Source organism: Apodemus sylvaticus, chromosome X (genome assembly GCF_947179515.1).
Source record: "Apodemus sylvaticus chromosome X, mApoSyl1.1, whole genome shotgun sequence".
Lineage (NCBI taxonomy): Eukaryota > Metazoa > Chordata > Mammalia > Rodentia > Muridae > Apodemus > Apodemus sylvaticus.
In genome coordinates, this window is record NC_067495.1 from 86260763 (window position 1) to 86332851 (window position 72089).

Sequence of the window (72089 nt, forward strand, 5' to 3'; positions counted from 1 at the left end):
AGGTAGTGTTTGTCTTTGACCCTGAGGTGTGTTTCCTGTAAGCAGCAAAATGTAGGGTCCTGTTTATGTATCCAGTCAGTTAGTCTATGTCTTTTTTATTGGGGCATTAAGTCCATTGATGTTAAGAGATATTAAGGAATAGTGACTGTTACTTCCTGTCATTTTTGACGTTATTTTTTAAATTTGATTGGTTAACTTCTTTTGGGTTTGATGAAAGGTTACTATCTTGCTTTTTCCAGGGTGAAGTTTCCCCTCCTTGTATTGGTGTTTTCCTCCTATTATCCTTTGTAGGGCTGGGTTTGTGGATAGATATTGGGTAAACTTGGTTTTGTCATGGAATATCTTAGTTTCTCCATCTATGGTGATTGAGAGTTTTGCTGGATATAGTAGTTTTGGCTGGCATTTCTGTTCTCTTAGAATCTGCATGAGTTCTGCCCAGGATCTTCTAGCTTTCATAGTCTCAGGTGAAAAGTCTGCTGTGATTCTGATAGGTCTTCCTTTCTATGTTACTTGGCCTTTTTCTCTTACTGCCTTTAATATTCTTTCTTTGCTTAGTACATTTGGTGTTTTGATTATTATGTGACAGGAGGTATTTCTGTTCTGGTCCAGTCTGTTTGGAGTTCTGTAGGCTTCTTGTATATTCATGGGCATCTCTCTCTTTAGGTTAGGGAAGTTTTCTTCCATAATTTTATTGAAGATATTTGCTGGCCCTTTTGTTGTAAATCTTCACTCTCATTTATGCCTATAATCCTTAGGTTTGGTCTTCTCATTGTGTCCTGGATTTCCTGGATATTTTGGGTTACAAGCTTTTTGCATTTTTTCATTTTCTTTAACTGTTGAGTCCATGGTTTCTATGGAATCTTCAGCATCTGAGATTCTTTCTTCTATCTCTTGTATTCTGTTGTTGATATTTGCATCTCTGTGCCCTGATTTCTTCCCCAGGCTTTCTATCTCCAATGATGTCTCCCTTTGTGTTTTCTTAGTTGTATCTATTTCTGATTTTGGATCCTGGATGGTTTTGCTTAGCTCCTTCACTTGCTTGTTTGTGCTTTCCTGTAATTCTTTAAGAGATTTTTGTGTTTCCTCTTTCATGACCTCAGCCTGTTGACCAAAGTTCTCCTATATTTCTTTAAGTGTTTTTTGTGTTTCCTCCTTATTGGCTTTTGTATTCTCCTGGATTTCTTTCAATGATTTTTGTGTTTCCCTTGCAAGGGCTTCTAACTTTTGATCCATTTTCTCCTGAATTTCTTATGTATGTCCTTCATGTGTTCCTGTACCAGCATCATGACCAGTGATTTTAAATCCAAATCTTGTTTTACTGGTGTGATGGGGTATTCAGGACATGCTGTTAAAGGAGAATTGGTTTCAGATGTTGCCATATTGCCTTGATTTCTGTTAGTGATGTTCCTGTGTTGGCCTTTTGCCATCTAGTTCTCACTGGTGTTAGTTGGTCTTGTCAATGCTGGACTCACCAGTGCAAGCTGCCCCTTCCCAGGTGGCCTCTGGTGCACAGCTTACCTCCTGCACTGCCTGGAAACAGGGTGCTGTTGCCCAGGCTGTTCAGATCCCAAAGCCAACACCTGAACGCTCCCACTGGGGCCTGCTGGATTCACCGGAGCACACCGACTTCTCCCCGCTGGCCGCCCGGAAGCCCCTCTTGCCTCCTGCAGGACCTGGAAATGTGGTGTTGCTGCCCAGGCTGATCTGGATCTGGAAGCGGAGAGATCTGAGTGCTCCCGCCAGAGGCCTCAGGACTGGAACCCAAGCTCTGTGCCACCGGAGCTCCCAGACTGCCTCTGGGTGCACACTGGGTCTCCTGCACTTCCTGGAGACCAGTCTATTTCTTTTTGTTGGAGAATTGAGTATATTGATGGTAAGAGTTGTTAAGGAATAGTGACTGCTGCTTTCTTTCATTTTGTTGCTAGGGGTAGAATTATGTTTGTGTGGTTATCTTCTTTTGGGTTTGTTAAAAGAAGATTCCATTTTATTTTTTCCTGGTGTGTAGTTTCCTTCCTTGTGTTGGAGTTTACCATCTATTATCCTTTGCAGGGCTGGATATGTGGGAAGATAGCGTGTAAATTTGGTTTCCTCATGGAATATCTTGGTTTCTTCATCCATGTTAATTGAGAGTTTTGTTGGGTAATGTAGCCTAGGCTGGCATTTTGTTTTCTTAGGGTCTATATGATATCTTCCCAACATCTTCTGGCTTCTAGAGTCTCTGCTGAGAAGTCTGGTATGATTCTGATATATTATTCGACCTTTTTTCCCTTACTGCTTTTAATATTCTTTCTGTGTTTTGTGCATTTGGTGTTTTTATTATTATGTGACAAAGGGAATTATTTTCTGGTCCAATCTAGTTGGAGTTCAGTGGTCTTCTTGTATGTTCATGAGCATCTCTTTCTTTAGGTTAGGGAAGTTTTCTTCTGTAATTTCCTTGAAAATATTTACTGGACCTTTAATTTGGGAATCTTTTCTTTCTTCTATATCTATTACTCTTGAATTTTGTCTTCTCATTGTGTCCTGGATTTCCTGGATGTATTGGGTTAGGAGCTTTTTGTTTTTTGCATTTCTTTGACTCTTGTTTCAATGTTTTCTATGGTATCCTCTGCACCTGAGTCTCTCTTTATCTCTTGTATTCTGTTGGTTATCCTTGCATCTTTGACTCCTGATCTCTTTGCTAAGGTTTCTACCCTTGGATAAAGTCTAATCTTGAAAATGATAACACAAGAACTCTCTGTTTTACTATTGAAAATGAAAATAAACAAGAGTACCACCATTAAATGACAGCTGGAAGTTTCTAGCTATGCTAAAGTCTTAGTGTACTAGTCAACAAGTGTACTTTTGGTATTTACTCAATGAGTTTAAAGTTATGCTCACACAAAAACTTGCACACAAATATTTATAGATGCTTTATTCATAACTACTCAAACTTGCAAGCAACCCAAATATCCCTCAATGGTCTAAACAAACTATAGCATTCCCACACAATGGAGTTCTTTTCAGTAATAAAAAGATATATTCTCTCAAGTTATGCAAAGAAAATGTAAATGCACATTGCTAAGTGAAATTACTCAGCTGGAAAGAGCTGAATATTGTATTTATTCCAAGGTTAAAGCATACTTGGAAATACAAACTATGGAGATAGTAAAAGGGTCAGTGTTTGCCAGAGGTCCCAGATTGGGCAGTAAAAAATAATATGCAGCATTGACATGATTGGAGCAATGTGTGATATTCTAACAAGGGGTATACAATATTATGCATTTTTCTAATTGATGATAAAAATAAGCCATAATCCATAAATTATAGTAATACTGTATTAATACTGAGTCATCAATTGTAAAAAAAAAATGTAACATCTAATGTAGTATGGTGGTAATAGGAGAAAATGCCTATGTAGCAATGCTGGGATGGAAGGGCTGTGTCTTATTTTGACTTCTGTCTTAGTTAGGTTTTCTATTGCTGTCATAGAACACCATAATGAAAAGCAACTTAGGTGGGAAAGGATTTATTTTATCTTACAGATTGTAGTCCCATCATTACAGATTGAAGTCCCATCATCCAGGATAATTAGGACAAGAACTCAAAGCAAGGACATAGAAGAAGGAACCTATACAGAAGACATGGAGGAATGGTACTTACTGGTTTGTTCTCCAAAGCTTGTTCATTCAGATTTTTTATAACATCCAGGATCACCTACACATTCACCAGTCACAGTGAGCTGAACACTCTCACATGAATCAGCAATTAATAAAATACCCCACAAACTTACCTCCAAGACAATCTGATGGAGGCATCTTCTCAATTGAAATTACACCTCCTAAGATGATTCTATCTTGTGTTCAGTTTAAAATCAAACACATACTGTATGCAGATCCTGAACTTTCTGATTTGTTTTTTTAAAGTCTATGATGACATTTTTAATAAATATTAAAGGAAAAAATTTAAAAAGCAGAAATAGCTTTAAGGACATGGACTTACAAGAGTGATAGAAGAGAAAACATTGACAGAATTTGGGAACTACTATATATATATATATATATATATATATATATATATATATATATATATATATATATATATATATATATGAAATGCGAAATGACTCAGTATTTCCTGGGGAAAGTGAGTATATACTGGTATGAGAGACAATAATAATACAGTCAATTTGACTCAGAAGATTTTTCAAAGGCTCATGAAGCAAATAAGTACTATCAGGGGAGCCATGTGGGGGCTAGAAGACGATAAAACAAAATATTTTGAAGAAAATACCCATATTTCAGAAGCAACCAACCTTCTCCATTTCTAGAAACCTCTCTCATTCTGTACAAAAAGCTATGCCCCCTCTTCCCTGCTTGTGATTCATTTTCAGGGAATCTTATACAAGTAATACTAGGGATGATTGAGAGACTTAACAAGACTGAGAGGAACTGCCTTTTAATCTCACAAAAATTTGTCATCATTTAGAATACATTAAAATATCACACTTAAATATCAGTTAGATGAACAGGCTGGACGAGGCTCAGGAATGCATGCAAGTGACCTGGGGAGGATTCAGATGCAGCTTTGCTTTCATGGCTCTTCCCTGCCTCATGCCTCAACAGCAATCACTATGCCTAGTAGTCAGAAATAAAAAGTGGCAAATGTGTTTGTAAGAGCTGTGAATGAGTGCTGAAAATACTAAGGGAAGATCATGGTAGTCTGTACAGAAACATGCTCAGTAGAAAAGGAAACACAGTAGATGAAAAGGGAATATCATTGCCAAAATAAACATATTCAACAAGCAGAGAAATATAGGATGTAGTAGTAGATAGGAGCAGACAAACAAGGAAGAGAACACAGATACACACACACACACACACACAGACACACACACACACACAGAGAGAGAGAGAGAGAGAGAGAGAGAGAGAGAGAGAGAGAGAGAGAGAGAGAGAGAGAGAGAAATGTCAAGGGAAGGAAATTAAACTTCAAATGGCTTTGTTATAAAGGGAAGTGCTACTCTCTCTTCCTCTTCCTCTTCCTCTCCCTCCCCCTCCCCCTCTCTCTTTGTATGTCTGTCTGTTTCTCTTTCTCTCTTATTTCCACTCTCTTGTTCTCTCACACATATTTATCATATCATCTTCTCCACCATATTATGACATAAGAAATAAGACTTTAAAAGATATTTTACAAAGACCTCAAAAGATATTAGCACCTTAATAGTGAATTCTGCAGCCCCAAGAATGATGACAAATTTGCCCCCCCTTTCTACTTATTCTTCTTCATGCAATATACCCTGAGCATTACATCAAGTCATCCCCCTACACCTACCCTGAGACATATTCTTTCTCCCTTTCACTTTAGAAAAGAGCATACCTTCAAGTATATCAACTGAAAACAGCATATCAAGTTACAATAAGTGTAAGCACATATTCTCATATCAAGGTTAGATAAGGCAAGTCAGTGGGAGGAAGGGGGTACCAAGTGCCAGCAAAATATTCAGAGACACCCACCACGCACTCTGATGGGAGTCCCACAACAAAACCAAGCCATATAACAATATTATACATGCAGAAGACTGTTGCAATATATTTCCTATCAATTCACATTGAGGCAATGAGAGGCCAGTAATTGGAGGGGAGAGAGGAGGAGGAGCTAAGAGAAGTGGGTGAAGGAGAGAGGGGGAGGGAGAGGGAGGGAGAGAAGGAGTGAGGGGGGAGAGAAGCATGGTAGACAGCAAGAGCAGAGATGGGGCAGAGGAGGAGATGTGGATTTCCAGATGGCTTCTGATGTATTTCTGGTATTTTGGAGAGGTTAGAAATATTGGGATAATACTTATTCATAAATATATTTGGTTAACTATTCTAAAGTTTAAGAGGCATGCTTTACCGGATACTTTAAAGGAGTGGGGCAGAGGCCTGGCGGAACGGTACTATTATTAACCTTTACCCACTACAGAAGACCTTGCTCTTAAGGATCTCTGATTGTAGGTTCAGTTTCTGTGAGCCCTATGAATCCTTCTTATTTGATTCTGTGTGTCATATTCTAGTATCCTTGGTTCTGGTGAAATGACTTGCATCACAACCAAAAATTTGTTTTCTTTGTTTTGCTTATTACATACTATTTCATTACAAAAATATAAAACAGGCATAGCAAGTACAGAAGAGAGAATATACCTCTATGGAAAAGAAGCAAAAGAAATACAAGAGATATATTGATATTGATATGGAAAGAGGAAAGAAGAGTTAAAAATAGAGGACATTATGTTATTCTTTCTTGTACTTCACAAAAAGAATATTATAGACTGTATAATTTAGGTTTGATTTTCGTTTTAATTTTTTGAGATGGTGTCTTCCTATGTAGCCTAGGCTATCCTGGAATTGACAATCCATCTATATCTGCCTGTCATGTAGTGTTATATTACAGATGTGCATGGGTTCAGTCTGGTTAATTTCTAATAAACACAAATTCATCAGGTTATGGTGCTAGAAGAAGAAAAAGCATTAAGCTATTCACAATCTCTCATGGCCTAATTGTCTTCCATTTGACCTTACCTCCCCATAATAGTATATTAAAGATTACATCACACATACATACATACACACACACACACACACACACACATACACACATGTTTGTAAAAGAACATATTCAAACCATGAGCCATGGAAGGAATAGAAAAGGAGGATGATTATAAAGCAAAAACACATGCACTACTGAAATATTGCATGTGCACACACAGGTCCACACACATGTATGAGTACATGGGAAGGGAGAAAAGAGAGATAGGTACAAGAACGTAGAATGAAAATGTCATTCAAATAGTAAACACATAATACTATTCATCAGAAATATATAGCATCCATTTTATAATTTTATAATTAACAAGCTGAAGGGCCCAAGTAAGGATGGCTAAATCCTACTTGGGATAGAAAAGAAAGCAATCGGCTCTGTGAGGCCCTACAAGCAGCTGGAGAGAAGCCAGGGACCTCTATGGTTGAATTGGGGAAATGCTGGAAGAAGCAGAGGAGGAGGGTAACCCCATAGGAAAGACCAGCAGTCCCAAATAACCTGGACCCCTGAGAACTCTCAGACACTGAGATACTAACTAGGAAGCATACACTAGGTGATATGAGGTCCTTGACACATATAAAACAGAGGACTGCCTGGTCCGGCCACAGTGAGAGATGCACCTAACCCTCCAGAGACTTGAGACCCTGGAGAGTGGGGATGTCTGGTGCGGTAAGAGTGAGGGGTGTGGGGAAATCCTCTTGGAGAAGGGGAAGGAGGTATGGGATGATGAACAGTCAGAGGCTGGAAAGGGAAGGGGAAGATAAATGAACTGTAAAAATTAGATTAAAGAATAATAATTTAAAATAATAAATAATAAGAGGTAAGTAAATAAAACTACATGCAGCACCCACTCCCAACATACTTTCCTTCCCACACTCATGCCACATGTAATTCAAGCCATTTCTGCATCTTTTGCTACACACAGGTAGGTAGACATCCTTGTGTATAATAGAGTTCTCTGGCTGTGTCCAAGAGTTGTATGGTTGGGTTATACATACTTGTTCTATTTTTAATTTGTTGAGGAACTTCCACACTAATTTCTTTCTTTTTGTTTGGCTTTGCAAGGTTTTGGGGGGCTCAAATTTTTCATATATTACAATGGATGACCTGGAATTTGTTGTATAGGAAAGACTTGTTTTGCTTTTACAGTAATCCTCCTGCCTCTGCCTCCCAAGTGGTAACCTGACAGGGATTCAACATCATGCCTTGCTTCATGCACATACACTAATATTTATCACTTAAAACTCACTACATAACAGACAAAAATATTAAAAGTATTTATGACCTAACTTTCTCATGAATACAAAACCTTTTAAAAGCTATATCCCAGAATCTTAGTACATTAAATATGAGAAATTGCAAACTAGTGTTAAAATACAAAGTTGAGAGTATATTTCTCCATTGAAGACTCTACAATTTAAAATTATTCTCTTTCCTCCACAATGGCCTGCCAGGCAGTTGGAAAATCAAAGACACTGGATGAAGTAAGTCACTCTAAGGGATAAAAGAGCTGAGGAGCAAAGTAGTAGGCTTTTGGTCCAGAACCATGGCCAATGGGCTTTTGCCCTTGCTGGGCAACTTGCCCTGCTGAATCCCATAGAGAATATGAGATTTGAAGCCTCTAAAATGTGATTTACAAGAGCATATACTAGGATGACACAGGCATTTCTTCATAGTTAGAAAAGTCAAGGTTCTTATTTGGATTTTGATCTGTAGTTCTCAGAGTTCTTCCTACAGAGACATTACAAATAATGAACGTTGATTTTTCCCAAAGTTGTGGCACTACTTTTCTGATAGTTAGTGCCAACACAAACATGTGTATGTTCATAGGAAAATTTTTAATGTATTTTAAATTAAAATAAAATGACAATACTTTCATCCTTCACTTTCCCTCTTCCAGCCCCTCCCATGATTACTCACTCACAAACTGATCACTTTCTTTTCTTTCATTATTATATGCACAAATATATAAAAACAACCTGCTGGAGCCATTCTTGCTGGTGGTGAAAAATCATAGACCTCAGAAAATAATCTACTACTATACCACTTCCACTTTGATAGGTCAGCATAAGTCCTTTCTACATTCTAAATGTTATTCTTATACTATAGCTACCACCCCTTATCAAAGAAGCTTCTGTTTACAGCAAATGAAAGCCACTGTAGAAAACCATAACTGGGCACATCCAGAGAACAATGGACCCAATCCCGATGGAGAAACCTATATCATAGCTCCTGTATTTTTTTTTTCAGGAAATACTGATGAATAAGTCGAAGTGCCTGAATATCATACTAACTATTGTAAATTCAATAGCTTTATAAGAACATCAAAAGTATTCTAAAACATAAAATGATTGTATTTGAAATTTCCATGTTATTGTATTTGTAGATAGCTATCAATTATTTTAAGCACCTACACTTATATTTTCAGAATGGATATTGATTCACAGAGAATTTATAAGTTAGTAAGTATTAGTCATCTGAAAAATATGTCATGGACAGACAATTATTCTTCTTTGTGAGACCCTGACTACTTGTCTTCCTTTCTCCTGACTTTACACTATGGCACCCTGCCCACTCAACTTTGGCAAAGTAATTAGGTCTATGTGCCACAAGACCTGTCTAAACAGTATTATTTAAACTCTTACTGAAAAAGTTTTCCCAATGCTGCTTAGAGACTTACCTTCATTTTCATTGAAAAGAGGAATATTGAAAGACTAGCTCCTAAATATTCTGCAAAGCCAAATGAGTTGACTAAGTTCTCTGTCTCTGCCTCTGTCTCTTTCTATTGTTTCTATCTCTGTCTCTGTCTCAATCTCTCTGTCTCTCTCAGTGTGTGTGTTTGTGTGTGTGTGTGTGTGTGTGTGTGTATGCTCATGGACAGAAGATTCAAAACCCCTTTATCCATAATACCTTTTAATCCAGAGCTATATTCCAGCTGCTCTGAAAACTGAAGCAGAAAGATCCTAAATTAGTATCCTGCTTGAATAACATCAAACTTTGCCCGAGCAGCATCTTGGGCCTGAACACAAACACACACACAAAAGTGCATATTTTTCCTGTGTATAATTGTTATTTGTTTTTATGTCTTTTATTTATAAATATGACAGACAAGAAGAGAAAACATCTTGTAGAACTGGGTCCTTAACCAGCATTATGTGAGCATGAATTTACCTTTAGAGTTTTCATTAATATAAAACCACAAGTTTCATCACTATCAGGATGGATTACCAAGTAAAGGTGCTTGTTGCCAAGCCGGAAGACCTTAGTTTGGCCCTCAGAACCACAATAGTAGGAGAGAAAACCAACTCTTGCAAGATTCACTCTGAATGCTACACACAAGCCATGGTGCATACATGTCTCCTCACAAATAAATAAATATATAAAATTTAAATTTAAAAATGTAAGTTCTCATTTATTCTTACTTGCAGTAGAGTCATCACAGGTGGACTCCTCATGTTACACTGAATGCAGAGCTCATATATGGTACATATTATGAACAAAATTATAACCAAGATATGCAGAACAGAGACTCTATCCTCAATTAGTTGGGGATTAATATAAACCTTCTAAAAAGAATCTAATGCATACACTATCAAAAAACCCTGCTTCATAACATGTGATTTCATCTAGTAATCTCAATTGGGAAGGCCCCCTTAAGCTAAAATGTGTAATTCTAGTAATTAAGTAAAGCTTTATTGCTGAAATACTTTATCTGGTACTGAAAGATAAGATTGTGTCTACATGCCTCAAAAGTGTCTGAAAAATGATGTATCCAATTGCTCAACTAGATATTTTGAGTTCATGATGATAGTTTGATATGTTTAAAAACTGAAATATCTGCTTTCCTTGGAATAACTATACAATCCTGGCAATAATTCTATTCAGTGACTAAAAAAAAATGACTATAAGACATATGAAATATCTTCCCCTCTAGAGACTCACTATTGTCCTACAAATATTACTACTTCTAGAATTTGAATTGTTGACTACCAAATATATTCATGTATCACAAATATGGTCATCCATCACTATCATTTTCATTCATACTCTACATGAAATATTAAAATTTGAAAAACTTGGTGTTTTTGCATGCTTGTTCTTTTTACTCAGAAGATTAATATAGAACTTCTGAAGCTCTGTATAGTCACTGATTGTTCCATTTCAATGATCTATGCATAGCATATATGAATAAGATTACTATAGTCATATCATGAGCCATTCATAAATGACAATTCATATACTTGGAAGGTTCTTAAAAATCTCATCAGTTTTATTTCATGGAACAATTAAGGAAGCATATTGACAAGTAGAATAGACTGGATGACATTTCTACTAAAAATTCTACTAGGAAAAAAACCAACAAACAACTAAATGCTTCCTCTAATTTTCCAAATGCGACTATATTTCTATTCAAAGTGTTTTAAATTTCAGCAGTCCTAAAATTCTCTGTTATTTTTACTAAGATATATTTTAAATTAAAATGAAGAACTTGTGAGAAAAGAAATTGTTCCAAACAAACCCAATATTAACATTTTATAATTACATTAAAAATGTAGTGAACAAAGGAGAAACAATATTCAAATCTTTTGAGTAATTTTATCTCTTTATTTAAGTATAGAAATAATAGAATGCTTACTCTTTTGGATCAGGATTAAGGCATCGAAATCTTCATATCAGTAATTCCACTTTCTTTTTTATTATTATTATTATTATTTTATATATTCTTTGTTTACATTCCAAATGATTTCCCCTTTCCCGGTTCCTCCCTCCTTATAAGTCCCTCTACCCTCTGCCCATTCCCCAATCAACCCAGCTCCCACTTCTCTCTCCTGGTACTCCCCTATAATGTTACCTCAAGCTTTTCTAGGACCAGGGCCCTCTCCTTCCTTCCTTCTTGGGAATGATTTGATATGTCAGTTGTGTCTTGGGTTTTCAGAGCTTCTGGGTTAATTAATATCCACTTATCAGTAACTGCATTCCATGTGTATTCTTTTGTGAATGGATTACCTCAATTATGATAATATTTTCTAGTTCCAACCATTTGCCTAAGGATTTTATGAATTTATTGTTTTTAATTGCTGAGTAGTATTCCATTGTGTAAATATATCACATTTTCTGTATCCATTCCTCCATTGAGGGACATCCCAGCACTTGGGAGTCAGAGGCAAGCAGATTTCTGAGTTCCAGGGCAGCCTGGTCTACAGAGTGAGTTCCAGGACAGCCAGGGCTACACAGAGAAACCCTGTTTCAAAAAAACCAAAAAAAAAAAAAATAGAAAAAGTAATTCCACCTTCATATGATTTAACATACATAGGAAAGAGAGAGTAGGGATGAAGTTGTTCTGCCATATTAACAAACAGAAACAAAATAAAGTAACTAGTTACAAATATGCAAAACTATGCTGTGATGGTTTCTATATGATTGGGCGAAAGAATGGCATAACCAGGAGTTGTAATCTTCTTGGAGTAGATGTGTCACTGTGGTTGTGGGCTCTAAGATCCTCATCCTAGCAGCTTGGAAGCAAATATTCTGCTAGCAGCCTTCAGATGAAGATGGAAATCTCTCATCTGATCCTGAACCATGCATGCCTAGATTCTGCCATGTCCCTGCCTTGATGATACTAGATAATGGACTGAACCTCTGATCCTGTAAGTCAGTCCCAATTAAATGCTATGCTTTATAAGGCTTGTCTTGTTCATGGTGTCTGCTTACAGCAGTAAAACCCTAACTAAGACATATTCTTTCATTCACCTAGACAGCCACTTAGTATTCATGGAAAGATTATGATGTTCCAGACACTGAAAGTTTAAATGGGATATCCTTGTCTGCAAGAGATTCAGACTACTTTAGAAATTGTGGCAATCACAGATATACAATATGGTGTAATAAATGTTGGAAACTGTATAGTTTGGAAGAAGAGGCAGAGAATTTCTCCCTTTTCTTTTACTGTTATATAACTTTAAATTTAAAAAAAATCTATTAAATCTCACAGATGAGACACTTATGAGGAGAAAATGTATTCTTTGTATGAACACAGGATCCTTGAATGGGAGAACTGGAAAGGGCACTAGAGAGCTTTATTCTAATTTTCTCATTTGATAGATTAAGAGACTAAAAATCTACAATTATGTAATAACTGTATTTAGTATGAAATGATATATTTTTCAATAGCTTTAGTTTTCAAAATGCCAAGTCAAAGTAAAAATAAGTATACATCATAAATACTTATATAAATAATTTCAAGCAATTAGGTATATGAACTTACATTCTATTGATATGTGATTTACTATTTTAGCAAAAGAAGGACATCTGTATTAACTCATTTTTAAAATTTTTCCATGAAATGACATAGCTTTAATGTTGTGTGATCAACTATTATTCATCAGGTAAAATAAAAATTAGTAATTCTTTCACAAGTACATGTATTATATATGCTTATATATGCATGTTTCCATGTTTGTAGGTACTTATGTGAGCATGTGTGGAACTCAGAGGTTGGTGTTGAATGTCTTCTTCAATTTATGTTCACTTTACTCATTGAAGCATGGTCTTTCAGTTGAACTCAGAACTCCCCAATCCAGCTGTCTCAATAGTCAATTTCCCCCAGAGGCAGTTATCTCTGCTTCACAAGCACTATGAATACGAGCACACTTCCAATTTTTCAACTGAATTTGAAGGGGGTTGAGGGAGAAGCCAAGGATATAAACTCTGTTCCTCACTTTGTATGGAAAAAGCTTTTCCTACTCAGTCCTCTTCTTAGCCAACAGCACATTATTTTTGACATCACTGCTGGCACCTGTAAATGAACAGACATTGTACTACCAGTAACGAAATGTTTCTATGTTCAGTGAAGGGAACAGACAATGGAGACACTTCAGTGCATAAAAATATACAATTCCCAGCTCATGGCCATTTTTAGCCTGCCCTTAAGGGTTTCAATATAGATGAGCTTTATTTCATAAACACAGTTCCTTATGCATTATTATCTAGTATTATGGTTCCTTCCAACAATGCCTTGAATCTTAATGGGGAACTCTTGAGGAAAAAGCTATGTCACATTCCTTTTAGAAATTTCCCAAACTAATGTAGTGTGTCAGTCTCACTGACTTTTTGTACTGAATTACATTCATAATACCTTTCTTCTAGTTCACTATGCTATTTCTGGTACAATGGTTCTGTCTACATGAGTAAAATTTTATTACACTCTTATCCTTCACCGTTGGCTCTACCTTGGCAGTCAGGTTTAATCGTGCCAGATGTTGTTTTTGCAAAGCTCAATCCTTCTGCACAGATAATAGCCCAGCTGACCAATTCTTCCACTCAAACAATCACCCTCCCTCAGAAAAGTGCTTTCTATGTTCCGGGGATGATTTCTGACAAGCACACAAAGTAACTTGCCCTCAGTCAATTTGTGGATAGTTAATTTACTAAAAATATTTGATGCTCACACTCCAAATAATGACTTTATCTTTGTTAGTGAAGAGTTTCTTCATTAACAGATTTGTATTGTTATATCTACCTTTAATTATATAATTGCTATCATCCTATTTCATATAAAAATATAATCATGTAAGGCATTGAAATAGATTTTCTTTTTGACAATTGTAAAATCAATTTTTTCTGTATCAGCTGCATCTATGCTGATGTTTGTTTTGCTTTTTGCAAGCAGAGGAAAGAAACCCAGTGCTTACACATTCAATGACTCATCTTCACTCATTGGAGTATACACACTCCAGAAGAAAACCTACTTCCACATACCCTTCTGCTCTTTCTTCTATGTCTCTGCATCTGCATATAAATGTATTCCTTTCTCAACAATGAATAGCAAAACATGTCCTTTGTTCAAAGAATAAATCTCTAGTAACTTTTATCATCAAGAAAAAAATTGTCACAAACCTTTGTAAAGGTAAAAATATCTTCTAAAAGGCTAGTTCTCAGAAAAAGCCTATTCATAATTCATTTAAAAAGAAAACTTGAAATAAGCTCATAATCTCTCCCCCGCCTTCCCCTGAGCTCTTCTTACTTATTATCTATACTTTTCTCATAGCATTTACAATTTCTCCTTATCACTCCAATTAGTTATGTAAATGTGTTGGCTTTCCGACCAACCTGAAAGATCCATATCCAATTCATCTTAATATCTACAATGCCAGTTCTTTTCATTTTTGTTCTTTACAGAACATTTTCTCCCTCCTTTGAAGTCCTCTGAAGGTTGCAGACAGGTCAAGGTAATGAGGAAAAGGCTATTTGATTTGGGCAGGCTTTCACTAGTGCCTAACATTTTCCACATACATTCATTGTAATTTTTTTTTTCTTCTCAACTGCATTAGGTAGAAGGGAAGCTTTATAAGTTCCTTGGGGGAAAGTTCTGCATGTTGCTCATCTTTGCACTTCTCAAAGCTTTGAAGTAAAATCCTGTACATAATAGGCACAGATGTGTAAATGATTGAAAATAAATCAGATTAGAAGGATAAATACGGTCCACCATAAGATATGACAGCTGACAGCCAAGAAAGGCATTACAATAAAAAGGCATTTTTATTCATTAAACATTTATTAAATGCCTATTACATTTTAAAAGTGTGCAATGTGTTGAAAATAATATGGCATATAATTTCCTTCAGGGAATAAGGCCAATAATTATAATCCAAAGCTATAAAAGATTGTGTCTTGTTGTTATCTCCATTCCCTGATTGTAACTCAGTATTTGTCATATTGGAAAATGATTTTCAAAATTAAAAAGAAAACTCCTTTAAGCCAACAAATCCCTAAGAAATTAGAATTGTTAATAAGTGGACCACATCATTCTAGAAAAACTAGGCATTACTCTACCATAACCACTTTTAAAAGCACTTACAATATAAATTTAGATGTCTTTCCTCATGTTTTCTTTGATGCATATCTCAAACGATATTAGATATGGTTGCAAATATATGAAAGGTATCATGTTTCTGATGTTTTAAATATGGCATTGTGCCGTGGAATCTCCTATTTGATGACAGCATACACAGTTGGCACACACACACACACACACACACACACACACACACAATTCTATCACCTAGTGATGGCCTAACTACATTTAACACTATAACTCAGTGCATTGCTCACATCTTTATAGTGATGCTGGTATGAGAAATCTACTTCACTGCCAATCACATAAAACCATAGCATATGCAAACCACATATGACACCTAATACTTCATAATGATACTAAACTTTTACTGACTTATAAACACTTTTTCCTCTTTCCACCTCAGTACCTATAGATTTAGCAAGAGTATTAGATGATTATTGGAATATTCACATACAGCCTTTTGAAGTAATTCTACTCAGCATTTAAGATTTAGCAATTTACTTCACTATTATCGTCTTTCCTTTGGAAATTACTAGGACACTAGCTGAATACCAAGTATACTTAATTTCCTTTCCTGTGGATAATTAAATGGTACAGTATCTGTAAAAGGGATAAATTTGCCACTGCTTAGTGTTAATGAGCTGGCAGTAGTATTTAAGCATTGTCTAAGTGAAAATGCACACTAAGAAAATGGGCCTGATTTAGGTGTCCTTTATATGGTGTAGGATTATATAATAGTCCAGCTGGTCTTTTGTATTATACTTGATAGCTGACTAAAAAGTAAAAGCAGACGCCATTGTGCATTGCAGGGTATGCACTATATTCCACAACAGATTTACTAGAAATAGATTCTGAGTGCATTCTAGGAATAAACTTCTCTCTCTGCTTAAAGCAAAAACAAACAAAACCAAAATACCCACAGGTTTTATTGAAAATGTGTAATATCAGAAAGGAAGAAAATAACATTTACAAAAAAACATTCATTATTCCAAAACTCAGAAAGTACGAATGCCAACATCTTGCTATTTCTTCCAGTGTGTCATACACATTTTTGTACATTATATGGTACATACTTGGACTTCATGCCCCTAGGATGTGCATATTTACACATATACATGTTTATGGTGTTAAATGTTAACAGATCTTAACTCAACTAGGAGACAAATTCCAAGCACCGTTGCAAGGGCTGACTTAGCCACTGGCCAACCCTCTAAGAGAACATATTGATTAGGTTAACTGAGATGGAAAGACCCACTAAAAAGTGAGCAGTACATTTCTTGGACTTGGTCTTATACAGAAAGAAAAAGCTAAAAGAGCACATACATTCACAGTTTCCTACTTCTTAACTGTGGACAAAATGGGAGCAGCTGCCTCAAACTTTTGCTGCTGTGGCTGTCCAGCCATCACCTGCTATAACTGAACTGTGACCCAAAATGAACACTTTCTCCTTTCAGTTTTCAGTTGCAGTAACAGCAAAAGAAACTGTGTGTTTGTTTGTGTGTGTGTGTGTGTGTGCATGCATGTGTGTGTGTGTTTGTGTGTGTGTGTGTGTGTGTGTGTGTGTGTGTGTAAATACTGTGGAAATTACCTTACCAGCAGATATAGCTGTCATCTTAATTATTTATACTGAACTGAATGTATTAAAAGACAAAAAAAGTTCAATCAATGGCAAGCTTATTTAAATCATGCTTAAAACCATTTAACCTGTTTTCAGTTTTCATTAATATAACTGTAATAAACATGACTATTTTGTAACATGTTCTTCATCTTATGGCATATACATTTGGAACTCACAATAAATACCTTTCAAGAAAGGTTTTGTAATATCAGGAGCAATGCATGTGTCCTGCCACTAATACTGTAATGTATGATGGGTTGGTGAGTGGACTGGCAGACTAACAGGAACATGTATATGCATACATATAAAAACAGTTCAGTGGATTATAATAAATAAGTCATTCTCATCCTTTTATTACTTTAATTTCTATTTCATAGTGCCTGAAAAATTATTTTATATGACTAGTAATTATGTACTCTGATACTTTTATTTCTTCTTAAATCTTGTCAAATTATATTAATTGATTAAAGCATGTTCCTCATAATGAACTACAAATAATACTTGATTTTTAAAGTTTTTTAATGTTCTAGGCATGGTGGCACCTGCTTCTAATCCTAGCAGTCTGCAGAATGAGGGAGGAATATCATAAGTTTGAGGTTATCCTGACTACATATTGAGACATTCTCTCTAAAAGCAAAACATTAATAAGAGCATTTTCTGCCAATAACAGTTGCAATTATATTATAAAAATTATTTAAATATGCAGGGAATTAAAATGAACAGTAAAACATGGGTATTATTATTGATCTTTTAAAACAAGTAAACAATATTCTCATAATTTCTTGACAACTCTTCTCCACTTGAAAATTAAACATTACAGTCTATTCCCCCTTGTCTTCTACCAAGAGACATCAATGATCATGAATTTTGTGTATATCCTTCATATAATGTTGATAAGTATAATAAATACCTAATTATGAAATATTTTATGATATTGTTTAAACTGGTTTTTAAGTTAACCCATCATTCTTCAACTTTTGTTTTTTTCACATTAGGATTTTCAGCTCTATCCATATTGATGTATAAAAATTCAGTCCTTTAACTTATATCATTTTATTCATATTCATTACATAGTACTCCAATTAGTCAAAACTGTTTATTAATTAACTGTGGTATTTTAATATTTTTCTGTTTGGGGCTATTATAAAATTTGACATAACACCCAACTTTGTTCATGTATATATGTCATAGTCAGTGTTTCTATTCCTTTGACAAAATATGGCAAAAGCAACTCGTGGAGGAAAGTGTCTACTTCATATTCCAAACCTTAGCTGACACTCCATTGTCCAGGTAAGTCAGGGCAGCAACTGAAGCAGGACAGAAACTCAAGCAAAGGCTGTGAATGAATGCTACTTAGTTGCTTGCTATGCTTCATGGATTGCTCTGCATTCTTTGGTACAGAATCCAGAACCAAAAGTTCAATGCTACCACTGCCCACAGTGGGCCTACCCCTCTCGAATCAACTACTAATCAAGAAAATATCCCGTAGTCTTGCCAACAGACCAGTCTGATTGGACACAATTCCTCAGTTTAAGTTCCCTCTTCCCAGATTATAGTAGCTTGTGCCAAATTGATAAGAACTAGCCAGCATAGTATGAGTGGTAGAAATTACATCTTGGGCCTGATACCTTATAATGGAGCAAGACTGAGGAAAATGTTATTTTTATTTTCCTTTCAATTCAACATCTTTCATGGTACTCAAGATAGTCAAAATTTTTACTCCATCTATCTATCTATCTATCTATCTATCTATCTATCTATCTATCTATCTGAAGCTATATAAGTTGCTAAGCCATGGAAAATATAATTAAATGATCATAACTCTTATGTACAAATAAGTCAGTGTCCAGTGTCAAAAATGCTGTATAATGTCATGTTGAAGTAAATATACTATTTCCCATTAGCTTTGAAATAATATAGTCTTTTTATCATATCTTCCATAAATATTATGTTACTGTCACATTTACAACATTATTTGTATGATTCCTTCTTCTTGGGGAGGTTTCTTATAAGGAATTTTAAAGAATTCACTTTCTATTTTATTGACTGGCTTTGCCATTTTCTGTTCATTAATTCTTGCTTCTGTTTTATTATCGCTTCCTCCAAGCTCCTTTTATGTATGTCCATAAGATTAAACTTTATAATCATATCATCCCAGTCTTCAAAAGTGCAGTCTCATCAGGTTTTCCTAATTTCTTGCTTTAGCTGTTCTTTGTTTTCCTAAGACATTCCCATGACATATGATTTGTATATCTCTAATCTTGCTCAAATAAAAAAAATCTAGTTTCAAATAAAAAGTATTCTAACCCTTTCTTTCAAAGACAGTTCAATAAAGGTTATACAGCTGATGTACAGCCACTTTGTTCTCTAACAAGTGCTAAGTAGGATGTTGGAAGATACCCAGTTTTCATTACATAGTTGGTATGTAAATACAATGCACTGGTCATATACTTAAATGCCTGGATAAGCACATGGAATGTATTAGGTACCCAGTAATATTTGTTTTCCCCTTTCTCTGGTTGTATTCCCTAAATGAAGTGTAATTTGTAGAGATTTCAACTTTTATTGCAAAAGCTTCTTTATGCAATAAAAGAAAACTAAAAAAGATATTCACAAGTGGTCCAAATGCAGAGCATAAGGGACTGTGAAATATTCAGCAATAAGTGATACATCTATATCACATCCCTTCATCCCAAGATCATAATTGCAGAGGGGTATGAAAGACTGAAAAATGAGAGGTTTCAGTGGACTACTGCAAAGCAGTCATTTCTTGTTATGATCAAGGAGTTACACATAAGAACTCACAGTATCTGTAGCTTCATCTTCAAAGTCTACACAATATCAATCTAGCAAAAACTCCAGCATGAATATACCTCCTGTAGCACTGAAGCTTTTGCCAGTTGAAAGAGGAGGAAGAGTCAATTTTCTTCAGAGATATACTCAAGATGGGCTGCCTCTGGCTCCACATCCATGTACATATTGGCAGCACTAAATTAAATCAGTGAGTTAAAAAAAACATACTGCATGAAATCGGAAGGGAAAAGTATAGCAGGCATATGGGAGGAGCTAGAGGGAAGAAAATTGGGAGGTATGTTTGATAAAATGTATGATATACATATATGAATATCTCAGACAACAAATTAAAACATACTTAAATATCTGTGACATGAACAACATAAAAGCTCATTTCTGCAACTATATAACCTAATGTGCTAGTAAAATCATCATCTATTCGGGCATACTTGTGTCTCAACACTGAAAAGTTTTATGATGGGATTTTCATAAACAGTGACTAGAATTGAGGTATTTTATATTTTTACTAGATTTGGTATAGCCTAAGATATCTAGCTGACCAGTTGCCTGTAAGGTAAATTTTAGCTGCTCTAGTGAATAAGACATCCAATGCTTACTTAACCTGAGAGAGATTAGACTCTACAAGGTTTACTGAAAGTGTGTCCAAGATGGTTGTATTTTGTAAATTGCTCACGTATTTTCAGTCTATTCAGGCAAGAACTGCCATCAAGAACTTACTGTGCAATTTAGAAACAGGAAATTGGCATGCATTTCCAAAATATACTGATTGGTTGTCATAAAACACATTTGTGCCAGTCCACCCCGCGATGGCTTTAAGCAAAAGCAAAGGTTTTGCTTGCTCCTCTATAATGCAAAAATGCAAGATATTCAGTAGAAAATATTGAAATGTTTATATGTAAAATCTACATATTCCGATATAATTTTGAATTAAGCATGAATGCTGCCTTTACATAGAAATTAATATTATTTTAAGAATCTACTGAGTTTAAAATATATTACACACTAAATTATTCATGAATTTATATCTTTTCAAAGCTTAAATGCAAGTAGCTTTACCCTCATCACACTAAAATCTATCTAGAACTTGATCTTCTTGCCAAATCACAATAACAACAATAGCAATAAAAATAAATAACACAAAAAAATTGATTAGGGATGTTTGTAATAGGAGGATTACACCCTAATCTGATTAGCTACATTTACACAAATAAAATCCGTCTTCTAGGATAGTATTAAAAAGGAATTATGGCTGATTTACTTGAAATATCAATGAGGAACCATTAGAAGCATAAGACATTCAATGTTTAACAACATATCTGGCTTCAAATTTCTAGGTTTGGCCCTTAATTATGTAGTGTTCACATTTCTTTGAACTACAGTTGCACATAGTTAAAAAATGGTATGCTCTAATTATGATTTTTTTAAATTTTTGTAAGTATATTTAAGTTCTACTATGTAAACTTATGAATGAATATTACAATATTTACTATAGGTACAATGTTTTGTCATGGAAGCCCCAAACTTAAGCATTTTGCATGACTAAAATGTAATGCTAATTTAATAGCATTTCCCATTAACAATAGGCACTGAAACACCACTGCTCTTCTCGGCACTTCAGTTATACTACTTTAAGAAACTCAGAAAAATGTAATCTTACAATACTTTCCCCTCTTTGACTTAATCCATGTAGCATAGAAGTCATCAGGTTTACCGATGTGATAACATATGCTATGGCTTCTTCTATTAATTTTAAGACTATTACATTCCATCTATATTCCACATTTTTCTGAGATATCTACTTTTTCTTAAATGTGGAGGCTTTTATCACACCTTGGAAGTTGCTAATGATGCTACAAGGCATGTGCATATGCAATAATATCATCATAAAAATACTCATTCAGGACTCTGAATCATACATTAATGGCTGTATTTTTAATATTAGGAGGAACCTCCCTACTTGTTTCCGTGGGTACAGAAACTTCTCATATTAGCACAAGGGCTCCACAGCCTTGTGAACAAGTAGTAACTTGTGTTTGAATAAGAAATGTCCTCCATAGTATGAAGAATTTGAACACTAGGTCTCAAGTTAGAGGCATTGTTTTGGGGGCTTTCAGCGCTGCAGCATTGAGAGAAGAAGTATGTTACATGGGGCAGACTTCAAGACCATAAAACCATGTCCTACTACCAGTTCCTCTCTCTCTGCTTCTTGGTCTCAGCTCAAGATATGAAGTTACAGATTTTATGCCCCAGGTGCCATGTATGCAGCTGATTGTCATGTTGTCCCCAGGATTATAGACCTCTAGTCTTCAAATGCCATCCAAAATAAACTCTTTCCTCTATAAGTTATCTTAGTCATTATGTTTTACTACTGTAACAGAAAAGTAGTTTATATACTATATTTTTAGTTTACTAATAATAAATGTAATTTATGTAATATTTTTAGTTTACTATTAACTAAATAACTACAGGTGTAAATTGACAGTTCATTGTGGTTTGAATTGGCCTTTCCTTGGTTTGCATTAAAGATGCCAAGTATCTATATGGCCTCATCTGTGATAAGAACTAATAGTCTGCTCAGCACTGCCTGTTGGACAAGATGCAGATATCCATTTTAAAAAGAGTAGAATAAGACACTCTAAACTTGTATCTTATAGAAAAATTAACTCCAAATGGAGTAACAGCTTAAAAATAAAACCCAGTACTATAAAAACACCTAGGCAAAAACATTGGGGTAAAGCTTCATGACATTACTGTCAGAAATGTTTCACAATAACACTGAAAATACATAAAATATGAACAAATATGAACAAACCAGGCAAGTAGGTTAACATCAAGCTATGAAGCTTCTACACAGCAAAGCAAACAAGGGGTGGGTGAAAAAATGTACAGAATAGGGAAACATTTAACTCAATAGCAAAAATAAACAACCTGATTCAATATTGGCAAAAAAACAGATAATTTTCCAAGGAATTGAGTGCATTACTGATTTAGTATTAGATTTATTTGTGCACCTTTTCTTACAGGGGATCAACAGATGTTCATGTTTTCCTCACAAGGATGTTATAAAGATGGCTGGATTAGGGAATGGTTTTAAACATTTCAACTTAGAGCTAAATACGAACATGCCTGCTCAGTATTGAATATACACTAAAAGGAGACTCAAAAATATATGTGACAGATATCTGAATGTCACTCAAGTCACTGGCTCCTAAGTTTACATGTTGCAGTTTATTAGAGAAACAGGTGTAATGTAGCACATTGCTTTTGTAGTACCTCTCATGCAGGGTAGCCTCGGTTTGAATGTCTGCCTCCATACTTAAGGACGCTATACACGCTTATCTTTCTAAGCTTCTAAAAATGATCACAAAAATATGTTTATTTATATTGCTGTTATGAACATTAAATGTATTGATCATAATAAAACAAAATACTGAATGGCAAACTATATATACTAACAGGTGACCACCTAAATATGGTCTCATTGCTATGACAAAAACAATCAGACAAAAGCAGTTTAAAGAAAGAAGGGTTTATTTTGAGTTAGAGTTTGAGAATATAGTCTATTGCAACAGGGAAAGCATGACAGTAGGAATTTAAGGCAATTTGTCCCACTATATTTGTAATCAAATCAGGAAACCAAGAGAAATAAATACTTGTGTTCAGCTCACTTTTGTTTACATTCAGACCCCAGATCATGAAATGGTACCATCCACCTTCATGGTATCTTCCCAATTCCATTAACCTAATCTAAAAAGAAAAATAAGCCCTTATAGACATACCCAGAGATTTACTTCCATCATGTTGGCAGTCAAGATTAACTATAACAACTACAATGGTGTATTCGTCAGAAATTTGTTGATAAGCAGCAACAATAATATTTACATTTCTAAAGTGAAATGAAAAAATTCCATAGCATAGACATGTGCAAGTCTCACTATCTGAAAAGTCAGTAATTTAGTAGTCACAAGAGAAACAAGACCTTGGTTCCAGTCCTAGTCCAAAGATCTACAAATCCAAGAGAGTAAATATTTCAATCAAAACACCAATATGGTTAAGATGAACAAAAAGCAATATATTTAATTTCAACTCTAAAGATGGAGCAAAAGCTGATGCCTCAATCTAATGGTTGTCAGGCAGGAAGTTTTCCTACTCAGGAGTAATCTTCCCTTTCTAGTTCCATTCCAAACTTTAGTAGAGTATAAAAGCCCCAACTATATAATAAAGAGCAAACTGATTTTAACACTGAACTAAATAAAATGGTAATTTCACTTTAAAACATATTCACAAAAATACCCAGAATAATGTTTCTCCATATATCTGGACTACATCATGGTCCAGAAATGCTGATGTGTAAAGTTAACAGTTAAAATTAAATATTAACAAAATGTCATACTAGCCATATGTGATGCTACCATAGTTTATTCAGACCACAAAATACATTAAAACATTTTATCTTTCTTTGTAATATTAAGCAACTGATGAGAGTGTGGATTTTCTGGAGATACTTCGTTAATTTTTTTTCATTGACGTTTTTGTAAACTACGTGCTCAGTTATTTGACTAATTTATTTTCATATCCTTTCTAAATAGGTTATATAAAAGTTAGACAGAGTAAGATATTTGTATTCTGCAAATTTTAGGAATAGGGACAAAAATCCCAAATACAAAAGGTCGTCATGATCCACTTCTGTTTAAAGGCCTATGGGCAATTTTCCCTACAATTAATCCTACAACTGGATCAAAGAGCATTGCAGAATGAATGAATCAAACAATCAGAGCTATAAAATGATAATCACTATAAAGTTAAATTTTTATTTTTGAACAGCTTTAGCCAAAGATTTAGAGTAAGAATGAAATGCATTCAAGAAAAAAAAATAAAACTTATAACATGAAATGTAGGTTAGAACTTTCAGAGGTTGTGAGAGTGTTGAGGAATGCATGACATAAGTCACAATGAAATGCTTTAAGTTTTAATTGCAATTAATATTGACCAATATACCAAAGCTGCAGTGAAATTATTTTCTTTTAATTTAACATACTGTGCTTTCTTACAAATTTTTCAAGAAGCAATCATGAGGATTTAAATTTTGTGCAGATGGTTGATTATTCTATAATGCCTAAAACAAGGTATTAAAGGGACATTTTTAAGCAAAGTGTAATATTGAACAAAACCAAGAAAGATTATATACCTTTAAATCTAAAAAGCTGTTCTAGACATGACAGAATACAAGCTATTGCTTTTCCCTTGTTCTCAGTTCATTTGTTTGATCTATGACTATTTAGTTGAAAATAAAGGGTTAAGCAAATACCTAGAGGATGCCTGACTTCTGCTCCTGAGAATTGAAAAATTGAATATGCTTGAATGATGTTTTAATTTTTAGTTGGTCTAGCCTTAAGGGAAAGAAATTGTCTGAGAAGATGGACAGGGTATAGATAGTATTTTTAAACAAATGGCAAAATCTAAAGACCTAACAAAATTTATAATCTAAATAAATAAGCAAAAATGGCTATCATTTATTGAGTTCTCAATATGTGGCAGGTATGTCATCAATATTTATCTTGTTGTCATGTTCACAACATTCCTTCCAGTTAGGTATCAGCTATCATCCCTACCTCCAAGCTTTTCATACTCAACTCCTCTCCTTCCCCATCCTATCCCATCTACAAATGAGGAATCTGAAACTGCAATATTCCAAGGGGTTCCCAGAGCTCTGAGGCTTAACATAGACATCCCATATAGAGTTGAATGTTCCAAAACCTCTCATTCTCTACATGTCTGGCTGTGGGTCTTTTCATTTGCTCCCATTTACTATTGGAAGATCATTCTCTGATGATGGCTGAAAGGGGCACTGATATATTAATAAAACAAAATGTCGTTAGGACTCATTTTATTACTATTCTTCAAATTTTAGATCCAGCATCATTTGGTTTTACCCTGGGTCCTGGGGCTGTCTAATTTCAGCTTTTTCCTCATTCAAGCAGTGTCAGTTGTGGATTCCATTTTATGCGGTGGGCCTTAAGACAAATAAATCTTAGTTCATCGCTGGTACAAAATTTGTGCTCACATCTCCTTAGTATATCTTTTCCCTGTTGTCTATTAAAGGATTTGTGGCCATTGTGATGTTTATGCTTCTCTTTCCATAGCATGAAGCATACTTTCTTCTAGCCAAGATGCTAGCACATAGGGGTAAAAGCTCTATGTAGGCACCATTTTGACTTCTCCATGTTCAATGAGTTGTATAGTTGTTGTCTTCAGCAATGGGCCCTGCCCTGCAGGCAGCTTGTGGATAATAATCTACAGACTTTACAACAGCTTGGGTTGTTTGGGGATTCCAAAGGGAACCATTTAGCCAACATTCAATTAGATGTAACCCAGACACTCTCTCTCTCTCTCACAAACACACACACACACACACACACACACACACATACACTCTCTCTCTCTCTCTCTCTCTATATATATATATATATATATATATATATATATATATCTGTCTGTCCCAGGATTCCATGCCACATATACTTCTCCCATCCACCTCCACACTTGATCCTCCTGTTCCAGACCTACCCCTTTTCATATATTCTATTTCCCTTTCCTGAGGAGAGTTATGATCTCATACACTCCAAGACAGAGACCAGGAGTTCAACATAGGTTTTCCTCAGAAAGAAGCATCTCCCCACTGTATAGGTCTTCTACTGGCTAGATTTTGGAATTAAAATATAGCAACCTTGAAAATTTCTCAGCTTCTCTTCCACCTTCTTGTATAAGTTCTAATTGGCAATGTATGATTACTCAGAATTGTGTTTTTACCGAACACTATTTACAGAGAAATAATAAGAAAATTTAAGATAGTGTTTCATAAATATCATTTTGTTAGCACTTCAATCACTAACAGGTACCACTAGAAAATCTCTAGCTAAATTGAAGAATTTTTTGTGAAAATTATGAACAGCATTTTAAAGTATAAAGACAACAGGAGATTTAAGATGAAGATGTAGAAGACAAGATGATAATAACAGGATTAAGGCCAGATAATGAAGCAGAAACAATAACACTTGTTAAATGTAGTATCTGTAATGTGTTCTTGCAAGTGTTTTACATATAGTGTCTACATTTTCCCCTGTGGTCTCATAAGGTTAACAACATTAGAATCTACACTTTCTACTGATACCAGCAAAATGCAAAGATGTTATGCGGTAGTCAAATCCTTGGCTATGATTGAAATGCTAAGAATCCACACCCATCACCATCTGAGAAGACCCTACTGAAAGAAACAAGATAGGATGTTATGAACTTTTGAAATATAGCAAATGAAATAAAAACACATGTTCAAGATATGTATAACCAGAGCCTAAGGATCCATCTAACATACACTAGGTCTGTAACCACAGACAATTTATTCAACCACCTTGAACTTGGATTTCTTATCTATAAAGAGAAAATAATAATACTTTCTTGGATTTATGAGATTTTAATATGGCAATGATATGTGTAAAGAACTTAAGATGCAGCTGTAATTATACACATAATAACATATATTATAATGTGTTATATATTATATTATTATAATACTAAAAGAGAGTAATATGTGGATATAATAGGAAGAATGTGGAGTAGCCTAAGGAAACAAAAGTGATAAACTAATGAGTTATACATTAAAAAATAGTTCATGAAAAGAAGAAGAACATTGAATAATGCTAAAAGTAGAAAACTGACCATGCATTAAAAGATCATATCTGTCATGGTCACTGTAAACATTTAATGATATGTTAATTATGAAACTAGCAAAGAATTATGAAGATGAAATGAAAGTTGAAAGTAACAAGCTGGTTGCAGAAATTTAACTGAAGATATGACATCAAATTTTTAATGATTTTTGGTAATAAAACATTTGCTGATTACAAAGAAATAAAGGAATTCATTGATGGGTTTGCCAAGGTCATCAGTAATGAAAACTAAACTCCAGAACAAATCTATAATGTTTATGAAACATCACTATTCCATCATCATTGCCCACAGGAAGACACCACTGAGTTGAAGAAACAGACTTTACAGGATAAGGATGTCAAAACCAGGATGCAATTGTTCTTGGATCAATAAAGTATTGAAACAGTACTAAGGTGAGCTGTTCATGATATTAGTGATGACTATGCTTAAAAATAACATAGCAAAGAAGTGTCATGTATTTATTGAAGGGCAACAGTGTGCATTTGTAAATTCCAGCAGTTTGTGAAAATCAAAAACTTCTAACATATACACACGTATATAGCTACAGTTGTTAATGAGGCAGATAACCCTGTAGAAAACATATTAAAAATCCATAGAACAAAATGCTTTCTCATCCACAGAAAACCCACCTTTTATTCCTTGAATTGCTTCTGATATTTGTGCCTAACAGCAAAATAAAATGCAGTATATAGTAGCCTTTTAATTTAAATACTTTACCATAGAGAGAGATAAAAAGATGCTGTTGTTTGCTGCTGCTTGAAGGTGATGGAGGTATTCTCTTGAATCCATTGTACTGACAAGTTAGCTTCAACACATTAAGAAAATCAATGTTTATCAGTAGTGTATAAATTTAGAATGAGAATGAATGTTCATGCAAAACAACCATACTGTCCCTGTTGTTACCAGAGATAATAAAACACTTACATACCAAGGGTTAGAGTACAGAAATTTCATTGAATGTAATATATTGTTAAAAATATTATATAAAATTACTTCAGGCAATGTGTCTAACACATACAGATTTTATGTTTAGACTTGGATCCTATTTCTAGGATATCTCATTATATAAATCAAATATTCCAATTTTTTAAAAAGATACAAGCTACTTCTAACCACAAATATATCAGATAAGAAACTTAAACTGCTGTGTATACAATCAACTATTATCCATCCATCAAGATAAAATATATTCTAATATGTAGTATATCTAGATGAAACTTGAAAATATTATGATAAGTGGAATAAAATAAACCAAACACAAAAAGCAAATATCATTGAGATATAAGCTACTAAAAGCAGTAAAATTCATAGGACAAAATGTAGAAATTGTGAGAATAGGTGAGAAAGTCAATGATATAGGTTCTTATTGCTTAATGATATTACTGCTTGAGGTAATCCAGTCTTAAAAGATCAAGCATGGCATGCACTCACTAATAAGTGGATATTAGCCTGGAAAACTGGAATACCCAAAACATAATCCACACATCAAATGAGGTACAAGAAGAAAGGAGGAGTGGCCCCTGGTTCTGGAAAGACTCAGTGTAGCAGTATAAGGCAAAACCAGAACAGGGAAGTGGGAAGGGGTGGGTGGGAGAACAGGGGGAGAGAAGGGGGCTTATGTGACTTTCAGGGAGTGGGGGGCCAGAAAAGGGGAAATCATTTGAAATGTAAATAAAATATATATATATAAAAGGATAGTCCCTAAAGTCTTAGGAATTGAAGAATTTGATCCCTAAGGTAATAGTATTCAGAGGTGTGGCCTTGATGGGATGATTGGGACAAGTTAATCTACTGATCAGCTCATAGTCCAGTATGCTATCAAAAGGCAGAGCCTAGATGGAAGAAATGGGTCATTGTGGTGCATAAATTTGTAATCCTCTGTTTTCTGGCTGATGTGAAGTGAGAAACATTCTTATATGTGTGTTCCACAATCTTTTGCTTCACTCAGGACCAAAGCAATGAATCTAACTGACTGTGGACTAAACTCTCGGAAACTAGGAGCTAGAAGATATCTTTTGATTATTTTCTTGGGTGTTTTATCAAAACAAGAGAAAAAAACCCACTAGAAATAATCAAATGAGCCTAGGGTCTCAGTTTGGAATCATAAAAAAGCATAGAGATGGATTGTAGTGATAGCTGCATAAGAACCTCAAGTTATTTAACACCATGGACTTGGACATTTGAAAACTGTTAAAATAGCATTATGAATACATATACACATACACATACACATACTAAAAATATTTTCCAAGACAGATTATAGTTTCGGGGTGAGGATGGGGGACACCTTCAAGCTCCTGCACGACATGACATGAACAAAAGGTAATTCATACTCTCATAGCTTCATTCTGCATGCACAAATGCCTATAACCAAAACCACCCATAAAGATAAGCAAAACTAAAACATGAAAATCTAGGTAACTTAACAAATTCTCAGAATGGGTAGTTTTGTCCATGTTAAATATATATATATATATATATATATATATATATATATATATATATATATATATATATATATATATATATATTTTTTTTTTTTTTTACAAAACCTAAAATCAAATCCTACTGGTTAAGAGAATAAACTACCTGCCTTGAGTAGAGATCTCAGATTCCAGTTAACCTGATTCAATTACTTTGGTTGATGGGCTATGTTAGGAAGATAGTCTCACTTTAAGTAATTCCCAAGGAATCAGTAGAATAATTAGTTCTTTAATGAGAGTCTGTACTTTTCCTTCCAAGAATTCCCACACCTAATGCAGAATATTATGCTGTAAGTCTGCCCATTTTCTCTGAATTAAACCACACATGCATATATACACATACATATACATACATACACAAACACAAATACACACACACATATATATACACACACACATACACATCTTATTTTTTTTTTTTGGTCTCTTTTCTAAGCATTCTGTCAGTAACACTTTGGGCATTTCCCTAAGTATTTTGGGAGTTCTTAATCTATCTCTAAAGCTTCCCTTTCTGCCTGTGGCTACTTGCAGGTTATGTGTCTGACCTCAACACCAGCATAAATGGCACTGCTTTTTCCTTTTCTCCTCCCCTGGGTAGCAGCTGCTGTTTTACAGCCTACCTGCCTTATGATTGATTGTTCTTTTGAACACATAAAATTGTGTTTTCATTTGAGTGCATTCTTAAATTTTATTATTAATGAAACTAAGAACTATGAGGATTGCTCCTGTATCTCTCAATCATAAAGCTAAGCTGAGTACACCCACCACCACCACCCACACACACCACACACAAATGGTTAAAGCTGAGGAGAAACTCTGTCTCTACCCTGTCTATAATGTAGCATTGTTACAAGTTATTGGAAACAAAATGAAACAAAAGCCAGAATACATACATACAAAGATTAGGCCTCAGGAATTGTCTTACTCCTTGGAGATTAAGTGTTTGTCCTGACACCAGGCTTCTTTGGATGAGCTGTTAAGATTCCCAGCATGGGATTTCATTGAAGGATCCTAATTCCTAGTATCCATTATAAAATAGTACCATCACCTTAAATAGGTTTTAAAACATAGATCACTTGAGGTCATGTACTTGAACAGGTAACCTAAACCCATTTATGGTACTTTATATAGACAGAGACTCATTGTCTCTGCTCATAGATATACATGCAACCATCGACTTTGAAAGCACTGTTAGCTATTTGTTTAGTTGTACTCAGAACAAAGAAAGCCAGCAAGCTTTATGGCAGAATCATTTTCCCACAATACATGCATTTTGGTCCTTCAGCTTTCTTGTCTATAAGTGAGTGTTGATTTATCTCAAATCCTGGTAAGGACTGATTAGAAAAAAACATTCTTATAAAGATAATGTCCATATTTGAAGCATATATCCTTGAAAATGTAAATACAGATGCAGAACAAGATACCTGGCTATTACAGCTTTGACTGTGAAAAGGAGTTGACAAGAGAAAGCCTGATGTTGAGAATGTCTCAGTTATAATCAGTTGCTGAAGTTATTCTGACAATCAGATAGAATGCAGAAGGGCAGACACATTCACAAGAAAGGTTAAGGTTTCCTTGGCAACTATCAAATGCATTGTTAATATTCCCTAGGAAGTTTTTGGTCAATAATGACTGAAGTGCTATAAAACTATTTTTAAACTATCTTTTGAGTTAATTCTATTCTACTTTCTAAATGCCTTTTTGCTTAATTTTACTTTAATTGCTTAATTAATGGTTATTTAGTGAAGGTGACTGAATATTCTGTTGAAGGAAAGGTTTTGACTCTTTCTGTCAAGTAGAATTAAAGATGTCAATGAACATGGAACTGTTTTGAAAAGATCTGAACAAACTCTAATGTAAAGGAGGAATCAATACAGGAAATACTCACCCGAAGTTACAACCACAAGTGTCTGACTAATCTGATTATTAATTTCAGTTATAAGACATTCATATTTGCAAATCTTGTAGAAATTAGTTTGTATTAGTTACCCCACAAATCAAGTCAATTAAGACTTTTAATAATTCTCTTCATTCTATGAATGAAAAAATTAAGATCACCAAGCATGGTCTCACATGCCTCTAATCCTAGCACTCAGGGAGCAGAAGCAAGTGCATACCTATGAGGTTCAGGCCAGCCAGAGCTACCTAGTAATAGCCTGCCTCCAAGATAAACAAATAAACAAATACACTAAAGACTAGTTATATATAACCAGAATTTTCCCCATTTATTAACAGGTAATCATTAGCAAGTGTAGATGTAAATATTAGATTATAAAGCAATAATATCATTATAATTAGCAAACTATATTACAGCTGCTCCTCAACTCACCACAGTGCTTGCTGCTATTATTTCTTCCCAAGAAATATTATCTCATTGATAACCAACATCTACCTCCTCTCCAAAGGTTCCAGTGACAAGTTGATGCATCATTCTTTCACAGTTCACTTTGGGAGAACCAACAAAGCTTCCCTACAAAGCATGGCTAAGGAGTTACAAGGATATGGGTGTCCCTCCATGCCTGACAAGCAGGCCGTATGTAGAAACCTTTACCCAACAAGTATAAGTGCTTCCCTACAGCTGTATAGATGGAGTCACCCTTTCCTTGTTTCCCTGAGCCTTTAGATTTCAGCACCTCTCTGAGGTTGAATGCAATTAAGTCAGAATTGTATCTAAAAAGTGGTGGGGAGCAGCTGAATATTCATGTGAGGGTTCTCTGACCCTCTCCACCACTTTAGGAAGGTATGTACATAGATAGCAAGTCCAAATGAGTTAATATTTTTAAAAGAGGTACAACTGATTCCAAGTTGGTGTTTTCTTGGATCAGAGGACAATAACTTAAAGCAAGGTTATATCTTGGTAAGTTCTCCTGAGACTGAAAATATCTGTAAGTTGAAAAATATATTAAATAATCCTCACATACTATGGCTTAGTCAAATTTATCCTGAATATGCTCAAAATATCTACATTAGCCTATGTTTGGGAAAACCTAATATAAAGCCTTCTCTGTAACTATGTGGTGAATATCTCACAGTCAGTGGTGGGTGTTTTATACAAAGTAAAAATAGTTCCCTAAAGCTAGTAGAGTTACAGAGTATTTACTTTGGGATCATGCAGCTAACAGGGAACTATAGGTCATTGCTACTACCCAGTATTGCAGGAATATCACAGTACATTAAAATTGAAAACTCAAAGTATGGTTTCTACTGAATTTTTATCACTTTCACACAGCTTTGAATCTGAAAAATCATTATTAAACCATCATAAGTCAAGCAACTGGAAATCAAGTCATGATGAACAAAAGAGTCTGTACTTGGAATCTCCTTGATAGCATTCTTGGTGCACAACAATCTGGTGACAAGATAAAGCAGTCAAACATTTACGCAAGCTAAAAACATGTGAGAGCACTTAAATGCCCTCTGATATTAAGTTAATCAATAACAACTTCATTGATACTGTCAGTTGAGGTCACTGATAGTGCTTATGGAATTGGCTCTCAACTCAACCAAAAATGAGCAGTTCTTTTACATGATAAAAATCGGTCAAAAAATGCTATATTCAAGATAATACTCTTACCAGACATTAAAAGTATAATTACTTTTGCCAAGGACAGTAACAGTTAACATGAGTTGTATTATTAATTAGTTTTTACCAAATATTGCCAAGAGAAAACTATTGATTTTTTAAAACTCACTCATACAAAGGTAATTATCTTAGAGAAGTAATTGAAAAAGAGACTTCAATAATCTGAGACTTACATCTGTCTCAGTGACAGACATCAGAATACAGTTGAAAGAAGAAACAGAGAGGAATTGGATTGTAAATGAACTGTGAATTTATTTAAGAACCCCCTTGAGGCTCATATTGCTTTATTTACAATGGTCTTCACATCATCCTTTTCTTTGTGTTACAAGTCATCGAGTATACATTCATGCTACATAAGTTTAACATTTTTTTTCTTAAACATAAATTTTTCTCCAACCAGTTTCTATATTTGGGAATCAGCCCTTTAACATTGTAAACATTCTTCTAATTACAAGATTGGGTGCTTTAATTAACCCAAAAAATATACTCCTCTAGAAAGTACGTGTTCATTTCAACACCTGGTATGTTCAGGATGATAACAGAAACTAAACAATCAGAGACTAGCAGGGAAAGAACTAAGGTAGGCTACTTCCCTTGATTTCTTTTGTTCCGTTTCTTTCTTTTTTTTTTTTTAACAGAAATAGAAAATTCGGTGTTCTAAGAAAGGGGTTAAAAGCAGTATAGTATTACCAATACAGCTTTGAATATATTTTGACTGCTCTTAAAGAAAAAAATGAATCAAATTTGTGATTTAAAACTAAATACACAAATTTTAAGAAGAAAAAAATCTTCCTTATCATAGTCACCAAGAATATCTAAATGAACATATTTTTATTTTTTTTTTACAGGAAACTAGTTAGAAATGATAGCTGCCTTTAATGGTGCCATTTTCCTACCACATAAAGTACCTGATAGAGTAACTAGACTTTAACAGTTAGTGAATGTCAGACCTTTCATATACTAATGCACCTGTAAGTTCTTTCCATGATTAGCCATAATTGTCCCTTTGCCACTTTTTGAAGGAAGTAGAATTGGGCATGATCAAGACAGAAAAATGGAAGAAAGTATGGTATGGTAGCTATTCGTGGTATCTAAACAGCAAAGAAGTGAACTGGTCAACCAAAAATGGAAAATAAGTAAAAGAAGTTGTCATGAAAGAAAGCATTATGAGGGTTGAGGATGATTGGATCTTTAAGAGAGATCACAAGGTATGAGGAAAGTATCACATTTTTGATTTCTAAGTAAGACATGATACACATATAGTCACTTTGTAAACAAATTACCTCAAAGTGGTTTCCTATGACCATCACTGCATTTTTTTGTGGTGACACAATACCATAACTTCAAAGACTAATGACATTATGGATCTAATGAAAAAGCAGGTAGACACATATAAAAATTTACAAGAAGCCTTAGAACACCAAGGCAAGAGAGTCTGACCTATCAGGAGAGTATTGTTTGAGATGATAGCGCCATCTAAAGTACTGTCTGCTTCTCTGTAGTTCCATAGTCTTCCTTGGTGAATGGCCATCCATATGAAGTCTGTGGATGGGTTGTGATAATGAATACCAGAGGCTAACAAAAAAGAAAATTCCCCCCAAAGCTCAAAATACCCATGATACAATTCACAGACCAAATGAAGCTCACAAAGAAGGAAGACCAATGTGTGGATGCTTCAGTCCTTCTTAGAAGGGGGAACAAAATACTCATAGGAGGAAATATGGGAACAAGGTATGGAGCAGAGACTGAAAGGAAGACCATCCAGAGACTGCCCCAGACTGTCCCATAATCAATTACCAAACCCAGACACTATTGCAGATGCCAAGAAGTGCTTGCTGACAGGAACCTGATATAGCTGTATCCTGAGAGGCTCTGCCAGAGCCTGACAAATACAGAGGTGGAGGTTCATAGCCAACCATTGGACTGAGCACAGGTCCCCAATGGAAGAAATAGATAACGGACCAAAAGAGCTGAAAGGGATTTGCATTCCCATAGGAAGAACAACAATATCAACCAACCAGACCCCCTCCTAGAGTTCCCAGAGGGACTAAATCACCAACCAAAGAGTGTACATGGAGGGCCCTATGATTCCAGCTGCACATGTAGCAGAGGATGTTCTTATCTGGCATCAATGGGAAGAGAAGTCCTTGGTCCTGTGAAGGTTCAATGCCCCAGTGTAGAGGAATTCCAGGATGGTGAGGTGAGAGTGGGTTGGTGGGGGGGCATCCTCATAAAAATAGGGGGAAGGTGGATGGGAAAGGGGGGTTGCGGAGGGGAAATCAGGAAAAGGGATACCATTTGAAATGTAAATAAAGAAAATATCCAATAAAAACATTTAAAAACAAAAAACAAAAAACATTCCCCAGAAGCCTTTCTAGAATCAGATCCTGCACTGGTGCTAAAGCAATCAATCTTTGTGAGAAGAGTGGGACTGCCAGTAATATCTAAGATCAATTAGGGCTACTTCCTGTGGAATTTAATAGGCTCATTCTTACCAGGGCAGATGCGTACAAGGATAAAACAAAGACAACAGAGTGAGGAAAGCACATGCTGGCTAAGCCAGAAATAACATGTGTTTTAAGACACAAGTCAAGTACCAAAACGTAAAGACAAGGAGATCCTACTTTATTTCTGTGAGTAAAGAAGATTCTCAAAACAAAGTTACGTCTTCTTGGTAGTTTTCAATTGTAGCAATGAACAATCCACTATTCCCACATTAGTTTAGGCCATTTTAAGTTAACAACACACTAACTAGATGGTTAATCAAATAATAGCTGTCTGCCACACTTCAGTCACTGTGTGAGGTGCTGATAACGGACTGTAAGTGGTACATATTTTTTGTTGAAATCTAGTAGTACATGTCTCAATCTATTTCCTAAGACCTCCAATCTTCTATGTCCCTTTTAGGCAATAGACCATCATGTTATCACTATAATCTAATGTGAGGTTGATGTTTATTAACTGTTAAAAGAATGAAAAATATAAAGGATATGCCATGTGGAAGGAAGTAAAGACAGATGTACTACCATTACAAAGCGATGGGACTGGCTTTATTGTTTTGTTTGACTGGTTAACAGTTTTTGAAAGCAACTTAATAACTATATTAAATTGATTGAGGGATGGAAGTGATGGCTTAGGGAGTTGGGACTGCTTATGCTAAAAATGAATATTTTTTAATATAAGCACAAAAAAGAAAACAGAAAGGTTTTATAACACAATAAAAGAATCAAAATCCATAAAAATGAACTCATAAACTCAAATCTCCTGTACACAGGGATGTATTTTCTTTTTTCCATACCTTTGCTAGGTACAGACAGACAGATTCCAAGAGTCTACTTGTTAGATAGTCTCATAAAAATGGCAAGCCCTGTCTCAGGAGAATAAAGTGGAAAGTGATAGAGAAAAATACCCCACATCCTCCTCTGGGCTCTGTATGTGCACTGACAAGTACTATAACTGTGCACTTACACCCATACAATATAATAACAATAATAATAACAAATAATGTTTAAAATTGCAAGATATTTAAATACTTATTAGTCCAATGGAATTGAGAACAATTGTCACTTGAATTTAAAAATCACTGCATATTTATCATCAAAAAAGAAGTATTACATTATCGTATTCAATCTATCAGATTGTTTCTATAAAAATATAATTTTTGACAGTTGTAACCTACCACTAAATGTCATCATGAGAACTTATACCTGAGACTAAAAATGCATTCATTTCTTTTCAAATAAACACAACCATATATATCTTTTAACTATGCCAAAGCCAAAACTTTGAGTATTTAAAAAAAAAAGAATAAGCAAGAAAATCAAAGAATGAAAAGTTCAGTTCATACAAAGATCTATCCATAAGGTCTTTCCTGCATATGAGTGAATTGGCTGGTAATGAGATCGCATGTCAATTTACCATGTCTATTTGAAAGCATTTCATAGGCAATAAATGATTTGCTACATAGCAATTTCTATTGGAAAATAAAAACAAAAAAATGAACACACACACAAAAAACAACCTAATAAACAAAAAACAAGATCAGACCCTCTACAGCCATTTCACAAAAAAAGTCCCCAAAACATTCCTTTAAAATTTCTTCATAACTCTCTTCTGGGTAGAGAAATCTCACTGAACCTATTTTTCATTCCTGATCCTTACCTCGGAGTCCTAGCCCTGACCCCTTTCACTTCTCCTCTGAGAGGATGATATTCCCCTTTGAGTGTCCTCCACACTGGTACATCAAAGTGTCTGCAGGATTAGGCACATCCTCTCCCACTGAAACCAGGCAAAACAGCCCTGTTGCAGAACAAATACTACAGTCATGCTACAGCTTTAGGGACAGTCCCTGCTCTAGTTGTTGGGAGACCCACATGGAGACTGAGCGACATGTCTGCTACATATGGGCCCTACACATAATTCTAGCCCATGTATGTATGCTCTTTGGTTAGTGGCTCAGTCTCTAAGAGCTCCCAGTGCTACAAGTTAGTTGACTGAGTTCCTGCCTTGGCTTCCTCAGATCATGGAGTATATCATGTAAGCCAGAGAAACCCTCCCTTCCCAAGATTGCTTTTGTTGAAATTGTTCTATAGCAACAAAAATCAAATTTGACCATTTAGTAATACAATTACAGTTCTTACTATTCATATTTCCCATCCCCTTCAGTACCTTCAATCCTTCTCCCAACACTTCCATAAATGTCCCCAACCACTGTCCAAAGTTTGGCTCTGGGTGTCTGCATCTGTTTCAGTCAGCTGCATTTGAATAGAGCCTCTCAGAGGACAGTTATGCTAGGATCCTATCTGCAAGCATAACAGAGTATCATTAATAGTATCAGGGATTGGTGCTTAACCCTAGGATGTGTCTCAAGTTGGGCCTGTAACTGGTTAGCTATTCCCTCAGTCTCTGCTCCATCTTTGTTCTTGCATTTCAGGACAAAACTTCAAAACAGGACAAGTTTTGAGTTAAAAGTTTTGTGACTGATTTTGTGTCCTAACCCCTCCACTAGGGGTCCTGCCTGGTTACAGGGAGGTGGCCTCTTCAGTTTCCATGTGCCCACTGTTAGGCATCTGGGCTAAGGTCACCTGCATTGACTCCTGGCAACTTCCCCTATCCCATGTCTCTGGAACTTCCTAGAATTCCTTACTGCCACTCCCTACACTTGGCAGCTTCAGATTTCCAATCATTCTTCTGGCCCTCTGGGCCTCTGTCCTGTCTCTTCTAACAACTGGTCCTGACCACCCTGTTCTAATGAACATTTTACTTTTAATTCTAACCTGTTTTATCATAAAAGATAAGTTGAAAATATGGAGAGTAAGAACTATAAATGTATTAGTAAAAGTTCAAATTTGATTTTTGTTGCTATAGAACATTCTGTTATAAAGCAATCTGGGGAGAAGAGGGTTTATTTGGCTTCCATGATGTAGTTCATGATCTTAGCAAGTTAAGAAAGGAACTAGGTTAGGAATCTAGAGACAGAAACTGGAGCAAAGTCCATGGAGGAACACTACTCAGTGGCTTCTTTGCTCTGTCTCAGATACTGTTCTCATAAAATCTATGCCTGCCTGCCAAGGTACAGCACCACCCACAGTAGACTGTAACCTCCTGAAGCAACTAGACATTGATCAAGAAAATGGCAATTGGCATGTCTGTAGGCCAATATAATGAAAGTAACTCCTCAAATGTGATTCCCTCTTCCCAAGTGTGCCAACTTGACAATGGAATCTATAATACTAATCATAATTTACTTCATCATCCTGAATAATCAACTTACATATAGAATTTTAAAAATTATACACAGTATTTAAAAGTTTATAGAGTACTGGTTTATCATTTTAGTTTACATAGTAGAATATCTGGGTAATTTTTTTCAAAAAATGGCAACCAATGTTTGGCACCAACTATGTCACCAAGGAATTAAAGTTCCCTTTTGTGACTTCTTAGTCTTACAGATATAAAAAAATTAAAAGTTGACTCTGAAGGAAGCTTGAGGGCCATTTTAATAGATTTTTGAGAGAAAAATAACAACAGAGCAGAAAAACTATCAATCTTGTCAGCTGCTGGATGGATGGAGACAGATAAGAAGAGAGAAGATAGTTATGCCTCTTGAGTTAGGGTCCAAGAAAGCAATCAGGTTTACCAATGGTAGTCAGCAAAATAACTCCTTGGGGAGAGATGTGTCTCCAGAGAAAGAGTGAGAGCATCCAATGTGCCCAAGAAAGCATGTTCAGGACTTTGGATAATATTTGAGGAGGGAATAAAAGGGGATGGAAAAGTTTCTCCTTTTAAATATGAACTAAGAAAAGTAGGCATGCTTAGCATTAAAGATCTATAAGCAAGTACATGAGTAGGACTTCTGGGTACATAAGCACATTATATAATTAAGGAGAAAATTATTTTTACCATCACTTTATCATGTGAATCCGTCTTGCAAAGAGGTTTGAACAATCTGAATGACAGACCCTATTGGATTAATGCATTCTTTTTTTTATTCAATATTTTTTTTATTTATATTTCAAATGATTTCCCCTTTTCTAGACCCCAACTCCCCGAAAGTCCCATAAGCCCCCTTCCCTCCCTCTGTTCTCCCACCCACCCCTTCCCAATTCCCTGTTCTGGTTTTGCCTTATACTGCTGCACTGAGTCTTTCCAGAACCAGGACACTCCTCCATTCTTCTTGTACCTCATTTGATGTGTGGATTATGTTTTGGGTATTCCAGTTTTCCAGGCTAATATCCACTTATTAGTGAGTGCATACCATGATTGATCTTTTGAGACTGGGTTACCTCACTTAGTATGATATTCTCCAGCTCCATCCATTTGCCTAAGAATTTCATGAATTCATTGTTTCTAATGGCTGAATAGTACTCCATTGTGTAGATATACCACATTTTTTGCATCCACTCTTCTGTTGAGGGATACCTGGGTTGTTTCCAGCTTCTGGCAATTATAAATAGGGCTGCTATGAACATAGTGGAACATGTATCCTTATCACATGCTGGGGAATCTTCTGGGTATATGCCCAGGAGTGGTATAGCAGGATCTTCGGGAAGTGAGGTGCCCAGTTTTCGGAGGAACCGCCAGACTGATTTCCAGAGTGGTTGTACCAATTTGCAACCCCACCAGCAGTGGAGGAGTGTTCCTCTTTCTCCACATCCTCACCAACATCTGCTGTCTCCTAAATTTTTAATCTTAGCCATTCTGACTGGTGTAAGGTGAAATCTCAGGGTTGTTTTAATTCACATTTCCCTAATGACTAATGAAGTTGAGCATTTTTTAAGATGCTTCTCTGCCATCCGAAGTTCTTCAGGTGAAAATTCTTTCTTTAACTCTGTACTCCATTTTTTAATAGGGTTATTTGGTTTTCTGGAGTCTAACTTCTTGAGTTCTTTATATATATTGGATATTAGCCCTCTATCTGATGTAGGGTTGGTGAAGATCTTTTCCCAATTTGTTGGTTGCCGATTTGCCCTGGTGATGGTGTCCTTTGCATTACAGAAACTTTGTAATTTTATGAGGTCCCATTTGTCAATTCTTGATCTTAGAGCATACGCTATTGGTGTTCTGTTTAGGAACTTTCCCCCTGTACCAATGTCCTCAAGGGTCTTCCCCAGTTTCTTTTCTATTAGCTTCAGAGTATCTGGCTTTATGTGGAGGTCCTTGATCCATTTGGAGTTGAGTTTAGTACAAGGAGACAAGGATGGATGAATTCCCATTCTTCTGCATGCTGACCTCCAGTTGAACCAGCACTATTTGTTGAAAAGGCTATCTTTTTTCCATTGGATGTTTTCAGCCCCTTTGTCGAGGATCAAGTGGCCATAGGTGTATGGGTACATTTCTGGATCTTCAATCCTGTTCCGTTGATCTGCCTGCTTGTCACTGTACCAATACCATGCAGTTTTTAACACTGTTGCTCTGTAGTATTGCTTGAGGCCAGGGACACTGATTTCCCCAGAATTTCTTTTGTTGTTGCGAATAGTTTTAGCTCTCCTGGGTTTTTTGTTATTCCAGATGAATTTGAGGATTACTCTTTCTAACTCTGTGAAGAATTGAGTTGGGATTTTGATGGGTATTGCATTGAATCTGTATATTGCTTTTGGCAAAATGGCCAGATTAATGCATTTTTAAATATTTATTTTATTTATATGAGTACACTGTCACTGTCTTCAGACACACCAGAAGAGAGTGCCAGATCCCCATTACAGATGTTTGTGAGCCTCCATGTGGTTGCTGTGAATTGAACTCAGGATCTTTGGAAGAACAGTCAGTGCTTTTAGCTGCTGAGCCATCTCTCCAGCCCCCAAATTAACTTTTTTTTTTATTCGATATACTCTTTATTTACATTTCAAGTGATTTTCCCTTTCCTGGACCCCCCTCACTGAAAGTCCCATAAGGCCTCTTCCCTCCCCCTGTTCCCCAGTCCACTCCTTCCCACTTCCTTGTCCTGGTATTCCCCTACACTGCTGCACTGAGCTTTTCCAGGACTGGGGGCCACTCCTTTCTTTTACTTGGGCACAATTTGATGTGTGCATTGTGTCTTGGGTATCCCAATCTTCTAGGATAATATCCACTTATCAGTGAGTGCATACCATGAGTGATCTTTTGAGACTGGGTTACCTCACTTAGGATGATGTTCTCCAGTTCCATCCATTTGTGTAAAAATTTCATGAATTCATTGTTTCTAATGGCGGAATAGTACACCGTTGTGTATATATACCACATTTTCTGTATCCATTCCTCCGTTGAGGGACATCTGGGTTCTTTCCAGCTTCTGGCTTAGGCAAGGCACAATAGTGTATAATATTTTGAGCAGTTTAGAATGTTATGCTTCTACCCACAGCAGGGGTAGAACTCAAATTCTTTCTTTTGACCAGGAGGAAATAGTTTGCCCTCAACAGTAATCAACAAAGCCCTGAGCCTTTCACCTTTTCATATAAAGCTGTAAATCTTAAGGCAGTAGTTCTCAACTCTGATTCCTTTGGGGATTGAGCAACCCTTTCGAAAACAAGGGGTTTCCTAAGACCATTGGAAAACATAGATATTTATATTATGATTCATAACACCATCAAAGTTACAGTTGTAAAGAAACAAAGAAAATAATTTTAGGGTTGGAGAGTCATCTAACATGGAGAAGTGTTGCATTAGGAAGGTTGAGAACCACTGACTTAAGAGGAGAGGAACCAAGCTGACTCTGAGGAAGAGTTCCATACCTCAATGGCTCTAAGCCTGCTACTGTCTGTTTAGCTACCTATCACTAGGAAGAGCTAATCATTTGATAAGGTAAATTAAACTTAATTAGTCCACATTTAAGGCATCATTTAGGAAATAAACCCATCATACGCCCAAAAGTTCCTTTATTGTGTGTGTGGTTTATTTTTTGGTTATTGCTATCATTTTACTTTTAGTAGAACATTATTTATACACATTTATAAAATACCCTGTGATTTTTCAATATATATTTATACTGACAAAATAAGGGTAATTAGCACATTCATCACCACAAATAGTTAACATTATTTTTGTGTTGGGAAGGTTCAAAACCCCTCTTTCAGACTATTTGGAAATGCCCCCAAAATAATTGCTAAGGAGAGTCATCCTACTTTATTGAAGAAAGCCTGAGTGCTTGAGAGGTGACTCATCTCTTGAGAGCTTTCACTGATATTTTTTAAAATTATTATTATAAATATTTTATACACTCAATATATTATTCCCAACATTGTCAACCCCTATCTGCCCTCCGACTGTTCCACATCCTATACCTCCTCCGTTCTCCCTGTCTCTACATAGATGTCCCCACCCCCAACCACCCAAACTGACCTCTGAACTCCCTGGAGCCTCCAGTCTCTTGAGGGTTAGGTGCATCATCATGAATGAACATAGACCCAACAGTCCTTGTTGTGTGTGTTACGGGCCTCATATCAGTGGGTATATGCTGCCTGGTTGGTGGTCCAGTTTTTGAGAGATCCCGAGGGTCCAGAATAATTGAAACAGCTGGTCCACCTAGAGGGTCACCCTCAGCTTCCTTCAGCCTTCCTCAATTCAACAGCAAGGGTCAGCCGCTTCTGTCCATTAGTTGGGTTCAAATATCTGTATCTGTCTCTTTAAGCTGCTTGTTGGGTCTTCCCGAGTACAGTCAATATAAGACCCTTTTTGTGAGTGCTCCATAATCTCAGTAATACTGTCAGGCCTTAGGGTCTCCCATTGAGCTAGATCCTACTTTTGCCCTGTCACTGGACCTTCTTTTCTTTGGGCTCCTCTCCATTTCCATTCCTGTAATTCTTTCAGACAGGTACAATTATGAGTCAGAGTTGTGACTGTGGGATGCCCACCTCCCTCATTTGAAGCCCTGTCTTCCTGTTGGAGGTGGTCTCTATAAGTTCCCTCTCCCTACTGTCGAGCATTTCATGTAAGGTCCCTCCCTTGTAGTTCAGTGAGTTTCTCACCTCCCAGGTCTCTGGTACATTCTGGAGGGTCACCCCAACCTCCTATCTCCTGAAGAGGACTATAGTTTCAGTTTATAGTAATTTTTTACTCTGTATTGATTTTTTGTGAATGTCACATCATGCACCCCAATCCCACTCAGCTCCTTGTCACTGTGCATCTTCCCTCCACCCTTGGAACCTCTTCCTACAAAAGAAAATAAAAAACAAAATTAAAATTTAAAAACAAACCCAAACAAGCAACAACAACAACAACAACAACAACAACCAAAAAAAAAAATTCTCATTGTGGAAGCTCATTGCACTACAGTGTGTCACATATTATACATACCCTTTTGTCCACACATCTTTGCTTGCAAATGTTCATTGCAATGAGTCTTTGATCTGGTTTGAGACCTCTGGCTTCTGTTACATTATTAATACTGGATCCTCATCAGGACTCCTCTCCGATATCACTTACCCTGTGTCATGGAGATCCTGTGGTTTTGGATCTGCAGGACTGGCCTCTTCACATGCTCCAGCAATTCCTGGATGGGGGTAGATGTTGCTGAGGGCTTGAGAGTAAGAGGGCTGGCTCACCCCCTTTCACAGGATGCAGCACTCTCGAGAGTAGGGCCTGAATCTTGCCTGGGCAGCACAGTAAATCTGGTCCTGATCACATGGGCACTGGAGAGCCAACCCCCAAGGTATAAGAGCAAGAGGTCTAACCCTACTCTTTTTTTTTTTTTTTTGATATATTTTTATTTACATTTCCAGTGATTTCCCCTTTTCTGGCCCCCCACTCCCCAAAAGTCACATAAGCCCCCTTCCCTCCCCCTGTTTTCCCACCCACCCCTTCCCACTTCCCTGTTCTGGTTTTGCCTTATACTGCTACACTGAGCCTTTCCAGAACCAGGGGCCACTCCTCTGTTCTTCTTGTACCTCATTTGATGTGTGGATTATGTTTTGGGTATTCCAGTTTTCTAGGTTAATATCCACTTATTAGTGAGTGCATACCATGATTGATCTTTTGAGACTGGGTTACCTCACTTACTATGATGTTCTCCTGTTTCATCCATTTGCCTAAGAATTTCATGAATTCATTGTTTCTAATGGCTGAATAGTACTTCATTGTGTATATATACCACATTTTTTGCCTCCATCCTTCCCTTGAGGGATACCTGGGTTCTTTCCAGCTTCTGGCTATTATAAATAGGGCTGCTATGAACATAGTAGAGCATATATCCTTATTACATACTGGGGAATCCTCTGGGTATATGCCCAGGAGTGGTATAGCAGGATCTTTCGGAAGTGACATGCCCAGGATTCTGAGGAACCACCAGACTGATTTCCAGAGTGGTTGTACCAATTTGCAACTCCACCAGCAGTGGAGGAGTGTTCCTCTTTTCTCCACATCCTCGCCAACACCTGCTGTCTCCTGAGTTTTTACTCTTAACCATTCTGACTGGTGTAAGGTGAAATCTCAGGGTTGTTTTGATTTGCATTTCCCTGATGACTAATGAAGTTGAGCATTTTTTTAAGATGTTTCTCTGCCATCTGAAGTTCTTCAGGTGAGAATTCCTCGTTTAACTCTGTACCCCATTTTTAATAGGGTTATTTGGTTTTCTGGGGTCTAACTTCTTGAGTTCTTTGTTTATATTTCTAACTCCACTCTTGCAGGCTGAAGCATTGGACATTGCATGAGCTAGATGGGGCTGGTAAAGAGAACTTACCCTGTTGTTTTGGGTATGGGAGAGCTAAGGGTGTGGACGAACTCAGTTACCACCCATGCCCAGATCCAGGGCTTTGAGTTCTTGAATTCTTACGAGGTATCTCACAACTAACTCTAGTTATAAGAGATCAGACATCATCCTCTGATACACTCCATTGGCACCGACACACACATGTACACATACTCACACAGTTATTAACACTCACACATAAGTGCAAATAAACCTTTAACAATAAAAGATAAACTCTACCCTCTCCATTGAGCATTTCATCAAGTAACATTTGAGAGAGACGGGTTCTTTTACAATGCAGACATTTACCAGTACAACTTAATAATTAGGAATTATAAGGCAATGCAAAGATTTTGGTCCAAACACTTACTCCACCTCTGAGGAAGTTAGAATATTCATTTGACTGACAATTGTCCACTGCTATTGGTAACAGATGAAACTGTAGCCTGAAAAATACTAGGAAACCAATGGAAAGGCAGATAAGTGGTCTTCCTCCTTGTCTGGACGCATGCTTATCAGTAGTAGGAGTCATGGTGGGTGGCAAAGATGACTCCCATTGATGCAGGTATTAGAATAATATTGTAATTCTAGAGTTTGGATAGGCCTGTGCCACTTTCAGTTTAGCAGGATATTGCACTATTTCTTAGTTGCTAACTTCTGTTTATTTTAATCATGGCTTGCCAACTTTAATGCAGTAAAGGAATTATTCTGGTGGGAGTGGAATAAAAAATTTTAAAAAGGTGTCATTAGTTGGTCATTCTCTTTGTGGAAACTGTTCTCAAATAACCTTTTGACTTTGCCCTCAGGTTTCTGTGGTGTTTGCTCAGGTGTCACCTTCACGCTAAATCTATATGCTAATCTCATTGAAATTTTGAATCCCCCGATTTTATAATATTCTCTTTCACTGCTTTATTTCCTCTGCATAGCACTTATCACTATGTAAAAGTTAATATGCACATATGTCTATATGTGTCTATATGCCTGTGTTAGCCTTTATTGTCCATATTCTCTACTAGAATGTAAATTCCATGATCATTGATTTTTGTCCTTTAGGTTCATCTTGTTCCTTGAATACAAACTGGCACATTTAATTAAAAAAAAAAAAAACTTGAAGAGAGGAAGGAAGCAATGTATAAGAAAAGGAGATATAAAAATGAAGGAAGCAACACACCAAGAAAGGGGGAGCTTCTAGATTCTAAAATCCCCTTTCTCTTTGCAAATTTGGGCCAAAATATTTCATTTCATTTTTATTAAAATGGAAGTGATTTAGGGAACACGTTACCTCCTTTAATTACTAAAAAGAATGCAATTAAGTATAACTGCCTGCTAGTAGAGGGAGGGCGCTTCAATCACTTAGCAAGTAGTAGAAAGGTATACTAAATCAGCAGGGATGCTAAACAGCTTGGTGGCAAGGTGTTTTCAAATTATTTTATTATGCAATACTAACTGATACAGTAGCATGTGTGGAGAGAGAGTAACTTGGCCATGATGAGAGGATGCAGAAGGGTTATTACATATAACCATTTTGATTGTAAAAGAAAACCAAAGACAAATTTTAATTACTCATAGAGGTTGCATATGGTTCAAGACTTAATTTTAATCTCAAAACAATAATGCCTTTGATTGACAGATATAAAATTAAAGTTCTATTAGAAGAGTATCTTCTATCATCTTCATCATTATTTGCATACATGTACGTATGATGAATGTATAAATGTGGACACATGCCTGTCACTCTGTGTATGTTAGACAGCAACTGTTTGGAGTCAGGTCTCTCTTTCTACCTTATGTTTAAGGGTGTTAACTTAGTTTGCGAAAGTACAGCCAGCACTTTTACCTGCTGAGCCATGTCATCTAATTATCTTTAATAATATCATGTGTGTGTGTGTGTGTGTGTGTGTGCACTGTCATTGCTGAAATAATTATTAATGAAGTGAAAATATTTTTATTATATATTTTTATTTTCTATATTCTTTGTTTACATTCCAAATGATTTCCCTTTTCCTAGTTCCCCCCTGCCCACATGTCCCATAAACTTTCTTCTCTCCACCCATTCTCCAATCACCTCTCTCCTTTTTCTCTGTCCTTATATTCTCCTCCAATGCTAGATCAAGCCTTTCCAGGATCAGGACCTTCTCCATACTTCTTCATGGGAGTCATTTGTTATGAGATTTGTGCCTTGGATATTCAGGGCTTCTGGGCTAATTAATATCCACTTATCAGAGATTGCATTCCATGTGTATTCTTTTGTGATTGGGTTACCTCACTTAGGATGATATTTTCCAGATCAAACCATTTGCCTAAAAATTTTGTGAATTCATTGTTTCTAATTGCTGAGTAGTATTCTATTGTGTAAATATACCACATTTTCTGTATCCATTCCTTCATTGAGAGACATCTGGGTTCTTTCCAGCTTCTGGCTATTGTAAATAAGGCTGCTATGAATATAATGGAGCATGTGTCTTTATTGCATGCCAGGGAATCCTTTGGGTATATGCCCAGGAGAGGTATAGCAGGGTCCTCCGGAAATGTCATGTCCAGTTTTCTGAGGAACCGCCAGACTGATTTCCAAAGTGGTTGTACCATCTTACAACCCCATCAGCAGTGGAAGAGTGTTCCTCTTTCTCCACATCCTTGCCAACACCTTCTGTCTCCCGAGTTTTTAACCTTAGCCATCTGACTCGTGTGAGGTGAAATCTCAGGGTTGTTTTGATTTGCATTTCCCTAATGACTAATGATGGTGAGCATTTCTGAAGGTACTTCTCGGCCATCCAAATTTCGTCAGGTGAAAATTTTTTGTTTAGATCTGTACCCCATTTTTAATAGGGTTATTTGGTTCCCTGGGGTCTAACTTCTTGAGTTCTTTGTATATATTGGATATTAGCCCTCTATCAGATGTAGTGTTGGTGAAGATTTTTTCCCAAATTGTTTGTTGCCGTTTTGTCCTTTTGACAGTATCCTTTGCCTTACAGAAACTTTGTAATTTTATGAGGTCCCATTTCTCAATTCTTGCTCTTAGAGCATAAGCTATTGGTGTTCTGTTCAGGAACTTTTAGCCTGTGCCCATGTCTTCAAGGGTTTTCCCCAGTTTCTTTTCTATTAGTTTCAGTGTGTCTGGTTTTATGTGGAAGTTCTTGATCCACTTGAAGTTGAGTTTAGTACAAGGAGATAAGAATGGATCAATTCGCATTCTTCTGCATGATGACCTCCAGTTGAACCAGCACCATATGTTGAAAAGGCTATCTTGTTTCCACTGGATGTTTTCTGCTCCTTTGTCGAAGATAAAGTGACCATAGGCGTGTGGATTCATTTCTGCATCTTCAATTCTATTCCATTGGTCCACTTGCCTGTCACTGTGTCAATACCATGCAGTTTTTAACACTATTGCTCTGTAGTATTGCTTGAGGTTTGGGATACTGAAAAATGTTCAGTATCAACCACTTGTAGTCATTGAGTCAAAATATTTTTTTCTGGACCATATGCATGCTTTGTAAATATCTTTTACTCCTACATTATTTACCAAAAAGAAAAAGTATTTAAAAATAAATTTAGATAAAATGGGTTTGTTGTTTGCCATGAAAAAATCTCTAGTTTGTATGATTTGTGTGTGTATGTGTTCCTATGTGTGTGCATGCATGCACAGATGCTCACACTTTAAATAATCAATAGGAAAAAATTTAAACTGTTGTGTTTCCCACCATCTATAGAACTTTCATCTCTAATTATCTCTTGGTAATCAAATGTAAATCACTAGATTAAATGAAGAAGAGAATATGTACTTAACTCCAAGGTAAATTTAGCAAAGTAAAATCAAATCCCACATAATTAATCTGAGCATAGAAAATGAAGTCATGTATCTTGTCCAACATCATAGAATAGATTCTGACAAGCCAAAGTATCTCTTGGAAAGGGAAAGCAGAGGTTGCCAGGCCTATGCCACCTGAACAGGCACCTTCTTTATCCTTATTATAGGATGTTTTCCCCAGATAGTAAGATGATAAATCCTAACCTGCAAGTGCCTCTCTAACGAGTAGCTGTACAGGAGTGTAAACTGCATTGCTTCAAATGTATGTTGTTTCTCAAAAAGGTGCAATACTGTCTGCTCAAAGGCACTGAAGTAAAATGAAAACACAAATATATTCCAAGTCACGTAGTTTCAAAGGGATGAAATGAAAGCACTGCCACACAAGTATATAGATTAATGCTGCCTTTTGCTGTCAATTCCAGCAAACACTACATCAAATTTGTAGCTAGGGTTGATTCATGTTAGAGCGTTCACTCTCAGATTTTTGTCTCCACAAAGCCTATTGCACAGTTTATGAAGCTGGATACACAAGAGTTATGCATAACCTCAGAAATCCTAAGGGGCATGACATTCACTGGCATGGTTCAATGGCTAAACAGTTAATTACTTTTCCCACAGCAAAGAAAGAATATTTTTTCCATTTGAAGATTTTTATTTATGTTATATACAATAGACTTGGACAATGTACGGTACAGTCCATCAATTGATTTAATATACATGTATATATATGTATATATACATGTATATTAAAAACAGGGATGGCACAGGTTTATTATATTGTCTTCAATAATACCAAAATTCTGTAAATGAACAAATATAGTTAAGAATACATTCAAAACACTAGGAATACAAATCACTAAACATGCTTATATAATATTCATACATCCCTTCAAAAATTTGGTATTAAAGAGAAGAGGCAGTCATTTTTGTACAGAGAAATGTAAATATCAAAACACTGTCTTTTATCAGAAGTACAGGCTCTCTGAAGCACATGCTTAAGGGATTCTAAAACATCATTACCAGGCAATCTGACCGAAGCCTGCTGGCAAGATCAAAGTAGGAGGTTCTGCTGAGGTCTATGGGAGACACATAGTGTGAGGGGATATTCAGGGCCAGCAACATGCCACAACAATTGCATTGTCACACTGCTGGACTGTAATTGCAGGATGAAACTCAGATAAAGAAAGGTGTTCATTGTTCACACAGATGAATTCTGAGAAGCATTCAAATGTTTCTCTGCTTAGACAGACCTGTCTCCATGCTGCCAGGGAATGTTTTCTGATTAAATCTCTAAAAATAATCTAACCTTCAGTCTGAGGAGAGCATTTAGAAACATGAGATCAGCAGCAAAGTTTAAAACAATGAGAGAGAGAGAGAGAGAGAGAGAGAGAGAGAGAGAGAGAGAGAGAGAGAGAGAGAGAGAGAGAGAGAGAGAATGAAAGTCTGGCAAAGAGGCAGGACATTTAATCACCATATTTAAGAAGCAGAAGCAAGAGGACCATGACATGAGCTGCAGGGCAGCCTAAACTTTATGACAAACAATGCTTGTCAAGTTAAGTAAATTAAAATGAGCTGGTATTCAGTTTGGGAGGGTTCCTGTTGCTTCTAAAAGTCTTGGGGTACAGACAATCCTATAGCCAAGACATTTTGCTCCCTTTCCACTAGAAGGCACTGCAGGAACACAAGGATCAAGATTTACACTGCCAGAATTAGACTTTTCAGGCTAATGCTTGTGAGCAGTTTACCTTCTTACTCGCTTCAGGGAGGCCTGTGCAGCATAGCTTCAGAGCTCCACAAATACATTTGATTCATTTTAACCAATACCATTGGCACACCTACTATGAGCAAGGCTTATGGCCAGATGCAGTGAAAGACAAAGATAAGTGACATGACCCCTACTCTTCAGAGGCTCATAAAAATTAGTGGTAAAGAGTTAGGGTGACAGGTGAACAAAACATCTTCATAAAATACCTATATGAGAGCATGAATTATCATAAAGTGCACAACTGCAAATGTGAACATAAGGTGATATTATGTTGATAGGAAGGGTAAATCATACTTCAATGGGAGAAGTGAGAATTAGGAAACATTCTTGCAGGAGCATTAACACTTTGACTGACAGGAAGCATAGCAGGCTTACTGGAGAGATCTCAGAGTAATCACTGGAGTATAGGATTTGCTTGGCTGGGTAGTTTCAATTGCCCACAACAGAAGTTGATGTTTGCAAATGGTAGAGAACTTCCATATGCTAAGTACCTAGAGCCAGTGCATGTGATAAGAAGCCTACTCCCTCACAAAAAAGATGATCTATCACAGTGCAAAAGAAGAAAGCCACAGTTCTATTTGCTTAATCCTAAGAATCACTTGGAAGGTATTTATCAGAGTTTGTTTGAAGGGAACACAGTTACTTGCATATACTTGACCCAGAAAAGTACACATCTATTGGAAAAGGTCATTCTGCTCCAAAGATGGCATGGCTTCTGGAGGGACACAAGGAGCAAAGAGGATCAATGGGACATCTGACTAGCTAGCCTGATCAGCTAAATTATTCCTGGTGATCAATGGGATAATAGATGTTGCAGCCTGCTTCTGTCCTTTCAGCTAAAACGAGAAATTTGGGTTTCCTGGGTGTAAGGACAACCACAGTACAAATTTTGAACCCACCATTTTACACAATCATATAACCCAGATGTTCTGAATAAATTTCTTTCTGGATGTACTCACATTCTATTGTTTCTGATGCCATGAGGAGCCATGGCTACTACTCTGACTTTGAGCATGAAGCACACAGTTCAAATTCATGTGTAGAAGTACTTATGATAATACAGTCCATAAACTATTCTGTATTTTTTTTAATTTTTTTATTCGATATAATTTATTTACATTTCAAATGATTTCCCCTTTTCTAGCCCCCCCACTCCCCGAAAGTCCCGTAACCCCCCTTCTCTTCCCCTGTCCTCCCATCCACCCCTTCCCACTTCCCCGTTCTGTTTTTGCCGAATACTGTTTCACTGAGTCTTTCCAGAACCAGGGGCCACTCCTCCTTTCTTCTTGTACCTCATTTGATGTGTGGATTATGTTTTGGGTATTCCAGTTTTCTAGGTTAATAACCACTTATTAGTGAGTGCATACCATGATTCACCTTTTGAGTCTGGGTTACCTCACTTAGTATGATGTTCTCTAGCTCCATCCATTTGCCTAAGAATTTCATGAATTCATTGTTTCTAATGGCTGAATAAGTACTCCATTGTGTAGCTATACCACATTTTTTGCATCCACTCTTCTGTTGAGGGATACCTGGGTTCTTTCCAGCATCTGGCAATTATAAATAGGGCTACTATGAACATAGTAGAGCATGTATCCTTATTACATGGTGGGGAATCTTCTGGGTATATGCCCAGGAGTGGAAAAGCAGGATCTTCCAGAAGTGAGGTGCCCAGTTTTCTGAGGAACCGCCAGACTGATTTCCAGAGTGGTTGTACCAATTTGCAACCCCACCAGCAGTGGAGGAGTGTTCCTCTTTCTCCACATCCTCTCCAACACCTGCTGTCTCCTGAATTTTTAATCTTAGCCATTCTGACTGGTGTAAGATGAAATCTTAGGGTTGTTTTGATTTGCATTTCCCTAATGACTAATGAAGATGAGCATTTTTTAAGATGCTTCTCCGCCATCCGAAGTTCTTCAGGTGAGAATTCTTTGTTTAACTCTGTACCCCATTTTTAATAGGGTTGTTTGGTTTTCTGGAGTCTAACTTCTTGAGTTCTTTATATATATTGGATATTAGCCCTCTATCTGATGTAGGATTGGTGAAGATCTTTTCCCAATTTGTTGGTTGCCGATTTGTCCTCTTGATGGTGTCCTTTGCCTTACAGAAACTTTGTAATTTTATGAGGTCCCATTTGTCATACATATTCTTACTGAGATATCAACTGTCTTAGTAGAGCTTTTACTGCAGGCAACAACCATGACCAATGCAAGGCAACTCTTATAAGGACAACATTTAATTGGGACTGGCTTACAGGTTCGGAGGTGTAGGCCATTATAATTAAAGCAGGAGCATAGCAATGCCCATCTTGTTCCAAAGACAAACAGGAGACTGGCTTCCAGGCAACTAGGACCAGGATCTTAAAGCCCAAGCCCGTGGTGGCACACTTCCTCCAACAAGTCCACACCTCCACATAATGCCACTCTCTGGGCCAAGCATATTCATACTACCACATCAACTAAACAAAAATATTTCTTTACTGAAGTACAATTGTGTTTTCCAACACATTAAGTACAGTCCCTAGGGGGTTATACAAAGCCATAGAAAGCCATAGAGATGTTGAGTGTGGCTCTAGAGCCACAAAACCACGAGGACCATCAACTTATTTATAGGATGTATTTTTGCATTTTTATTAAATTTTACTTATTTATCAGATGTGTGTGCATGTTCTCACTCATGAATGGCATGGCATACATATGGAGCTTCAAAGACATCTTTCCTTTTACTATGTGGATCCCAGGAACTGAACTTGGGTCATCAGTTTGACAGCAGGTGTCTTCTCACATTGAACCATCCCATGGTTTCCATTGCCATATTTAAAAGTTATCTTCTGGAAAGCAGACAGTTACGCTATAGGAGTAACATCACTAGTGCATTAGTAGGCACATCTTGCCTAGCAGATAGGCATTGCAGCATACAGTGCTGTGTAGAAGCGAGCAATCAGAAAGAAAGTTTCCTGGTCAGACTGAAATTGATTTTTCTGTGTCCTGCATCCAAAGTATGTGATATCACCATCAATAGGGTCCTACTGTATAATCATCATAGGTAGCCAAGAGCAACAGTAGTAGAGTACATTATTGCAGAGGTCCCTGGGACCTCCCCAACAAATAATTGTTATAGAGGTATTCTGTGCCTGACATTGGGATTTTTATTTAATAATCCATGTCTTTTAGAAGAAATGTTGTCAGCACATTCAAAACAATTACATTTGAATATTTTCTTTATTTGTACTTTGAAATTAGCTTAGTTACTACTGGGTTTCCTAAGGCTTTGTCATAGAGCCTTAGTTTTGGATAGCTCATTACCTCTTTCCTTTTCCCAACCTCTACTCTTGCTTAAACTTTCAACCTTCAGTATTCATTACTTCATACTTTTTTAATTTCACATGTGTTATACTCTCCTGACATTTTTAAAAGTTGAAACAGGAGATAATAGGCTTCCATATGTCATTTTATATCCCCTTCCTTCAGGTTGTCCTTTCCCTTCCACCATACCTCCATGATCCTCCCTATTTTAGCTTTACCAATCCCTGTTTTCCACCTCACTACATTCCTTTCACCTATAATATGCCATCTACCCCCCATCATGCCCCCTAAGGTCCATTTCTATTTGTTTTTCTCCCATTTGTGCTCCAAATTAAACTGACAAAACAAAAAGTTTGAGGCTAGGGTCCACATGAGAGAGAACACAAAGCATTTCCATGAGCCTAATTCACTGTGTTGGTTAGGTTTTCTGTCAACCTGGCACAAGCTAGGTTCACTTTGGAAGAGGGAACCACAATTAAGAAAATGCCTTCATCAAGTTGACCTGTAGGTCAACAAAACAGGCTAAGCACAGCGTCTAGAGTAAGCTCATGAGCAGCAGGCTTCTGAACACTCTAGTTCAGTTTCTGACTCCAGGTTTCTGCTTGAGTTCAAAGTATGAAAAGATTAACCTGGGCCCTGGGGTTCCAGGCTCCAACAGAGATCTGCTGAAATGGAATCTTATGGAACTAATGTAGAGAATCTATATTTAACAAACTAATCATATATTTCTGATATATTCTCTCTAAAGTTGGATAATCACTATTGAAGACCAGAGGTGGACTGATTATGAGACTAGTAAAGTTTTAGGACTTTAAATTTATCAGGTTCCTCACAAACCCCTTACCTTTTCAATGGCAATTAGTCTTTTCCCCAAAAGGTTGTCATTATACTGTATGTTTCAGGGCTCACAATACATATTCCTAATTGGAAGTTGTCAAACTCAAATCAGTTAAATTATCAGATGACAACTGATTATCCAATATATGCAATACATCCAATTTATGACAATAAATTATCCCAAAGACGTGCTGGTAAAATGCCATGCAGTGGAAAACACACACTTCCACCTGAAATGAGTTGCTAGGAAATCTTAGAAGGTAGGCAATGGACCACAGGATACAAAACTTTTTTAAGGAAGCTCATTAACCTTGAGCTAGTTCCACTTGCTCACTCTTCTCCTATCTGGCAAAATTCTAAGGAAGCAATGTGGAGACATGCATAATGAAAGTATATTCTCAACTGGTATGTTTGCCTGCAGGCAAGTATGACCTCCTTAGGAAAGTAGAAGCTATGTCTAGCAGTATAAATTAACTGGATGAGAGGGTGACTGGTGTTCTAAACAGATGTCTTGGCATACTATGGCACACTGACATTAATTCAGACAACTGGAAGATACTACCTCACAAGTTAAACTCTTAATTAAGTAGAATTTTGTCCTTGAAAGGTGAATAAAGCAATGTAAAGAAGACTGTGGCATTTGCAATTTCTCACAAGAAAAAGGCCTTCCAGGTCTTGGTGTGGGTGATCTGAATAGGACTTTATACAGTGTGCTTTAATGTAAACATGGGATTTTCTTTGCGATGGAAAATGCTATCACTGAGCAAAAGTGAGGTGCAAAAATAAAATTCTAGAATAAAAAAATAATGTGCTGTGTTACTATCGGGGAAAAAAAATTGGGTTTAAAAGTGAATTAAGTAGAAATTCGTTGTTCTTACTTAGATGTTCTTTGGTATTGGATTTATGTTCCTGTTTACACTGATAGCATATCATGGTGACCCAGCACCCAATAGTCAAGTTTTACCAAAATGGTAGAAATTTAAGCACTGGCTTTTCCACCTCTCAGACCTGTTTGATGCTCTACTAATTCTAAAGCACATTTTCCTTTTCATTGTCAAAAATAACATGAATGCATAGCTAACTGAACTGGCATTTTAAATTTTATATCTTTGAAATCTTGAGTCTTTAAAATGCCTCAAATCATGTGTGAAGATATTTTCACTAGAAAACCCCCTTGCTACACTACCTAAAAACATTTCCAGAAGTCAAAGAACTATAGTTTGGATATTATTTCAGTACATTTTCCAAGGCTATGAGGTAATATGAGGGTGAATACTTAACTTATGATATATGGACTCAGAACCTTCAAATAGTTATTAAAAGTAATATCAATGGAACCAGTGATAGCTATTCCTGATTGTCAACTTGATTACATCTGGAACGAACTACAATCCAGAAATGGAGGGCATACCTGTGATCGAGATATTGAGGCTGGAAGACACAGGCTTCTGACCTGGATCTTGATATGGGATGACACAAGTTTTGATACAGATCTTGAGGCACAGTGGCCATAAAAACTCAACTCCAGGCAAGGCCTTTAATCCCAGAAGACTGAGGCAAACAGAACTATGAATTAAGACCAGCCAGGGACAGAACAATTTCCAAATCCAGACATGGTGGTACACACTTTTAATCTGGATCATACCTTCTCCTGGAGGTCACATAAGGACACTGAAAGAAGGAAGAGTCACTTAACTTGCCAGCACATCTGTTGGAACATACTTCTTCAGTATTCTACTTTATACAAAAGACCAGCTGAAACAACTAGCCTCCTGGGACTACTAGCTTCTTGGCCTTACCATTCAGAGATGCCCATTGTTGGGTTACTTGGACTACAAGTCATTACAATAAAGTCCCTTAATATATAGAGACATTCGATAAGTTCTGTGACTCCAGAAAGCCTTGAATAATACAGAACCTATGTAACTTAATTTTGATGATGGTTTCCTTATATGAGATAAAAAAAGATAAAAGGGGATATACATGTATGATCCCTTTATCTTACCATGTCATGCTATAAAGACTCTGAAATTTAAAAAACCAACTGGTTGCCAGTTCTTGAACATCTGTAACTCAGTGCTATGTAAACTTTTTTGGCTTACAAAATTACAAGCTTCATTTTCTTATAATAATGAACAAAAAACTAGACTAATACAATGACTACATTTTGGAAAGAAAATGTACTCTATCCTGCTTAGGAAAAGTCACTTTTCAAATGAGAAGAAACACTACAATAACTTAAGTAAAGAGATCTATTTAGTTTTACTTAATACAGGCCTGACTGAAGTATCATTTTATGTCTCCAGATATACTACTTAGAATTTGAGTGATTTAGTGTTCAGAACTTGCCATAGTGTATAACTATTCCAGTAGAAAAATGTTCTTAAGTCTTCCTACACCCCTAAGGAGCTCACCTGAGCTTTCCTCAGCTTGTATACAAAGAGAGAAGGATCATGGGACTGATCACTCATTTACGTAGAATCTCACTAGGCCCAGCTTCACTTATCCACATAACAGCTGGATACAGTTGCTTGAATAGCCTGTAGACAGAAAACAGATTGTTTCTCTGTGGGAAGGAAAACCCATAGGGAAGACTTTAAGAAAAGGTAAACTGTTTAATTTGTGTTAGAAAAATTACCTCAAAATTTAGCTTTGATAATTAGGGATGATCAGAAAATGGATTTTGTAGTTCAAACACCCATTATCCTTCTTCATATGATGCAACCACATCAAGCCTGTGGCTTTCAGTCATAAAAATGGAGTAGGGGTGAAAAATTAACCTTCCAGTTTCTAAACAGAGCTGAGAAGTATAATTTGGAAGACCAAATGGAAAACTTGGCATGGCAAGCCAATAAGTCTTCTATCATTTAGTATAAATGAACAGCCAAGTCTAGATCAACCCCAAAAGCATAGGAAAGAGAGCAGTATCCTACTTCTATTGTTACTGAGTAATTTTCCAAGGCCAACTCCTGAACATTTGGCACAAAAATCCATACCTTGACTCTACCTTTGATTTTTTTTTCATGTTGTATCTCCAAGAATGCTTGTTACCAGAAATGCTTCAATGATCATATTTTTGCTTTGCTTTCTTTTTTATAATTTTGGCATATTTATATACATATGTAGGCTATCTTGATGAAAGTACTCAAGTCCACATACAATTCATTTATTATACATGTATATATTGAAAACATACCAGGAGAAAATTTTATATAATATTCTTAACAATTTTGTGCATAAAGTAAAATTTTATGATGTTCTATATTCTCTTGGATCATCTTGGTGCTCAAAAACTTACAGACATTGGAACATTTTAGATTTCTGTTTGGATATGCTCAGCCTGTATTTGTGTATGCTTTCCTCAATATATTAACTCAATTTATCCTCTGTGCAATTTTACTAGGTTATCTCACCATGCTTTTTTCAAACACTTTTCTTTTTTTGGATATTTTCTTTATTTAAATTTGAAACGTTATACCCTCTCCAGGTCTCCCCTCTGAAAACCCCTTATCCCATCCCCATTGCTCTGCCTCTATGAGGGTGCTCCCCCACCCAACCACCCACTCCTGCCTTCCCACCCTGGCATTCCCCTACACCAGGGCATCAAACCCCCACAGAACCAAGGGTCGTTCCTCCTCACGATTTCCAACAAGGCCATCCTCTGCCACATATGCAGCAGGAGCCATGGGTCTCTCCATGTGAACTCTTTGGCTGGAGGTCCAGTCCCCAGGAGCTCCAGGACTCTGGCGGGTTAACACTGTTGCTCTGCCCCCCCCCTGCCCAAGGGGCTGCCAACCCCCTCAGCTTCTTCAGTCCTTTCTCCAACTCCTTCATTGGGAACACCACGTTCAGTCCAATGATTGGCTGCGAGCATCCACCTCTGATTTGTCAGGCTCTGGTAGAGCATCTCAGAAGACAATCATATCAGGCTCCTGTCAGCAAGCACTTCCCAGCATCAGCAACAATGTCCAGTTTGGCGACTGTATATGGGATGGATTCCCCAGATGAGGCAATCTCTGGATGGCCTTTGCTTCAGTCTCTGCTACACATTTTGTCTCTATATTTCCTCCTCTGAGCATTTTGTTCCCACTTCTAAGAAGTACTGAAGCATCCACACTTTGGTCTGAGCTTCATGTGGTCTGTGAATTGTATCTTGGGTATTCAGAGCTTCTAGGCTAATATCTACTTAGCAGTGAGTGCATATCATGCACATGTTCTTTTGTGATTTGAGTTACCTCACTCAGGATATTTCTTTTTTTTAATTCGATATTTCTTTATTTACATTTCAAATGATTTCCCCTTTTCTGGTCCCCCACTCCCCGAAAGTCACATAAGCCCCCTTCCCTCCCCCTGTTCTCCCACACACCCCTTTCCACTTCCCTGTTCTGGTTTTGCCTTATACTGCTACAATGAGTCTTTCCAGAACCAGGGGCCACTCCTCCTTTCTTCTTGTACCTCATTTGATGTGTGGATTATGTTTTGGGTATTCCAGTTTTCCAGGCTAATATCCACTTATTAGTGGGTGCATACCATGATTGATCTTTTGAGACTGGGTTACCTCACTTAGTATGATGTTCTCCAGCTCCATCCATTTGCCTAAGAATTTCATGAATTCATTGTTTCTAATGGCTGATTAGTACTCTATTGTGTATATATATATATATATATCACATTTTTTGCATCCACTCTTCTGTTGAGGGATACCTGGGTTCTTTCCAGCTTCTGGCTATAATAAATAGGGCTGCTATGAACATAGTGGAGCACGTATCCTTATTGCATGCTGGGGAATCCTCTGGGTATATGCCCAGGAGTGGTATAGCAGGATCTTTGGGGAAATGCAAATCAAAACAACCCTGAGATTTCACCTTACACCAGTCAGAATGGCTAAGATTAAAAACTCAGGAGACAGCAGGTGTTGGTGAGGATGTGGAGAAAGAGGAACACTCCTCCACTGCTGGTGGGGTTGCAAATTGGTACAACCACTCTGGAAATCAGTCTGGCGGTTCCTCCGAAAACTGGGCATATCACTTCAAACACTTTTCTATTGAGCAGTAAATGTTCTGTTTCAGTACCTAACCCTTGCTGTGTCTCCCTTCAGTTGTGGCAACTAGAAGAGCCCTCTCATCTCCATCTCCCATAACAAACTTCAAAGGAGAAATAAATGAGCATGGTCCATTTTGGTAATAGAACACCTAAAACCATAGGGTCAGATTTGGATAGGGAAGACTGAGAACAACTTTGGGAATTTAATCAGCAAATGCTTTCATGTCATAGTTTAGTGGTTTCAGAATCTATGGTAGGGATTACTAGAATACTGTGAATGCCCAAGGAATTATTTTTTAAAAAGACTTGCATATCTACCTATAACTGGCTAATCAATAATTTATGGTACTAATTTTCATCATGTTTGTTTTCTTTATTTATATCGATGTGAATTTTACTGGTCTGATGTTACTTTTGTAAATCTCCCCTTTAATCATTAGCACGCATACATTCTATAAAATAATGGATCACGTTATACCCTTTAATTCATGTTTATCATGTACCATAAAGTGAGTGTTCTCCCACTGAGCCTTTCTTTCATGCTTACTAAAAACATGTATATTCACAGTAAAAAAAAAATTATTGAAACTACATAGCAGTTACAAAAGAATAGTTCTTTTCTTACTGATCAGGATAACAGAGCTATTCCAAGTATTTTGATATTCACAAGAAACCTCCATTCTTGTAAATCAAGATCAACTACCTTAATTCATTGACATGATGGTAAAGGTCAACTATTTGACTATTTAACAGATGCATTATCTGACATATCTGTAGATATTATACTATTATAGAATGTAATATAATGTACTTTAGCCTTCATACATTGAAAAAGTTAAAATGTGAAATATAATCTTTTATTCAATAAACTAGAGGACATAAGGCCTCTATGTGATATATAGAAAAATTCTACAGTTGTATAATAAAAAATCACTTCAAATATATTCAAGTTACTATGACAGCGCATATGCTAAGATGTCAAATCAGGCAATAAAATTAAATATATGTTCTAATTAATACCTTTCAATATTATGCACCCCATAAACATCATTCATCAGAATCATTCGATTTCTATTAGTCTTTGACAACTCTATTCTCTTGTCATTTCCTGAAACATACTCATTAATCTAATGTCTTTATGATTATTATTTTTTATTATTTTCAAGATGGGGTTTTTCTGTGTAGCCCTGGCTGTCCTGGAAATCACTCTATGGACCAGCATACCCTCAAACTCATAGGTCTGTAGAAGGCTTTTAATTCAGCACCATGCCTGCTCTGATCACATTCAAAGACCTTCTGGGTCTATGTGATCAGTCTGGAGTACAGACATGTCATTAGCACACACCTTTAATCCCAAACCATGAAGGTAAAATTAGTTTGTAGAAATGTTTTAAAGTAATGTTTTAAAGTAATGTTTTAAAGTAATGTCTAATTGAGTGACAGACAAAGTGACAAATCAGAGAAATAGAATAGAATAGAATCTGCCCAACTCTGAGGAAAACAGAAGAAAGAGAGGCATCATCAGAGGTTAGCAGTGTAGAGGAAGGGGAGAAGGAAGCAGTTTCACAGGGACAGCTGTGCAGGGACCAGATGCAGAGAGAGAACAAGCTAGACATGGGTGAAGACAGAACAAGCCAGAGGATTAGAAAATATTACTGAAGTTAGTTTGAGGCCAAGGAGAGGAATTCAGTCAGATAAGAGAAGCCAGTTTAAATCAGTTAGTTTAGAGAGGAGTTTGAGACAAAGCAGTTAAGTATCACAGAATACAGAAAGGTGGAATATATTCAGAGGCTGAAAACATTCTAGGCCTAGATTAGATTGTACAGAGGCTCAATGTTTCTAGAACTAGGCCTAGGTTAGCGAACAGGCAGTAAGCTTTGAAAACAGCAATTACTACAGAAGAAAAAATTACACTTATAGAGATCTACCTTCCTCTGCCTCCTGGACAGTGAGATTAATGGTATCCTCCACTACTATGTGGGTTATGAGTTTCTTGTATACATTTCTCCTTTGGCATGAAGTCACAGATTCTCATGTAGAAATTTGTAAATATCTGATGGTAGATTCTTTTTGAAATGGTTTTCTCTTTTATTTGTCCATTTTGCATTTAATGAAATGTAAAATAATATTCTTAATCTAAAAGTGAATACATTAATTACTTTTATAAAATAGAAAAGTCACGGTTGGAAAGATGCCTTATTAATTAAGATGACTTATTGCTCTTGCAGAGAACAAGAGTTTAGTTCCTAGCATTCATGTGATGGCTTGTAACAGTCCCTAACACTAGTTCCAAGGGATCCCTCAACTTCTGGCTTCTGTAAGTACTAGGCATGTACAAAGTGTACATACATACAGGCAAACAATAATAAATATAAAATAAAAATAAATAAATCTTTTAAAAAGAAAAAAGTAATCAAATATTTTAAAAAATTAGTGTCATATATATATGTATATAATTAATTTTTATTAGGGAAGAGAATACTGATTAACTATTTAATATCAAGTGGTCAACCTCAAAAATGTGTGTACACCCATACACACACACACACACACACACACACATACACACACACATGTGGATATTAGATACTTAATCAGGTTTCTCATCCCTTGCAAAAAAATAATTCTCCCTCTCTAATTACCTGTAGCTCTTTATCTAGATTAGGGACCCCATTTGATGTCCTCGATCCACCTTAGCATTTTAACAGGTGTTCTCCCTTGGCATGTCTTGTTTCAGCAACCAAATTGTTGAGATTTCATGGGTGTAGCTTCCCTGTCATATATAGAAGACACAATCTGACAGCAGAAGCACTGATTCGTTGGCTCTTACAAACTTTCCAACCCCCTGTTTCTTTATGCTCCCTCAGGCTTAGGTATAGGAGTTGTATTGTAGCTATATCAATTGTAGCTGGGTCAGCTGCAGTCAGACCTTATATGTATTTTGACCAGTTGTGGCTTTGTGTAACAGTGTCAGTCTGCTTTTCTTGTTACTTAGACTACCTACCATTAGTAAGTTAAAGAATGAGAGGTGTTTTGTTTCCCAGTTCATGGGACAGAATCTGTTATGACAGGTAAGGCATAGCAATGCCTCCAGCTCCTGCCTATGGTGTCTTGAGGCTGCTTGATCATACCTCAGTATGTCAGAAAGCAAAGAGAAAGAGAATGCTAATGTCCAATTGGCTTTCCCTTTCCCTCTTTCTTTCTTTCTTTCTTTCTTTCTTTCTTTCTTTCTTTCTTCCTTTCTTTCTTTCCTTCTTTCTTTCTTTCTTCCTTTCTCTCTTTCCCTCTCTCTTTCTCTCTCTCCCTCATTGTTTTTTCTTTTTCTTTCTTTCTCCATTCTATCCTTCTTTTCTTCCTTTATTTTATTTATTCTTCTTTCATACAATATAACCTGCAGCTTCCCATCTCTCTTCCCATACTAGCTACTCCTTCCTACCTCCTCTCTCCCCCAGATCCTCTTTTTTTCCTTCAGAAAAGAGCAGGTCTAGTAGGACTATTTACTGAAAATGGCATAACACCATACAGTTTAGTTCGGTACCCCACTTTTTAATGGGGTTATTTGGTTCTCTAGATTCTACTTTCTTGAGTGCTCTGTATATATTAGATATTAGCCCTCCGTCAGATTTAGGGTTGGTGAAGATCCGTTCCTAATCTGTTGGTTGACGTTTCTTCCTTTTGACAGTGTCCTTTGCCTTACAGAAACTTTGTAGTTTTATGAGGTCCCATTTGTCAATTCTTGATCTTAGAGCATAAGCTATTGGTGTTCTATTCAGGAACTTTTCCCCTGTGCCCATGTCCTCAAGGGTCTTCCCCAGTTTCTTTTCTATTAGTTTCAGTGTGTCAGGTTTTATGTGGAGGTTCTTGATCCATTTGAAGTTGACCTTAGTACAAGTTGGGTACTGAACTAAACAAAGAATTTTCACATGAAGAACTTCGGATGGCCAAGAGGCACCTTAAGAAATGTTCGACATCATTAATCATTAGGGAAATGCAAATCAAAACAACCCTGAGATTTCACCTCACACCAGTCAGAATGGCTAAGATTAAAAATTCAGGAGACATCAGGCGCTGGCGAGGATGTGGAGAAAGAGGAACACTCCTTCACTGCTGGTGGGATTGTAAGATGGTGCAACCACTTTGGAAGTCAGTCTAGCAGCTCCTCAGAAAACAGGGCATGGCACTTCCAGAGGACCCTGCTATACCACTCCTGGGCATATACCCAGAGGATTCCCCAGCATGTAATAAGGACACATGCTCCACTATGTTCATAGCAGCCCTATTTGTAGTAGCCAGAAGCTGGAAACAACCAAGGTGTCCCTCAACAGAGGAATGAATACAAAAAATGTGGTATATTTACACAATGGAGTAATATTCAGACTTTAGAAACAATGAATTCACGATATTCGTAGACAAATGGATGGAGCTGGAGAACATCATACTAAGTGAGGTAACCCAGTATCAAAAGATCAGTCATGGTATGCACTCACTGATAAGTGGATAATAACCTAGAAACTTGGAATACCCAAGAAATAATCCACATATTAAATGATGTCCAAAAAGAACAGAGGAGTGGCCCCTGGTTCTGGAAATCTCAGTGCAACAGTATAGGGGAATACCAGAACAGGGAAGTGGGAAGGAGTTGATGGAGGAACAGGGGGAGGGAAGAGGCCTTATGGGACTTGCTGGGAGTGGGGACCCAGAAAATGGGAAATCATTTGAAATGTAAATAAAGAATACATCGAATAAAAAAAAAAAGGAAAAAAAAAGCATACAGTAAGACCAGGTGCAAACCCTCACGTCAAGGTTGGATGAGAGGACACAGTAGAGTCCCAGGAGCAGAAATGGGAGTGAGAGATAACTTCTCTTCTACTATTAGGAGTCCCACAAAGACTCCAAGCTAAAAAAGCCACAGCATTTATGCAGAAGCAAGGTCACAGACCCAGGCAAGCGTAATGATTGCTACTTCAGCCTCTGAGAGCCCCTGTGATCCTTGATTAGTAGATTCTGTGGGCTGTGTTCTCATAGTGTCCTCAACACTTCTTGTTTCTAGAATCCTCCCCCTCTTCTGCAGGATTCCCTGAGCTCCACCCAATGTTTGTATGTGGGTCTCTACATATGTTCCCATTTCTACCTGATGAAACCCCCTTTCAGACTAGTGTTACAGACTATGGAATGATACCACCCATATTCAGTGTTTTGGAAGACCTTTCACAGACATAACCAGAGATGTGCTTCATAAAGGGCCTAGGTTTTTATTTCTAATCCAATAACGTTTGCAATCAAAATCAATCATCACTTTGAATAAAAAAGGATTTGTGTAAAGAAGTAAAAGAGAATATGAAAGAATGGGGAAACCCTCAAAAGAATAAACTCTGGAAAATGAAGAATATTTTAACCATTCAACCACAGTTCAATATGAAAATGGAACAGTAACCAAAACCTGAAAGGACCTTGCACATAAGTAAATTTTAACACACGAATAAGAAATACATCTGTAGCCCATCCTATGCACTAAGGTTAAACAATAGAAGACAGTTTTGTAGAATTTATCCTTTCATTTCAAAACAATCTTTGAATTCATTTCATTACACATTTAAATTTATATGAAAAATATCACCTTCCATATAAAAGCTATTTGTAACAAGTACTCCTTTAGACAGTAGTCCAGTTACTTTTCCTCTTAGATGTATGTTTTTCCTACCTGCTGAACCTCTATTGTTAAAGAGAATTTGGGCAAAAAAAAAAAAATCGATTACAAAGAAAGGAAGCCAACTGGTTTTGTAAGCTATAAAGGTTAAAATGATTCCATGAATCATTCCTCCAGAAGCTTTGTAAGCAACACTTTTCTCCAAAATTTTATGACAGCTGGTACAACATGAAACCATATGCCTTTTTATATCTCCTAAATAAAAGTGACTAATTTGACTTATTAGCATTGTGTCCTCTAGAGACGCAGCTAAGAGAGTTTCTGCAGATTTATCTGATTCTTATTATATTTTAACAATGTCTGCTTTTATACCAGAAGCAATTATGTTAGCCATCTGTTTGCAAATATTTGTAAAGAAAATTACAAACTTTACCTTTATGTACTTTGGGTATTTGATATGACTCACATCACAAATCTCCTCAGAAATATATGTTCATGTATATGAGTAAGAGCTGGTGATATCCCCTGTGTGGCTCTCAAAGATTAGAACCACCATATTGGAGTTTGAAAGAGCCTTAGAGATCTCTATTATCCAATTCTCTCATTTTACAACTGGAACTTCAAGGGCTTTGGAGGTCAAATAATTTGACCATGGCTACAAACGCATTTGCCCACACGGATAAAACTCAAAGCCAAATTTCCTGACAATGTGTTATTTGTATTAATCCCACCCTTTCTCTAAGAGTCATTTCTGGCAAGAGAAACTCACATGTGGAAATCTAGCTACTAATGGCCATAAATTTAAGTTAGGACTGAAAGTCCACTAAAAAGCTAAAGACTCTGTCTCATAGAGCATGGACCCAACAAGACACACATACACACACACAGAGAGAGAGGGGGGGGGGTAGGCACTCTGGACTTATTGCTTACCAGAGCAAAAGGAAGCCTGCAAAATAGATCTTATCACATAAATCTGGTGTCAATTCTATTTAACAAGTATGTACTTTCAGTCAAGCAAGCTGGGCTTTTTATTTGCTGTGAGTGTCAAGATACATCTAGAGAATCACATATCTCAGAGAAAGAATATGTGGAAGAACCTATTTGTGGATTTGGGAGTAAGAGGGGATTGAGGGAGAATTTAACAAAACAATTTCCCTTAAGACTTAACATTCTGAGAAAGTGGAGGCAATTTTATGATTAAGTGTCTTATTATAATATATCTATAAGGAAACCAAATGGGGCTAAAGTTAATTTAATTGACATGAGCTACAAACTTGTCTACAGACAATAAAATGCAAGTATCTTCTCAATTCAAGTTCCTCATTCCAAATAATTCTAGCTGTATCAAGTTGACAAAAACAAAAACAAAAAACAACAACAAAAACCTAACCAAAACACACCAGTTAATAGTTCCTGGTTAGCAAAGTTTATATTTTTAAGATTTCTCAATGTAGCTTCATTGGTAGGATAGATGAACAGATCAATGATTCCAAGGTACAAATCTTGCTTGCTTAGATCTCAAGTTGAACAGTTAATCATTATAAATAAAAATTAAAAATCAAATATTATGGAACCAAACCACAAATCAAAGCAGGCAAAATAGTATTTCTTATCTGTGCAGGCCATATTAACAGTACACTGGGAAACAAGATGAATTTGACACTTTTTAAAAATCAGATTTAAATCTCAATATAAATTCTTGATACCTTTGTGAATTAATGGAGGTGTAGCTGTAGCATTGACATTCTCAGAGCCATTGAGGATTGAATAAAACAATGAAATTTGTCTTAAGAAATGTACAATTGGACCATTTCAAAATGTCACTTTTCTTTCTTTTTTCTAATTCTTAAAATAATCCCTTTGCAAGCCTTCCTCACCCCAACCCAGAATCAGTTACTTTAACCAGCTCTTCAATGCTATTGATGTTCCATCTTGGTAGAGTAGTTAACCTGCTAAGCCGTAGTTATACTTCATCTTTATTTCAGCTTCACAATAAAAGAATCTTGAATGTAACATTTAAAAGACCAGGGATGGTGGAGTACTTCATACTGAAAAGTTTCTGCTTTATAAGCATAAGAACTTGAGTCTATTCTCTAGAACACACATAAAAATGCCATGTGTCCTGGCACAAATTCATAATCCCAGTACTAAGAAAGCAGAGACAGGAGAACCCCTGAGGATTCCCAGAAACCCTAGCTGAATCAGTAAGTTCCAGGACAAGGAAAAATGCTATCTCAGAAGAAATGGGTTGCGCTCCCGAGGAAGACTTCTGAGGTCCTCTTTCAGCCTTCACATGGATGAGCATATGAAGAACCAACCTGCCACCATCTTAGACTTAAAAGCCATCTTTTAGTAAAGACAAACAGGGTTCATGTGTATTTATGAAAAAAACCTCTTTTTCTTAAGTTTTGAGCTAGTCTCACCTGCAACTTACAAATGGTTCAGAACTGTTCCAGGAATGCCAATCATGTCTTTGTTTCAAAAAGTTGTTTATAACAATCTTACAAACCTACCTTTCAAAAGGTTGCATGACCACCTATAATATGACTATTCAGTTATGACTTATTTGGTTCAGGAGGTCATATAAGACTAACTTGCTATGCCTATGCGTGCATCTGTTCATGAGTGCATGCATGAGAGAGAGGGGGGGAAGGAAGGAGAGAGAGAGAGAAAGAGAATAAGGCTTATACATTAGCCTCATATATGTTTCTCACCAAATCCCCCATTTGGAAAGCTCAGAGCTCTATGAAAACATTGTTTTCCTCATATCCAATGCTGACCACTCAAATCCTGTCTTCAGGGGAGGCAACCCATATACAGGAATACCAATTAAAAAAACTTGTGTATTAATTAATTTGGTCATGATGATTTGGGTCAGTAGTCTTTCTCCTTCCATCTTTGGGATTAACACATACACATATTACATGTGCCATGCATACTCAGGTGTATACACACACACACAATATCACACACACATTTACAATGACTGATAGGAGAGAGCTTACCAGATAAAATGAATGGCATGAACAAAGATATGCCTGACATTAATGACTGCATCTGTGAATGTTAAAGTAAAAAACATTTGGACATATGGAGCTTATTGCAAGATACTGATTTGATCTCAGGAATGAAGTGAATTTGAAAAATAACACTGATAGATATAAACACTGAAGACTCTTATTAAAAATCAAATTTATCTGGAAAAATAAAAATCCCAGAATACTGAAAAAAAAAATTCTCAACATCAAAAGAACTGGGGGGGGGGGGGGGTCTCATAATCCTGGACTTCAGGCTTTAATAGAGAGCAATAGTGATAAAAAAAAAAACTGCACGTTATTGGTACAGAGACAGACAAATTGATTAATGGAATAGAACTGAAGACCCAGAAATAAAACCACATACTTACAGGCATTTGATCTTTGACAAATATGCCAAAAGTATACAATGGAAAAATCATCTTCAATAAATGGTGCTGTTCTGTCTGTATGTAGAAAACAAATATAGACCCATATTTGTCACCTTGCACAAAGCTCAAGTCCAAGTGGATGCAGAACTTCAACATAAAACCAGACATACTGAATCTAATAGAAGAGAAAGTGGGAAAGAGCCTTGAAATCCTTGGCAAAAGGGGAAATTTCCTAAACAGAACTCAAATGGCTCATGTTCTAAGATCAAAAAAAGATAAATGGGGCCTCATGAAACTGGAAAGCTTCTGTAAGTCAAAGGACATAGTCAATCAGACAAATCAGCCACTACAGATTGGGAAAAAACTTTACTAACCCCACATCTGATAGTGGGTTAATATCCAAAATATATAAAGAATTCAAGAAGCTAACCACCAAAAGAACCACACAACTCAATCAAAAAATGCAGTATAGTACTAAACAGAGAATTCCCAGGTACTGAAAAGCACCTAAAGAAATGTTCAAAGTCCTTAGTAATCAGAGAAATGCAAATCAAAACTACCCTGAGATTCCACCTTTCTAGCAATCAGAATGGCTCAGATCAAAACCTTGGGTGACAACACATGTTGGACAGGATGTGGAGAAAGAGGAACAGTCTTCCATTGCTGGTGGGATTGTAAACTGGTACAACTACTCTGGAAATCAATCTGGAGGTTCCTAGAAAATTGTAAATAGATCTACCCGAAGACCCAGCAATACCACTCTTGGGAATATACCCAAAAGATGCCCCACCATGTCACATGGGCACATGTTCCACTATATTCATAGCTGCCTTGTTTGTGATAGCCAGAAGCTGGAAACAACCCAGATGTTTCATGACAGAAGAGTGGATACAGAAAATGTGGTTCATTTACACAATGGAATACTACACAGCTACTAAGAACTAGGACATCCTGCGTTTTGCAGGCAAATGGATGGAACTTGAAAACATCCAGAGTAAAGTAACTCAGACCCAAAAGGACATACATAGTATGTACTCACTAATAAGTGAATATTAACCAACAAAACAAATAAATAAATTCAGTACATAATACCCAAGATACAGTCCACAGAACTCAAAAAGGTCAACAAGCTGAAGGGTCCAAGTGAGGACACCCCAGTCCCGTTTTGGAGAAAGAAGAAAGCAACCACAAGTGGGGAGGGAGGGAGGACCTGGTAGGGAAGGTGGACTGGGGAGGGAGGGGAACCTAATCTAGTATTGGGTGAGGGAAAAAGACTAAGGCCTAAGGGCCAGCAGAAAGAATGGAGGTAGAGACCTGAGAAATGAGAGACTCTCTGGACTCAAAGGGAGGGAGATGAAATACCCAACAGTAGGGAGAAGGATCTTATAGAGCCTATGTCCAGCAGTAATACAGGGCATCAAATGAAGGAAGGGGGTTGCCATCCCACAGCCAAAACTCTGACCCATAATTGTTTCTGTCTGAAAGAACTGCAGGGATGGAAATGGAGAGGAGCCTGAGGAAAAGAAGGTAGAATGACAGGCACAAAGTAGGATACAGCTCAAGGAGAAGTCCCAATGTCTCACACTATTACTGAGGCTATGGAGTGCTCACCAAAAGGGACCTAGCATGACCATACTCCAGACGACCCACTAAGCAGCTGAAAGAGTCAGATGCAGATATTTGCACACAGCTAATGGACAGAAGCTGCTGATCCCTGTGGTTGAATTAGGAAAAGGCGGTAAGAAGTTGAAGAGGAGGGCAACCCTGTAGGAGGACCAGCAGTCCCAATTAATCTGGACCCCAGGGATCTCTCACACACTGGACCGCCAAACAGGTAGCATATACCAGCTGATATGAGGTCCCCAACAAATATACAGCAAAGGACTGATGGGTCTATGTTCAGTCAGAGAAGATGCACCTAACCCTCAAAAGACTGGAGGCCCCAGGGATTTTATAAGTCTAGTTGGGCGGAGGGTGGGGTGTGGGGACATCCTCATGGAGACAGAGGCATGGGAAGTGGAACACTCAGAGGGTAGATGGGAAGGGGTTACTAAAATCTGGAGTGTACAAAAATAATTAAATAAAAGACAAGAAAAAAACATTTCTATATATCAATGTCCTTCAAAGTTCCACTTCACTAGATTCAGCTAGTGCTCTAATCTAATAGAATTAGGTGACACAGAATGAGAAAGAGCAAGAGAAAGAGTGGAGAGGTAGAGAGGGAGGAAGAGAAGAAGGAGGAGGAGGAAGAAAGAAGAAAGAAGAAAGAAGAAAGAAGAAGAAGAAGAAGAAGAAGAAGAAGAAGAAGAAGAAGAAGAAGAAGAAGAACAACAACAACAACAACAACAACAACAACAACAACAACAACAACAACAAAGAGGAGGAAGAATTATGAAATGGCAAGTAGAAATGCCAAATATTATTCTAAATATTCTGAAATATTGAAATCCTCTTTTACAGCAGATAAAGATGAAGCCATTTTCTAG